Here is a 72,089-nt window from a genome sequence, read left to right on the forward strand (position 1 = left end):
GAAAAAGAGTGTCAGATAGAGTGATATTTATGAAGCTGGAAATTGATGGTGTAATGATGAATGTTGTTAGTGCATATGCTCCACAAGATGGGTGTGCGATGGATGAGAAAGAAAATTTTTGGAGTGAGTTGGATGAAGTGGTGATGACTGTACCCAAGGATGAAAGACTGGTGATTGGAGCAGACTTCAATGGGCATGTTGGTGAAGGGAACAGAGGGGACGAGGAAGTGATGGGTAGGTATGGTATTAAGCAAAGAAATGCAGAAGGTCAGATGGTAGTGGATGGACATGGCTGTGATGAATACGTATTTTAAGAAGAGGGAGGAGCATAGGGTGACATACAAGAGTGGAGGAAGATGCACACAGGTGGATTATATCTTATGTAGAAGGGCCAATCTGAAGGAGATTGGAGACTGTAAAGTGGTGGCAGGGGAAACTGTACTTAGGCAGCATAGGATGGTGGTTTGTAGGATGACATTGGTGATCAAGAAGTCAGTTAGAGTGCTTTAGCATTGGATGAGTGTGAGGGCAGCACCAAGGATCAAATGGTGGAAATTGAAAAAGGGTAACTGTGAGGTGATGTTCAGGGAAGAGTTAAGATAGGCACTGTGTGGCAGTGAAGAGTTACTGAATAGTTGGGTAACTACAGCAGAGTTAGTAAGAGAGATGGCTATAAGGGTGCTTGGTGTGACATCTGAAAAGAGGAAGGAGGACAAGGAGACCTGGTGGTGGAATGAAAAAGTACAGGAGAGTGTACAGAGAAAGAGGTTGGCAAAGAAGAAGTGATATTGTCAAAGAGATGAAGAAAGTAGGCAAGAGTATAAGGAGATGAGGTGCATGGCAAAGAGAGAGGTGGCAAAGGCTAAGGATAAGGCTTATGAAGAGTTGTATAAAAGTTTGGACACTAAGGAGGGAGAAAATTACCTGTACCGATTGGCTAGACAGAGGGACTGAGCTAGTAAAGATGTACAGCAGGTAAGGGTGATAAAGGATAATGGGGGAAATGTACTCACAAGTGAGGAGAGTGTGTTGAGCAGATGGAAAGAGCACTTTGAGGGGTTGATGAATGAAGAGAATGAGAGGGAGAGAAAGTTGGATGATGTGGGGATAGTGAATCAGGAAGTGCAAAGGATTAGGAAGGAGGAAGTAATGACAGCTATGAAGAGGATGAAGAACGGAAAGGCTGTTGGTCCAGATGACATACCTGCGGAAGCATGGAGGTGTTTAAGTGAAATGGCAGTGGAGTTTTTAACTAGATTGTTTAATGAAATCTTGGAAAGTGAGAGGATGCCTGAGGAATGGAGAAAAAGTGTTTTGGTACCGATTTTTAAGCGTAAGGGTGATGTGCAGAGCTGTAGTAACTACAGAGGGATTAAACTGATCAGTCACAGCATGAAGTTATGGGAAAGAGTAGTGGAAGCTAGGTTAAGAAGGGAGGTGATGATTAGTGATCAGCAGTATGGTTTCATGCCAGGAAAGAGCACTACAGATGCGATGTTTGCTCTGAGAGTGTTGATGGAAAAGTACAGAGAAGGCCAGAAGGAGTTGCATTGTGTCTTTGTGGATTTAGAGAAAGCATATGACAGGGTGCCTAGAGAGGAGTTGTGGTATTGTATGAGGAAGTCGGGAGTGTCAGAGAAATATGTAAGAGTGGTACAAGATATGTATGAGGGTAGTGTGATAGTGGTGAGGTCTGCGGTGGGAGTGATGGATGCATTTAAGGTGGTGGTGGGATTACATCAAGGATCAGCTCTGAGCCCTTTCTTATTTGCAATGGTGATGGACAGGTTGACAGACGAGATCAGACAGGAGTCCCCGTGGACTATGATGTTTGCAGATGACATTGTGATCTGTAGTGAGAGTAGGGAACAGGTGGAGGAGACCCTGGAGAGGTGGAGATATGCTCTAGAGAGAAGAGGAATGAAGGTCAGCAGGACTAAGACAGAATATATGTGTGTGAATGAGAGAAAGGATAGAGGAATGGTGAGGATGCAGGGAGTAGAGGTGGCGAAGGTGAATGAGTTTATGTTCTTTGGATCAACAGTTCAGAGTAATGGTGAGTATGGAAGAGAGGTGAAGAAGAGAGTACAGGCAGGATGGAGTGGGTGGAGGAGAGTGTCAGGAGTAATTTGTGACAGACGAGTACCAGTAAGAGTGAAAGGGAAGGTATACAAGAGGGTAGTGAGACCAGCTATGTTATACGGGTTGGAGACAGTGGCATTGACAAAAAGGCAGGAGTCAGAGCTTGATGTGGCAGAGTTGAAGATGTTAAGATTTGCATTGGGTGTGATGAGGATGGACAGGATTAGGAATAAGTATATTAGAGGGTCAGCCCAGGTTGGAAGGTTTGGAGACAAAGCCAAAGAGGCAAGATTACATTGGTTTGGACATGTGCTGAGGAGGGATGCAGAGTATATTGGGACAAAGATGCTAAGGATGAAGTTGCCAGGTAACAGGAAAAGAGGAAGGCCTAAGATAAGATTTATGGATGTGGTGAGAGAGGATATGCAGGTGGTTGGTGTGACAGAGCAAGATGCAGAGGACAGGAGGAAATGGAAACAGTTGATCTGCTGTGGTGACCCCTAATGAGAGCAGCCAAAAGAAGAAGAAGTTAGGACCCATCAATACAGTATGTTTAGCGTTTAAAAGCACTTTTAGGATTGGTTAAGTGTGATAGCCTGGAGGTGTAAGTTTCAGGTATTTCATGTAGGATAGATGGTGGGACAGATCAGCAGAGGCAACAGAAGCTGTTGAAGATCGGGGGTGACAGGTGCACTTAGTAATCTAAAAATGGCAATTTTTAAAAGCTATTTACTACCACAACATAGGTTCACTTGGAGGACATTTTAAGCTTAGCCAATTTACATTTTGGTGCTTGAATTAACATTTCTCGATTGCTCTTACCTAGCCCATGGCTGATAATTGTATATTAGCCCTATTGAGAATAAATGTGATCACACTGTAGATAATTTGAGGGGACTCATGTAAGGGATGCAGCATTTAGGAACTGCCTCTATCCATTAGTGGCACAAGGGGTAATCCTGGAGTACAGTTTCTATTACCCATCCTTAGATCCAAGTTGAATTTGAATATGGACAGGGATGAGCTTTGTTTTACTTGAATGGAAAGTCTGTCCTGGATATATATCCACCTCTCCACAACATTCAGTTTAGATACCTGGACTGAGTATTTCTGGTGCCATTTGACTTGCTGATGTTCATAGGTCCATCTCTATTAGGTCAGTGGATGCCTTGTATGCCAGACTCGTCACCTCTAAGTAATCTGTAGTATAGTGATAAATATTTGAGGTAGTCCATGCAAGACCTACTGTTTAGGACTTAAATCCTTTTAGTAAGGTATCTCTGTGGGTATTCCAATTGTTGCATGGGTCTGGACAGATACATGCGAAAGTGGGCATTATACAAAATGATTGACCTAATGAGGGCTTTGTAAAGGGGGACAATAACATCTTTAGATCTAGTCACAATCAACTTGTTTATAAACTGTGCAATATAGAAAGACTTTCTTGTGACTCTGGGCACATGTTGGTCAAAAGTTAGGTCACTGTTCACACAAGTTCCCAAATGCCAAACAACTCAGTCAGTTCTCGAGGGCATTGTCAATTTGGCAGTTCCCTGGAGTAGATGACTTCCAAAGGATACGATGATGTATTTCTTGGTCTTTACTTTCAATTCATGATTCTGGCACCAGTTATTGTTTGGGACAAACCTTCCTGCATGATGGTTAAGTCATTTGGGGATTCAATAACTGTTCCTAGCTTGCAGTCATCTCAGACTTAATCAGCCAAAGCCCTTTGTTATTTTGTTCTACTTTTGAGATGTTTATGACAAACTGAAAAAGTCTCAGCACTGATCCCTGGGGGACACCATTGTTGACTGGTCTCTTCCCGAATTTTGATCTGCATCCTGTGAGCAAGCATACATGTATATCTTCTTTGATTCACCTTCCTGATTGTATTAACCTGATTGTATTTCATTATATGCCTTGTATAATACAGCACCATTTATTAGAATGTGTTTTAAATTTGTAGTTTGTAATAGTCTTCTAGTGAGAAATAAAACAAAATGTATCAACCAATAATGACAAAACTACCCATTTTAGAATATTTTAACCATAACAGGCCACTCAAACATCTGCCATTACAATCCACCAATATCAGTAAATATTCAAAATCTCTGCAAAAGTAAGTCATCGAAATAGTTCCACATTAAAGGGATCTGTAACTAATGAAGAGGTTGCTGCTAGCAAACAACTTTATATTTCATTGTTTCATCTATAAATAAAGCGTCTGTTGGCCTTGAAGAATAAATTGCCTATGCTACATTAAAAAATGATAAGCTAGTAATTTTGCAATGGGGAATGGATGGCAAACCGATAACGGGTTCATAGTTACTAAGAAGCTACACCAAAGGAGGACATTCATAGGACTTCAGCATCTACTCCCATTAAAGTACAACACAATACAGTATCAGTGATCGATCTGCATACTGTGAGAGTAGAACCCACAGTCTTCTGCATCAAAAGCAAGCATACTACCTGTTGTGAAACTAACAATGCAACAACTTAACATAAGTAGCATTAAACTTATCTGGAAAAAGACAAAATTTATTTGGGGGGGGGGGCAAAGGTCCAAAACCAGGGACACATTTTAAACATTGCTTGTATAATCTTAGAAAGTTGCTAAAATAAAGTGTTTTGTGTTACCATTTGTTCCTGAAAGATAGGAAGACTGAAACTTAAAGAGCTATCATTATTTAGTGAATTCAGTTCTCACTGATTTGCCAGAAAAACACAAATTTTAAGAGGAACAGACCAAAAGTATGAGCCAGATATTCTTTGAAATCTGGACAGTGGAGAGCTATGGATTCAACTCCCTAAATCACAAGTGGTGAAATGGGTAGAGAATTCAAGCTCTTGTTTGAGCCTATGTAACACTAACCACCAGGTATACCTAAATGGGGCATTTCACACACACACATACACTCTCGCACGCACATGGGAGCAGTATAACTCTTGTAAATAAAAGACCAAAACTCATCTTACCGGCATGACTCTGGCAGAACCAACAAAACAATGGTGGCGTAACTCCTGTAACACAGAGCAATAAGAGAACAAGAGCAGCTAGTTTAGTTAGTTTAACTTCCCCACTCGAATCCATGTTAGCCTGAAAACTCTTCATGAATTTTTCCAGAGAGGTCTTGCAGCTGTAAAGGTAGGGGTCTCCCCCTCCCCCTTGCTCTATAGTTCCGGTACCCATGCAGAGGAGTAAAGTTTGTGCTGAATTTTTTTGCAGGTAGGTTGGATATCTCTTCAACTTCTGAGATGGTACCATCATTCATAATCAACATAGTGCATTGCTGCATTGTACTCCTGAGGTTTCAAGCATAACTGAAAAAAGCCCTGTGATTATCTTTAGCATGGGTGGCTACCTAAGTCTCAAACTTAGCTTTGGTGGATTTAACTGGGCACCTAAATTGTTCTGCTTAAATCAGTGATGACAGCTGTATTATTTTAGAAATATCTTCTTACATTTGGCCAGTAATAAATTCTTTTAGTGTACACTTTGTTGATGTTAGAGTTCCACTATGGAGGTTTGCTTCTGGAGTTTGTCCTTTGCTTGTGTCTGAGGGAAACATAAGCATATTTGCTGTTGTTTACATGCCAGTACAGGTTGTCGGTGGTGTACAACTCTGTATAAGCTGCAGAATTTTCAAGGGTTAGTGGGGATTTGAATCTTTCCATAGTATCACTCAGGAGTAGAAATTTCTAAAGGTACCATAGGTGGAGTTGGCCTCAGTTTTTTTGATTTTATATTGAATGACACAGCTTTATGGTCAGAACTAGCAAGGGATGATGAAATGCAGGGGATGGTGCAAGATGCCCCCATATTAGTAATTATAAGGTCTAAGACATTGTTTCCTCTGGGGGGTAGTCTAACTAATTGTTCCAGGACTTTGCATTGAGGAAGTCCAGAAATCTCTGCACTTGTGCATTACTGGTGGTGCAAATTACCTAGTCACTAGACAGGTAGTTAAAATCACATATGAAGACAGCAATGGAATTAATACTGAGAGAATCCATCTTTTGTAGATGTGTGTTATGGATTTCTTGAGTCATACAAGGGGTTATATAGTTAGCCAGCTGGTATATGGTAAGGGACCTTACTGATGATAGTGATTTGGGCATGAAGAAGCTTAGTACATCAGGCTGCTTAACCAGTCTTGATGTGAGTCTCTCACTGACAAAGACTGAGACACCTCCACCTTTTATCCCCTCCTGTGAAGTGGCTGGTCTAAATGTGTGGAAGGCATTATAAAACTACATAGCTGGAGTACTCTCTGTCACTTTAAACCATGTCAATGATCTGTACTGTGGCATTGGAGTTTACCCTACTGATTGATATCAGTCAGATAAATGTCCTGAATTATGGCATTGGAGTTAAAACTAGTGACTGATATTAGTCAGATAACCTGACTTCCCTGTGCCAGCAGAGCTAGCTCTAGTGACTGCTAGCAAATATATAAAATGTTTTGCCTGTACCAGTAGTGGTAGCCCTAGGGACTGATATCAGTCAAATAAACTGCCTCCCTTGTGCCATTGGAGTTTGTACTAGTGATTTATATCATTCAGCGAGACTGTATACTCTGTGTCAATGGAGGTAGTGTTAGTGATTAGTGGAACATGGGTAAATTGTCCAAATTCCCAAATTCTGCCAATAGATTGGTGTGGTACTGTATGATATGTAGGTGCAAATGCTGACACCCTTTAACAAAATAGAGCTATGAAGCAGTTTTTTTTTTCTGTACGTTTCAGGTAGGATGCTGAGAGTTTGTTCTCTTCAGATGGAGAACTATTTGATTTTATACTGTAGAAATGTTGTTATTCCAGCTGGATTCAGTTCTATGTCTCTGTCTACAGCAGTAAAGATCCATATCTCACAAGTGTACATCATTATGAGGAACATTCCTACTTTTTATTTGAAAAAAGTCCAAGTCGCTCACAGTTCCACAGTAAAAGGATCTATCTCACATTCAGTGTTAATATTTTGTAACTGATATCCATGGTAAACAACACTGAATCATATTAATTCATTAAAATAACTTTTTTTTTTTTACTACAAGAAAGTAACAGATTTTATCCAGTCTGTGAGTGCACTAGTTGAAGCTGTTAGTAAGCTGTTAAAATCTGTTCCACATTATGTGAGCTACTGTTCCACATTTTGGAGACAGAAGGTTGAGAGCCATTTAAAGACCTGCTGTGAAATATTCCATAAAAAATTCCACAGAGAGCCCCTGAAACATAGCTGGCTCAGCCAGCACCCTGTGCCAGTAGGAAATGTAACACCCCCAAAAAAGGATGCAAAACAACTGCTGCATGATGCCAGTTGGCGGCTTCCTGCAGACAGTACACAATCTGGGTCTATATTACATTATTGAATACTAACATAATCAAAAACATAATAGTCAATCCGTAAATGTTAAAACTTCAAACATTTAATAAAAAGAAAAAACCTACCCAAACAAACCATTTAAACACTGCAAGCAGGGGGGCAAGCCCCCTGCACCCCCCATACCCCGCGCTACTTAACTACACCAACTCTGAGATCACATTACAGTGCAGACAATGGAAAACTTCCATTTCTGCACTGTACAGGGATCTCCGTTGAAATGTTCAAGGTTATAGCACTTCGACATTTACGGGTCGATAATTACGTTTTTTGATTACATTAGTATTTCATAACATAAAATAGACCCCCCAGCCCACCTCCAGGTCTTCAAGTGAAGATGAAAACAACAGTCTGCTTTTTATACAAGACATGCACCCCTCCCTCCTATGCCAGCCAAACAAGTTGTATTTTTGCACCCTGCTCCTAACCCTCTTTCCTGTCATTTTAGTAAACATTTTTTTTTTCTTTTAAACTATAGCAAACTAATTAGTACAAATGGATAATGTAGTTGCTACAGCTTATAACATGCACTACAGCACTGAGATTTTAGTTTTAATAATAAACATTTTTTTTCTCCTTTAGTTTTCAAAGAAACAAATATGTTAGTCTTTTTAAACTGTTGCAAACTGCTTGCTACAGTTAAAACTATACATGGAGTGCTACAACATTTAAGTTTGAACTGCAGTACCAGATGTGACACTATTAGCCCAGCTATCTGAAATTTTGTGGATAGTAGTGTGTCATTTGTGAATATTAATATGATTCATATGCTTGTCTTACAAATGTAAGAGAAATATATGATATGTGTATATTAAACTACTGGTGCTGAAGTGTGTGTTGAACTGTAAGTAATGTACTGAGCTTCAAGAATGTAACTACAGTGTACCCTACTGAAAAAGGACAGAAATGTATATAAACTATATACCTGTGCAAATGTATGTTTTAATAGTAGAAGCTCTAACATTCAGAGTTAACTAGCAAAATTTCAAGAAAATAAGTTGAAAAGTAAAGTCTTTTATGATTGTGTTATCTCTCAGTAAGCAGACACAATGTCTACAGCTCGAAGTTTTTCTATTGTCTTGAAAGTAATTTTAATTACTAGGTTTAATGTAAAGTGTTTTATTGCCTCTTAGTGACTGCACATTTGAGATTTATGTACTTCTCACACAGAGATGATAAAATTCTTAGTTTCTGTTAGCCTGGGAACTGAAGGCAGGTGACAAAGAGTGATGTCATCTAGGCTAACCCAGCAGTAATATGTGATATTAATTTAAGAACTCTCTCAGAGAAAGACTGTGTATTTTGTATCTTGTCTTGGACCTAGAAACATCCATTTAGCACTTCTACCTGTGTATTGTCTGCAAGTAGGTCTAGGGAACAGTAATTTCTCTGTGATGTAGATAGGAATATAGTAAAGATTAGCTTAGATATTTTCTGTATTTATCTGAGACTGTCCTGCAATGTTGTTTTAAAATATTTCATATGATTCTAAACTCTGCAGCTACTGTATTGTTTGAGTATTGTCTTGTTCTTTTATTATTAAATATATTTAAACCTATCCTTGTGGCTGATGCTTGTGAGAAATATTTAAGCGCATAGAGTATTTGTATATGTGCCTGGTGACACTGTACAGGCTACTCCTAGATAGCCTTAGCCTTGGTCACACTTACCATTTGGATAATAGTAACATCACACAGTAGGATTGGTCACCCTTTGTAAGGGCCTTAATAATAGCTGATAGGTAGGGGTTATTGGCAGTGATAACTAGCTTATAGTCTGGGGAGAAGGGGGCATAGCTAGTAAAACTGTGTCAGCCTTCCCCAGGTGTGTGTGTGTGTGTGTGTGTGTGTGTGTGTGTGTGTGTGTGTGTGTGTGTGTGTGTGTGTGTGTTTGTATGTAAATCAAATCTCAAAGCATGTATGTGTCGACTACTTGGGCAAGGACACGAAGCACTAGTTGGACAAAGAGGGTACTGGAGGTCTTGGCTTGACCCCTCAGCTGAGATCTTAACCCTAGAGCTGTGCCAATGAGGAGTCTTATTGGGAATCTGGAGAAAGAGGAAGAATCCAGCCCTCAGACTGACTGTTGATCTTTGTGTGCTCTTAAGGGAAATTATACTTTACTGTGTGTGTGCTTGTCATCATCCCATTGTGTACATCCCTCACTGTTGCCAGTGGTGAGGATTGAGGCTCCTCAATTACTGGGCCAGTGCAAGGGCATCACATATTAATTGTTTGGCAGTTGTGGGATATCCACATCACATATTAATTGGTTGAAAGTGGTGAGTTAGCCGCATGACGTATTAATTGGCTTGTAGTGGTATGGATAGTGAATTCCTGTAGCCTGTGTACAGTGGTCACTGAAGGTGTTTGTACTCTCAATAAGCCACACAGTGAACATTCAGAGTTCATAACACAATTATTTTTTTTTGTTAGCTTAGTTAGTCAGGGAGAGCAGGCAAGCATGTCAACAGAGGAGTATGGCAAGCAGACAAGGAGCCAGTTGGCTGAGATGTGCCAGGCTAAAGGACTGGTGCATGCCATCCTGACTAAAGCAGACATGACTGCAGCTTTAGTCACAGCTGCATTGCAAAATAGCTACCAGGAGGACAATCAGACTGGCTGTGGAGATGTAGAACTCTCAGAAAATGGACAGCTTATCCTTTTCACAGAGTACTTAAAAATCTGTCTGGAGTTAAAGACACTTGAGCTGGAGGCCAAGCATATGGAAATAGAGGCAGCAGAGAGATGTCTAGAGAGTAAGGAAAATGAGAAACTGCAATGTCTGAAGGCTGAGAAAAATGAGAAACTGTGATGTCTGGAAGCTGAGGAGAAGGAGAGGCAGAGGCAACATGAAAAGGAGATATTGGCTCATCACCAGTGTCATGGAGGTAATGGACAAGGGAGTACCTGAACCCCAGATGCAAGAAAGGTCAGTAAATTTCTTCCACAATTTACAGAGGGGATAACTTTGATAGATTCATTCATATGTTTGAGAGGGTATGTAAACAGTATAATGTTGACCAAGGGCTCTGGGTATGGTTCCTGACCATCTTACTCCATGGTAAAGCTGTAACTGTAATTTCTAAACTGCCTAATACTGATTGTTTAAATTATAATATTGTAAAAATCTGTTTACTAGAATGTTTTAAGTTAACACCTGAAGCTTATAGGAAAGGTTTTCGTGAGCATAGACGCAAGGCAGATGAAAGTGTGTATGAATATGTTGCTGAGCTAAGCACTTATTTTCATAGGTGGGTGAGTGGATGTCAGGTCATCACTTTTGAAGGGCTGGTAGACCTTTTGGTGAGGGAACAAGCCCTTAGCACTTTGCCTGAGGACATGAGAATCTGGTTAGCTGATAGACAATGCACTACTACAGATGATTTGGGGAAGAAGGGTGACCTATACCTAGCAAGCAAGGCATCACTGCACAGGAAAGGGACATCCAGTGCTGCTCATGGGTCTATGGGAACCCTTGGTGGGAAGCCCAGACTGCCCTAGCAGAGACCACCAGTAGCAGGGAGAGCCACTAGCCCAGGTACACATTCAGGACCAAGGGTTAAATGTTTTAAATGCAACCAATGGGGCCATGTAGCATATAGATGTCGATGGAGGCACTGTGAGGAACAGAAGGTGGTAGAGCCAGTAAGTGGGAATGACAAAATGCCAACAGTAGGTTGTCTTGAGACAACAAGGATACCAAACTACCACAAGAGGTTATATCCTATCTTAGTGAATGGGAAAGAGGCCATGGCTAAGACAGACACAGCCTCTGACCTAAACATTGTGAAGCCTGCAGTGGTTCTAGAGAAGCACTACTAGCTTGGGCAGTCTATTCCAGTCAGATCTTTAGGAGGGACCCCATTCCAAATACCTTTGGCTAGGGTTCACCTTAACTGGGGGGGTGGAAAAGGAAGCAAGCAAATAGGTGTGTTTGAGGATATCCCTGCAGATGTCCTGATAGAGAATGATTTTGATAATGCAGTACCGTGTGTTCATACAGTTACACACAGACAGGCTTGGAGACAAGCATGCAGGTCTGGTAGCCTGTGGGAGACCATGACAGATTGCACATTTGCAGCCAAGACTGGAGAGTTGGTTACTTCAGGGAGGGAGCTGCCCTATAGCAGTGAGACTGAAGGTGAGCCACAGCTGCTTGTGGGTACTGATGTTCCTTGGACAGAGTGACACTCAAGATGATGCATTTGCAGACCATTTAAGAGGGAGTGGGACAAATATTTTCCATATATGTTGTTTGCTTACAGAGAGGTGCCCCAGGAATCCACAAGTTTTTCACCCTTTGAGTTGCTGTATGGGCATAGGGTGAGGAGACCTCTAGATTTGATTCAAGATGAGTGGGTGGCTGAATGTGAATCCCACAAGGAGTCTGTTGTGGCATATGTCCTAATCCTCAGGAAAAAGCTCAGTGAACTCAAGGGCTTGGCCCAGGAGAACCTGGCAGAAGTCCAGTGGTAGGAAATAGGTCTGGTATGACAGAAATGCTTGAGCTAGAGAGTATGCTGTAGGGCAGCAGGTAATGGTTCTCATTCCTGTAAGAGACAACAAGCTGCAGGTGTATCCTACAAGATGGTAAAGAAGGTCAATAATGTTAACTACATGGTAGAACTAATAGAAGGAGACCAGGGTACAAATTGTACCATGTTAATATGATGAAACCTTACCATGATAGGGAGGCATTGTGCTGAGTATTTGCAGTGTATGGCAAGAGGAGTCTGAGGGAGATCTGGTGAGTGATCTCCTCATGACACTCAAACTGACACCTCAGTGAAGGGGTAGCAATGTCCCATCAGCTATCCCTTACCCAGGTTCGAGAAATCCAAGCAGTGTTACAGGATTTTGGAGACATGTTCACTGGGAAACCAGGGTGCACCCACCTGATGCAGCACCATGTGGATACAGGACCCCAAATTCTTATTAAGCAGACCCCTTATAGGGTGTCTGAGAGAGTCAAACAGACTCTGAGGGAGGAGATACAGGAATTATTGGAACTAGGTATAATTCAGGAGTCCAACAGTCCCTGAACCTCCCCAGTGGTGCTGGTACCAAAGAAGGATAGCAGCACCAGGTTTTGTGTGGACTACAGGAAATTAAATAGTCACACAGAGTCAGATGCTTACCGCATGCTTAGGACAGATGAAGCCCTAGAGCAGCTGGGTCAGGCTAAGTATCTCGCTACTATTGATCTTACCATGGATTACTGGTATGTGCCCTTGACTCCCAGTGCTAGAGAGAGAGGTCAGCCTTTGTCACTCCTTTTGGCTTGTATGAGTTCACAAAGATGTCCTTTTGGATGAAAAATATCCCAGTGACTTTTCAGAGGCTGGTAGATCATATCTTAGTAGAAGCAGGAGATTTTGCCCTTGCTTACCCAGATGATATTACTATCTATAGCCATTCCTGGAAAGAGTACCTTCAGCATGTCAGGGAGTGCTGGGCAGACTACAGAGGGCAGGGTTGACCATTAAGCCCAACAAATGTCAAGTGGTTATGACAGAGGTCTCCTACTTGGGACATAGAGTGGGGAGTGGTAAGATCAGGCCAGAACCTGCCAAAGTGGAAGCATCAGGCATGGCCAGCCCCTGTTACCAAAAAGCCGGTGGGGACATTCTTAGGGACAACAGGGTACTACAGAAAATTTGTCCCCAGTTATAGTACCATAGCTGCTCCCCTCACAGACCTGACAAGGAAAAACAGGCCAGATAAGATAGTGTTGACTCCAGTATGTGAGCAGACATTCCAGAAGCTTAAATGATCTTTGGAAGGACCCCATGTGTTAGCCCATCCAGATTACAGCAAATAATTTGTTGTGTGGGTGGATGGTTCAAACCATGAGGGTGGGGCTGTACTTAGCCAAGTTTCCTCAGAGGGAGAAGAGCACCCAGTGATATATCTCAGTTGTAGGCTCCAACCCAGGGAGGAAAGCTATGCAGCTCTAGAAAAGGAATGCCTAGCCACAGTGTGGACATTCCAGAAACTTTAGCTTTATCTGTATAGAAGGAAATTCACTGTAGTTACAGACCACAATTTCTTAACATGGCTACATTGAGCCAGCCAACAAAATGCAAAGTTACTAAGGTGGAGCCTAGGGTTGCAAGCATATAATATGACAGTGCAGCACCGCAGTGGGGTTAGCAGTGAGAAAGCAGATGGGGTCTCAAGACAGGGAATGGGGTAAGGTATTCCCAGATAGGTTCACCCTCTCAGGCAACGTTTCTCAAGGGTCACTTGAAAAACTAGCTTGAGTTTTCAGGAGGGGGGGGGGGGACATGACACTGCCAGCCCAGCTATCTGGAATTTTGTGGATAGTCATGTGTCATTTATGAATATCAATATGATTCATATGGCTGTCTTACAAATGTAAGAGAACTATATGTTATGTGCATATTTTATGTACTGAGCTTCAAGAATGTAACCACAGTGTACCCTGCTGGAAAAGAACAGAAATGTATATAAACTATATACCCGTGCAAATGTATGTTTTAATAGTAGAAGCTGGAACATACAGAGTTAACTTGCAAAAATGCAAGAATTAAGTTGAAAAGTAAAATGTTTTACGATAGTGTTATCTCTCAGTAAGCAGACACAATGTCTAGAGCTAGAAGTTTTTATGTTGTCTTGAAAGTAATTTTATTTACTAGGCTTAAAATGTAAAGTGTTTTATTGCTTCCTAGCAGCTGCACATCTGAGAGTTATATCCTTCTCACACAGAGATGCTAAAATTCTTAGTTTTTGTTAGCCTGGGAACTGAAGGCAGTTGACAAGCAGTGATGTCATCCAGACTAACCTGTCAGTAATATATGATATTAATTTAAGAACTCTCTCAGAGAAAGACTGTGCACTTTGTATTTTGTCTTGGACCTAGAAACATCCATTCAGCACTTCTGTCTGTGTGTTGTCTGTAAGTAAGTCTAGGATATAGTAGTTTCTCTGAGATATAGATAGGAAAATAGTAACGATTAGTTTAGATGTTTTCTGTATTTATTTGAGACTGTCCTGTAATGTTGTTTTAAAATATTTCCTGGTATTCTGAACTCTCCAGCTACTGTGTTGTTTGAGTATTGTCTTGTTCTTTTATTATTTATTATTAAATATATTTAAACCTATCTTTGTGGCTGATATTTTTGAGACATATTTAAGCTCTTAGGGTACTTGCATATGTATTTGGTGACACTGTACAGGCCACTCCTAGATAGCCTTAGTCTTGGTCACACTCACCATTTGGATAATAGTAACATTACACAGTAGGATTGGTCACCCTTTGTAAAGGCCTTTATATTAGCTGATAAGTATGGGTTGTTGGCAGTGATAACTAGCTTATAGTCTGGGCAGAAGGGGGCACAGCCAGTAAACCTGTGCCAGCCTTCCCCAGGTGTGTGTGTGTGAGAGTTTATATATAAATCAAATCTCAAAGCATGTTAGTGTCAGCTATTTAGGCAGGGACACAAAGCACTGGTTATACAGAGAGGGTGCTGGAGGTCTTGGTTTGACCCCTCAACTGAGATCTTAGCCCTATAGCTGTGCCAGTGGGGAGTCTTATTGGGGAGCTGGAGAAAGAGGAAGAAACCAGCCCTCAGACTGACTGTTGATCACTGTGTGCTCTTAAGGGAAATTATACTTTACTGTGTGTGTGTACTTATCATCCTCCCATTGTGTACGTTCCTCACTGTTGCCAGTGGTGAGGATTGAGGCTCCTCAATTACTGGGCCAGTGCAGGGGCTTCAGACCAGCGTTTGTCTATCTATCTATCTATCTTGCTTTCTTGCTTGAGGGAAAGCTATAAAATATTACAAAAACATTTTTAGAATAATAATTTTCCGATCTTCAGCAGTAATACAAAATTAAATATATATGCCAAATTGGACATAATGCAACAACATTAAGAATAGATGTGACTTATATGGTAATGATTTAATATTTAAAAAATGTTATCCACTTTATAGAAAAATTAAATGTAAGTTAGTATAATTCAAATAGGGGTTGCATTATAAAAAATGGGTTAAGGCATATTTAGAAAGGGAGTCAGGAGAAAAATAGATTGTAGTAAGAAACTGAATGAAGAAAGTGAATAAAGAGAAAGTACTAGGTAGGTACATGATCCTATTTAGAGATATAATTTATCTAAGGGTTGAGGAAGAACAGGGCCATATTTTGGCTAAAAAGCCTTACAGAATGTATGTAAAGGACTTGATGAAGTGTATTGATCTCATGGATGCAGGTAAGTAGTTCCATGTCTTAGCAACATAATATGAGTACAGACCATACCCAGCCGATGTGATAGATTTTTTGGTGCTTGGATCATAACGACTGATTGGGAACACAGCTGTGCAGAATGGTATTTAGTTCTAGACAAGGAGATGGATACCATATCACTTTATAGGTTGTAAGAAGTTTGCATATGTTAGTTGATGGGGTAGTACAATCCAATTTAGGCTTTTTATTGCTGTACAGTGGTGGGTTCTAAAAATCTTCTTTTAAAAACTGGTATGCATAAAAAAGTGACCAGGTTAGGCTGATCTCACTCAATACTTTGCCCCCAGGGAAGCAGCCCCCTTACCCCCACGCAAGTTACTCTACATGAGAACATATTCAATGGATGGTGAAGGTAAGGTTAGCAGATGAACAAGAGAATTTTCATGAATAAAGATATCACCAGGTTACTACTGATCCCCACCAATGTTACATTATATACAGGATTACATCACAGTGAGTGTGTGTGTGTGTGTGTGTGTGTGTGTGTGTGTGTGTGTGTGTGTGTGTGTGTGTGTGTGTGTGTGCATGCGTATGCATGTGTGGCTGTGTGTGTGTGTGTGTGTGTGTGTGTGTGTGTGTGTGTGTGTGTGTGTGTGTGTGTGTTATGTATGTATGCTTGGATCTAGTTTATATCATCGCATTCCAAATCAGCAAATCATAGAATGTTGATACCAAAATCCCAACGTATCCAATCAATGAAATTTTACAATGCCGAACATTCACAACGGTGAAACACCACTATGTAAGTGCCACCCTAAAGATTTACAAATGTTATAAAACAATTAAAAATAACCACTAAACGTACAACTATAAACTTCACAATGTTTTTTGCAGAGGGGCTGTGCCCCTGCACCCCCACACCCCCCTAAAACATATATTTACCAACTCTGAGATCACACTACAGTGGGGAAAAGGTTAAATGTCCTGATCTACACTGTACCATGATCTCCACCAACAATGCTTGCAACAGGTAAATTATCATAAAACGTAAAACCTATAATTTACCTGTTCTCGTAGTTCTAAGTGAATTTACACTATCAGGGCAATAAAGCCAGCGCTGGTGCATTACTTGTACTATTTCAGTGTTCTGAACTTTCGGCATTGTGACATTTTACTGATTAGAAAGTTTGGCATTTTGGTCTTGACATTCTGTAGTTCGCTGATTTGGTATACGATGATTTCAAGGGGATCCATATATTTATATCATTACTTCTCCCTTTCTCTCTCTGTCCGTATATATATATATATATATATATATATATATATATATATATATATATATATATATATATATATGTATATATATATATATATATATATATATATATATATGTATGGGAGCACTTTACATGCTTGAATTACTGAAAGCTAGAATTGCATTTGGTCGAGACTATATGCTCAAGCTTTCAGTAACTCGAATGTGTAAAGTGTTAAAAAATAACACTTTACTTACCCTAAACATTACTTACACACAGAGGCAAGGACTCCTGTATGCTCTGTGTGTAAGTAATGTTTTAATTTTTTTTTTTGCGATGTTGACAGGAAATAGGAAATCTCCCATTTTGCGTTTCCGCATGCAGTGCAAAATGGGAGCTTTCCCTTTTCCCAACTGTAGCACGATCTCAGAGTTGGTATATTTAAGTAGGGGGGTGTGGGGGGCACAGATCCTCACATGGGGGTGCAGGGGCGTGAAGCCCCTCTGCAAAAGCAATGTTTGACTTTTTCTTTTATGTTTCATTTTAGGAGTTCGAGTTTCCGAAAATCGAACTTATGGTCTCGACCATATGAAGTTCGGCTTTTTGGGAATTTGAGCTTCTAAAGTGGATATATATATATATATATATATATATATATATATATATATATATATATATATGTATATATCCCTAGGCAGTTAGATGTTAATAGCTAGATACATAGACAGACAGAATAATATTTATATATACCAATAATGTAACATAACATTTTATTCAAGGATCACTTTTATTTGAAATCTGCGAACTGACTGTGGCAGGTGAAATAAGTGCAGTCTTTATATGAGATAAAACTATAGATCCTAAATAAATAATAATGCTGTAAACGTATTGCAGTTTGTGGAAGTCTTCTTTCTTCTTTCTTTTAGCTATTTGTATTCAACATTTTTAGACTTATTATTGTTAATATATCTGTGCCATGGAAATTTCTAGAACAGTTTAGAACATCTGACAGTATTCCTCGCACTGTGGAGTTTGTATCGCTACCATCCCATATTAAAGGATAATGAAAGAGAGACTATAGGACAGAATACATTTAGGGAAACAGATATATCTGGGAGTTAGTGCAGAGAATTACTGGTAAGAGCACTTAACAAGTTACGTCTTGTGGTATGTGATTTGATGCAGTCAGCCTTTATTTTTCACTTGTGTGCCCTTGAGCAAGTCACTTATCCAGAGAGTGCTTTGAGAAAACTGGGAATTACGGATAGTCTACTCAGCAGTCTCTAGGATTGCATGCATAGTAACAACCTATGTTGTTTAAAAATGAATCATATTTCTTGTATATTTAATAGCAACATCAGTCATTATATTATATGATACTTTAACTGTGCTTCCAAATAAAAAAAGAAAGAAAGTATGGTTTGAGTAACAGAGAATTCATTATGTTGAAAGCTATTTCCAGAAGCTAGGTGTAAAAGCAAATGCATGTCAAGAAAGGTCCCAAGAGTGTGCTTCTACCCTCTTTAGATGTGCACAGTGTCTGATACTTAAAAATTGTGCCACCACCTGTGCTTTGTGGCTCAAAGCAAAACTTTACTTTTCTTAACAAAAAAAAGAAAAAAAAACTTTAAAGCGGGCTCTGAAATTTGAAGAATAAAACAATGGCACAGAGCCAAGTCGTTTCAGTCATTCATTTGGTGTATCCCATGCAAGTCTAATTTTTTTTTCTGTGAGTTGAAAAGTAGATTCCAACAAAATTTCAACTAACATTTAACAGCAGAAATTGCAGCCTGCTGGGCCAGATACAATGCACAGTATCTAAGGCTAATCATTACAATACACAGTTGTATTCAAAGCCTTTCTACTGAATTATTCATCTGCATCCATAAATGACTGTACTAAATAGCAACTAACTCCAGGGACTCAAAACGTTTGATAAATAGTCTCATCTTCAACTCCAATGTGAGATGTAGCAGTATAAAGGCTGATGGTACATATTTTACACGTCTTTACAGTATGGAATGAACATATGTTGCTGTTTAATTAATAAAAACACATTAGCCTAAAACAAAATTTTACATTTTCATTTGGAAGTCCAGTGAGGTAAAGAAAATCATTGCGCTTTATCTCTTCATTTCTTACCAGGACAGTACAGGACTTTTGGCATGGTATAATCTCTACAGTATTTAATGAACTGATGGAAAACACATTGGCTGTAAATGAATGGTTTACTAATTTTTCTCACATTGTAACTGAAGTTGTTACTAATGATACAAGCAGCACTCCAGATATATTAGGCTGGACAGTATGATATAAGCACAATGCACTCCATTACAAAACAAATCAGTAGACCAGCTGACACACTTAAAGTTATGTTTGCATTTCTGAAACATTTTGTTTTTGACGTTGTAAAGTCGCTGTTTATTTTCTGCTACTTCACATTTCTACGCTACCTCTATTCCCTAGTGGTCATCAGAGCACCATGCCTAACCATGGCCATCCCTGGCATCACACTAGAGATTGGATGCACAGTCCCAAAGTGCTAAAGTATTCCTTGTGCAGAAGGCACCCATCCGTGACCCTGCAGCTCTGAAAGGTACACCTGGCTAGCATTTATGACATGGAAGCTCGACCTGAACCCTGGAAGTTGCAATCTCTGACTCTTCCTACCTGTTTCTTGCCTGGGTGGCTACCTGTTATTGCTGTTATGCCTACAAAAGCATTTTGGCATCTGTCACTGTGCCCTATATCATCTGCACAAATTACGCTGCCTATGCTCTGACCATGTTTCTGCAATGTGTAGATAAGGAAATCTGCAATGTGTAGATAAGAAAATCTCTGATGCATAGTCTGGCCAATCAGTGCATCATAAAGCATTACCTGGCTGTGTTAAAAGAATGCATCATCTTCATTCTGCACTGTCTTTGTCGAGGTCATAACATACAAAACCTAGCTGTGCCTTGCAAGGAACACCAGAGCTGTCAGCTCCTTTGCTGATTCTATCCCCATCTCCTGCCACAGGTAGGCTGTCAGGCAGTGCTGCAGTTTTCCCAAACTACAGTGGCTTCTATGCTACAAGCTGAGTAATATGGTGCATATCACAAATAACTAACTGTGTGTCTCATGCTGTGTCTCGTGTGCATTCTACAGTGTACCACCAGATGCATCCACGTGTGCAGTAGCAAGTCTCAACAACCATTTGACATAATTTTGTGCCCTCTACAGAACAGCACCTTGTTCTATCACAGCCATGGTCTGATAGTTTTGAATGGGATTATTCAGCCACTTTTCCAAGCCATATCCAGCTTCATCTGTACAATAGTGGACAGCATTGTATGTGGCCTGCTACTTACTTCAGTGAGAACTGTATATCCTGGCCTATGTACCTGGCAATGTATGCACTTACTAATTATGTGGTCTTAGGTGAATGGGCACCCAATCTGAAGGACTCCATAATACCCCTCCTGTTTCCCATTGCCTCCTCAGTGAACATTACCCTATAACCCCCCTCCTCACCTCCATCCAGCTTGTGTGCACAATCCGCATTACGTTTTTTTGTCCTAACTAGGAAAGCCTACACTCTGATAACAGTGAGGAAATAACTACCTTAAGCCAGGAGTTTGGGGGCTGCTAAGACCCAGGAGCTTTGAGCGCTTTAGCTGCATCAGTGGTGAATGTTATAAAGTTTTTTTAAACAGCATTTTTATCCGATGATGATCTGGAGAAAAATAATAGTTAAGGAAAGAAATTCAGTGTTATTCTTTTAACTTTATTTCTTTTTTTTCTGCATCCTTTCAAGAAATCATAACTGGCCAAGAGTACAATGTAATAATTGTGGAGGAAATAACTGCATTAAGCATTGGATCTGGGTTTACTAGCCTCCCAGATGCCATAAGAATCTTAGATGAGATAAGGTGCATTTTAAAGCTTTTGTTACAACATGTTAGTCTAATGATGATGTGAGCAAAAAAAAGTCATAAGCGAGGAAATAAATTCAGTCTTACTTTTTCTGCTTTATAGATTAAATAAGTTGTAATCAAAGTTTTATGCTTAAAGATGCTAAATAACAGTTAACAATAAACTAAGAATGAAAATGTTTGCAAAGATGCAGAAATGTTATATTGGGATAGTGTGCCTACCTCCTTACCCCCCACTAAATAAAAATGAAGATAATGACCCTCAGTTGTATCACCCTTTGTGTATTCCCCACTAGTGTTAATCTGCTATGAATATTAAGGCACAGATGGCCACAGTCATATATGTCAAGTTGCTGCTGTCAAACATATATATTGTACAGTGTGCCTCTTCAAGCCTACAGCCACTGCCTGTGTATCCCTCAGATACCAGAATGGGAGGAAACTGAAAAAAGCATAAAACAACATATTTCAACTTGTTGTCATACATATATAAACATAATAACACTATCAGCTACTGGAAGCAGTTTAAACCAAGAATCAAACAAACAGCTGTCCCTGCTTACCAAGAAATAGACAACTTCACATGGAAATTCATCACAAAAATATGTTTTTATTAAGGTTTAGCACTTTCTTCCTTGACATATACACTCGGACTTGTTCAGAACCTAAGATAAACATCATGCTTTCTTACTTTTCCCTAAAAGATAGCCAGACAGATGTGCATTTGATGACTGATTGTGAGGAAAGTGAAAATAAATGGTCACAATAATGTTTCTAACTTGTTACTTCTAAAAAATGCACTGCTCTTATACAAGCTACAGTGACCCTGAAGTTTGTAAGGAAAATTAAAGAATAAAAATGACCGCACTGTCTCCAGCCCGGCAAATGATATATCGAACTATGCACACATTTGAAGTTTGGAAAGAAAAGAAAATAATTAATGACATCATCTCCATTCCCAGTTTCTCACACAAACTACAGTGACCTTCTATGCACAACTCTGAGCAGGGCTAGATTTATACTAAGTGGAGTTGTGGGCAGATGCTACTAGTAAGCCTTTATAAAAATCCATGTATGAAGTGTTGGAGTGTGGAAGCAACAATGCATCCAGAAGCTCTGCAAGTCTCTGATTGTACTGTGATGTATTTTATGCCTTACTATTCCAGAGATAGCTGTTTGAACTGAACAAATAACAAGAGGATCAGATGATTACATTCAAAGAACATTCACCAAAACGTTACAGCTATTTCTGTACACAATTCAGACACGTGATCATGATAAAAGTGCATTTCACATATGCTCCATAGAAATAGTCAAAACACATTGAAATAATTTTCAAGGTTGCTACATACAATGCACATTAGTCTTTCAATGCCAAAATAATGAGCAAACAATGGCAGTTAGTAATTTTTGCTCCACAGATACCCCATGTAATTATAATTAGTCTGTGGGTTTTCTATTGTTATATATAAAAAATGCACTTTATTAATCTGCTTTTACAGTAGTTATATTTCTTCCTACTTTATTGCATTTATTCTGCCGCATTTATTACTGGTCGTTAGTAACCTGATTAAATTGTAACTGTTATTGTAAGCCTTTGGCTGAAGCACTTGGGGTTCAGACCAGTTGTTTTACATTGAGAAGGTTTGTGGCCTGCACTGTTGTGGCAGGACAGGTAGCTTACATCCTTCTAAGTTGGGAGTTGCTTATTGAAGGCTTCATGTCTGTCATTCTAAAAGTGTATTAGTTCTGGTTTAAGCACTTGAGCTTCGGGCCAGTTATTTTACATTAAGAAGGTGTGGTCTGCACTCTTGTGGGAGGAGAGGGTAGATTCTGCCCTTCTGAGCTGGGAGTTTCTGGTTAAAAGCTTATTGTGCCTGCTTATTTGAACTGTTTCTTTCTGAAATTGGTACACCTTTTTTGCTGTAGCAAAGACTAAATTCAGACCTCCTGAATCTAGCTTTGTTTGTATAACTTGAGCACTAATCCAGACCATCTTTTTTGGAGAAGGTTCCCCTGCTCTCTAGTGACAGGAGTGTGCAGTTAGAACTTGTCTGATCGGAGACTGCTGGAACGGGGCTCAGTTTTTAGCTTTTTATTGGTTAATTGGTTAATTTGTTTAAATCAGTTTTCTCATTTGCTACTGTTATATTAAACAAAAAAATACACCTTATGCATAGCCGCTTAGCTAGGGTTTAACTATTCCCGATGCCATAAAGTCTACTCTTCAAATTTTCCCTTAGAACTAGACATTTTTTTTTAGTTTTGGCATTCATATCTTTTTCTTTGAGCTCAGCACTTGCTCAGAACTTGTCAGCACTAAATAAGCTACAAATTACTACAGCACCCAACTTTCCTCACTTGTCTAGAGGAAAACAGTTTTTAATACTTAATAAATAAGTGTCTATCCAGGCATGTCTAAGGGTCAGCTCCCGATGTTTTCTCCTGTCTACCTGATAAATCTGGGCATCATGGGGCAATGCAGCAATTGCCTCATGTACACAGACAACTGTCTCCTCCTACCACCCAACACTAGAACCTGTGAGAGATGCACTTATACAGCCAAACTGGAATCAAAGCTATCTTTACCCAAGAATGGAGTAGACAGTCAAGAGGAGATGGTAAACACTTGCACCACACCACACTCATCACATAGTCCCTCAAAACCTACACCACTGAAACACACACATAGCAACACAAAACACACACCTACATTCCTGGAGGTTCTCAATAAAAATCTGCTCAAGCAACAGAGACCTCCAAAGCAGAAATGCAAGCAACCTCCACTCCCCAACACAACCCAAATGACACATAGCCCACAAACTCACTGTGCCACTCAACCATAGCCCATAAGGCATAACAATGTACCCAACACACTAGTCATAGGTGACTCTATAGTCAGGCACACTGATGTTCCACTCACCAGGCTAATCAAGGAGAAAGTTACTGTCAGTTGCCTGTTGGGTGCCAGGATCTGCCACATAACACATGCACTCAGGTCACTCTACAACAAGTACAAATATGATTCTGTCATTGTCCATGTTGGTGTGAAGGACCTGAGATGTACCTCCCTGGACTACATGGAAAAAGACATGGAGGAGCTCTCTGATCTTGTAGCCCAGGCAGGTATGACCCTAGCCCTGAGTAGCATCCTGCCATCACCTAGAATGATACCACAGTACAAGGACAAAATGATTGACTTTAACAATTGGCTAAGCTTCTGGTGTCATTCCAAGGGGATCCAGTATCTGCCTGGGATGACATGATCGATAGACCACGATGCTTTGCCAGAGATGGCCTGCACCTGTCGCCCATGGGATTCATGATACTGGCTAAGGCTCTTGCCATCCCTATAGTGCCTTTTTAGGCAAGGTTCAAATGACAAATTCACCACAATAAGAGGTACAAACAAGCAAAATCTGAGGGTAATGCTACTAAATGCTAGAAGTCTAAACCTCAAAATGCATTCACTTGAGGCACTCCTTAAAATGGAGAACATCGACATCTGTGCAGTGACAGAGACCTGGTTCAAGACTTCAGAGGGTACCCATGCATTACCAGGCTATAATTCATACCACACTTTTCAGCCACCTAACCTGGACCGAAACACTAAAGGCAGAGGTGTGTCCATATTCATTAAGGATATACACACCTCCTCTCAGCATAATGCATCCGAGATTATTCAAGTGCAACTAACTCTGGGCAAGACCGCAATCCAAATAGTAACATGCTACAGATCCCCCCACCATACCCCAGGATTCCCATTCCTCATTTCTTGATACACTGGAAAATATTAGGGTACAACCCAACACCCTAATAATGGGCAATTTTAACTACCCCACCATTAACTGTGAAAACTACTCATGTACCAACTCTTTTGCTTAACGTTTTTTAGAATTCATAAATTCCAACGGCTTGGATCAAATTATCCACACCCCCACCAGGGGCAGCAATATCCTAGACCTGGTCATTACTAACATGGGTGACCGGTGTTCCACACCAGATGTCAATTCCTGGTTGGCCAGATCCGACCACAAGCTAATCACCCTAGACATCCACATCCCGCCCCCATCCCCCATTCAGGAAACCACCGTAAAATATTTCTCCAAAGCCAACTTCACGCTTCTTAAGACAGAAGTGGCAAACTTCATGACACCCATGCAGACGGACAATAGAGGTATGACTGCTGAATCCTACACAAATGCACTTTATAAGCACTTACACCAGTGCATGGAGCGAGCTATCCCTAACAGAATCAAGATGCTATCCTCCAGAAAAAGGAAGCCAATCTGGTGGTCCCCTGCCATAAACAAACTCTACAACAGAAGAAGGAAACTGTTGCAATAAAGATTAAAATTCCATGATTGGAAGAACTCCTTGGTCAGCCTCAGTAAGAAGCTGAGATCCCTCATAAAATCCTCCAAAGCTAGTTACGAAAACAAAATTGCCACTAATTCTAAAGACAATCACAAAGCATTCTATAGCTATGTCAAGAATCTCAATGGCAATACTCAGATCTGCTCTGAGTTACAGCACAAGGGCAGTAAATATGGAGAAACAACTGAGATTGCCAACATCCTGGCAGATAGGTTCAGTGCTAACTTTACTCCCCTCTCACCCCGTAAAGGGCCCATCTCTATACCGGAAGAATGCAAAGTTCCTGTAATCATGGCCGCACAGGAAAAAACACACTCTCCAAAGCCAAGAACACAGCATCCATGGGACCTGACAACATCCCAGGCTGCGTTCTATGTGAACTACAGAATGAACTGGCACCCCATCTAAGTACCATGTTCAATCATAGCCTCACCTCAGGCTTTATGCCCACTGAATGGTGCACAGTGATTGTTATCCCATTCCACAAAGGGGGAGCCACCATGGGCCCCAGGATCTACTGCCCCATTAGCCTAACAAGTCTGGTCTGCAAGGCCATGGAACGTATCATCATGGAACTTATAAACAAAGACATTGGTGATCTCCAAACTCTGGACCCCACCCAGTTCAGGATTGTAAAAGGCAGATCATGTCTCCTAAACCTGATAGACTTCTTTGAAGCAGTTACCAAAGCCATAGATGAGGGTAAGGTGGTTCACACAGCCTATCAAGATCTCACCAAGGCTTTTGACACCATCCACCACTCTGGAATTATAGATGAACTGAATAAACTAGATATAAATCCCTATGTCACAAGATGGGTTGCCAACTGGCTCACTGACAGAACCCACACCATGAAAGTAGCAGACTCCAAATCTGACTTCATACCAATGACAAGTAGAGTACCACAGGGTTCAGTCCTGGGTCCTCTCCTGTTTGGTATCTACTTTTCTGAAGTACAGGCTAAGACAGAAGGTCTTTGGCTAATGAAGTCTGCAGATGACTGCAAACTAGGAGCCATAACTGAAACTCCTAACAATGTGGACATCCTACAAAAGGGCCTGACTGAGACAGATGCCTGGTGTCAAAGCCATGGTCTCAAGCTCACTGCTAAAAAGTGCATTGTCATCCCCTTTGGTAAAAACTCTGCACCCATGAGATAAAACATAGGTGGTAGTCTACTTAACACCAAAAGTGTGATAAGAGATCTTGGGACACAGGGGGACAGTAGTCTCTCCATTGATAATCACATCACCACAGTAGTCAGGAAATCCTTCTACGTGACACACCTCATCACAAAAGGTTTATCTTCCAGGAAAAAATAGGTCATTGTTCATCTCTACTCATCTCTCATTAGACCCATTATAGAGTGCAATGCCCTTTTGGTATGTGCCTCACAAGACATCTACAACAACTGGAAAGGCCGCAGAAATACCTCACAAAAAGGATTACCAGCCTCAAACAGATGCCCTATGCAGACTGTCTCAAAAAACTCCAGCTTCATTCCGTTGCATATCGCCTACTCAGAGGCGATCTCTGCCTAACATACAAAGCTATGTCAAACCCACAGCTGTTGGACATACTCCACTTAAAGAAATCCCAATCCCTCCGAGCTACACGCTCTAAGGACCTAAACCTTGTCACCACAATAAACAGAACATGTTGGAGGGATAGATTCCTGTCCCAGAGACTTCCCATACTCTGGAACAAACTACCTATCTATATTAAACAAAGCTCCTCGTTAGCACTCTTCAAGAAAAATCTTGATGATTGGATGGGAAATAGGAAATTCACCCTGAGGATCACCTCTGTGGCTCTGCTCGACAGGGGCACAGGAAAATAATTTTCTTGGGTGGCGAAAGCCGGGTAGCTTTTTGGCTAGGCTTGTATAGGCCCTAGGACTGATAGCCTAGTACCTTCCTATGAACCTATAAACCTATATCAGATGTCCATTTAAGTGCACTGTCTAATTTTCACATAGTTTTGAATTACTGACAGCAAGGGACAAATGTCCACATGTCAGTATTTCTTGATATTTGGGTTTGGACTTTCCACAATATGGTGTTACCTAGAAGTCACTATATGTAATATGCAGGGTGGAGTGGGATGTACAGGGGGCTTGCACCCCTACATAAACAATCTGTTTTACTGGCATTTAGGGAAATGACCATTTTGATGTTTTAAGTTTCAAACTAATGATGTTTGAGGTTCTGGTGTATCGATCTTCTGAGATAGATAGATAGATAGATAGATAGATAGATAGATAGATAGATAGATAGATAGATAGATAGATAGATAGATAGAGACAGATATATAGATAGATAGATAGATAGATAGATAGATAGATAGATAGATAGATAGATAGATAGAGATATAGAGATATAGACACTGATCATTTTCTGTTAGAAAGTTGCTCACCATTCCTCTCAGCTCTTTCTGATTTTGCCTCATACAATTGCCTTGTCCCTCATAATTTGTTTTGATTTTCTGACAATCATTAAGGATTACAGTCAGACTGCAATGCGCAAAATTAGAGTTTCATACTTTTTATTGTTCAGACAATGCATGCTGATGTTCAACTAAATTATGTCAATATTTACAAATTTTCCGATTATGAACCTTTTTTCCAATTGTACTATGCCACAATGATTTAGGCTTTGTCATGATCAAACGTGTTGTGTGCTATGCACCTAAAATATCTAGTTAATCACTGCCAGCACCTTCAACAAAATTCACAATATTGCTGATGGAAACCTTGACATCTCTCTTCACACTGTACTCTTTTCAAACACCATTCAGTTTGCATTCAAAAGTTGTAGGCTTTCTGCTCTGTCCCACCCATGAACCAGAAACCACACAATGAGCAAGTATGACGTGACTTCGGTGAACATGTCAACTGCAGCATCTTTCCCCTAGGATGCCCACCATGCCATATGCACATTATTTTTTAAACATGGGCATCTTAAGACTTTTCCATACTTATTTATTCATTTATCCATTCATTTTTAGAACAAAGATACACCTTGTTTTATTACTGCAAAAATCAATAAGTAAATATTGAAATGTTGAAACACAATCCTGGAAGAACGACTCTCTAGATGGTTGCCTAGTTGGCATATGTACATGGCCAGCTCTACCTCTGGGATGTCTGGTGGAGGTGGATCCTGTGCCGGAAGTGGTAAGCATGGGCACTGTGTGCATGGCACACACACACATTGTATATAATAACCTATGCATTGTACATCAGCTGGTAGCTGATGGAGATGGAGTGGAAACCCTTCCAGTTGATGTGCTGAAAATCATGTGCAGCAGGTGGGGCCTTAATGTCAGTGTAATTACAAGCAATGGCTCCAGAACCTCAGAGAGATATACTACATTGTGAAATGCCTGGTCAATATGTTCTCCCCTCTGCTGTCAATGGGAACCATATAGGCCCCTTCACATGCTGCAGCATCACATTAAGGAGACGGTATAGGATCTGCAAAGCAGATGTCTTCAAAACTCCTAATGTTTTCCCTGATGGATGCTGAAATGTCCACATGTTATGTTCACTAACATAGGTGTACAAAGAGCTCCCTTTATTCTATGTGTGGCCAGCACATTTACTGACTCCTTTACGGTGTCTGTTTCCACAAGGTACCAGCTGACAATTTCCTGGTTATGGATGTGATGTATTTCAGCCACTGGCAGATCCATCTGCGATGTAAAAGATAATGCACAAGAGTGCAGGTACTCACTCAAATAGCAACCATTGACATTACTCAGCTAAGGCTACTGCTGCTGTACCTAGCTTAATAGCACAAGTGAAGCTTCTGTACACTGAGAAATCCTGGAGATTCAGAAGAAATGAGCACTGTGGCTCTTAGCACTGGTTTTATCTATCTCTGAATCACTCCTTCATGTGTGGTTTTATCATTTGCATATGTGATGAGTCTCATTAACATGATGGCTCTTATATAGGTGTATAGGTAGTTACTAGACATGCAGTAGAGAAAACAATTAATGAGTCTAGTTCAAATTCCAGTTGTCCTGGTCACACAGTAGCCTGATAAAATCAAACTCCATCAAGTAGCTCATAACTGCTCATAGCCTTAATTATCTGTGTCATCTGCCAACTAAAAGATTTGACCTCCCCTCCATTTTTGGTATTCATACATAACTTATTAGTCCAACATTGTGCTGTTTTTGTGTTTGCATACCATGAATATCATGCAATTTCAACTGCAGTGACAGTTATTTAACAATTGTTTACCAGGAAAGTCTGACTTGGAGCAAAGGCAATTTTCAGCAGTGGCCCAAGTAGAAATGCTTTAGACACATGTCATTGTAACTTGGGTGGAAACTGGAGCACCCACAGGAAACCCACATGAACACAGCAAGGACATGCAGACTCCACAGAGAAGACACCAGGTGACAATACAACTGCTGAACCACTGTGCTGTCCATCAAGCTACTTGTGTCTAAATCCCCACCTGAATGTATGCCTCCACTCATGGGGGGTGTGGGGGGCATAAACTTCAAAACAATACATTTTAAACAGTAGACATGCATAGTTGCAACAGCAATGACTAACTCTTTCCAGAAGACAATATGTACTCAAACTAAGTCGGGGGCTATGCCCCCTACATCACCCAATACGGGGGGCTGTGCCCCCCAACTATATATACTTACTACAGGATCATACTACAGTGGGGAAAAGGGCACATACCTTTTATTTGCCTAACAGTACTCTACACTGTGTCATATATACTAACTGCAGTTCAGTTAAATGAGATTCATTGAAATGAGTTTTCAGTGAAGTGGTCAGGGTGAAATGAAATTCAGTGAAATGACAGTCAACGAAACAAAGTAGACCCACAAAAAATATATACCTAGTGTAGTAGTAATGACCTTATCTCCTGAGTCAATAAATGTAGGATCATGAGGCTTAGCACAAAGGATATTAATTATGATTAAAAAGTAAATTGTTACTTCATAAGAAAAGATCATAAAAATTACACCATAATTCATAACTGACAGCGAACGAAAGACAACAATTGAAAATTTGACCAAAGTGTTTTCCAACAAAGTTAGAAAAGTATATGCTGCAGTCCATCTAATTATAAGGGTAATGTCTAATCACTGTAGACAGATTACTTACTGTACCACTATACACCTCTCTGATCAACAAAAAATAGAATGTAAGCAATACAGCTGAAAAATAATTGAAAAGGTACAATGATTCCTTAATTGACATTGGGCAAGTGTTATCACAAATGGTTGAGGGAGAAGAATATCCTATTTGCTACATTAGCGTTAAATTCAGCAGTGCTGAAAAGAGGGTCTAGTACAAGTGTTTGTGTTAGCTTTAATTCTGTTCTTTCCCTTTTAATATAAATTATTTAAATCAGCAACATTGTGACTGGTGACATGTTATTCATATGAACCATTTAAACTGTCCTGGGAGGGTTTAATTCATTTATACATCTGAGGACGTCTGAATTAGATGAAAACATACTGTTATATTGGGTGTTTATGTTTCTTATGGTTTGGTGTGCTGTTCTTGAATAAACCAAAGTGTGGATCTGTGTTGGGCATTTTATACTGTTATTTCATTGTTCATCCCTAAGGTTGTCATCAACATGTCCAGCCATTTGGTTGCTGGTCACTCTCTTTGTGTAGTTCCTTCAATCTTTCCAAACATAACATCTTTCTCCAGTGATCTTTCTCTTCTTATGGTATGACCAAAATAAGGCAGTCATAACTTCATTTGGGCTTCAAGTGACATAGCCAGTTTGATCTCATCCAAAACAGATTTTTTAGTTCTTCTACTAGTCCACAGCATGCATAGAATCCTTCTTTTGCACCAAAGTTCAAACGAGTCAATCTTGTTCCTGCCTGTTACTGTAGTGTCCAGCTTTTGCATTCATAATTGACCACTGAGAAAACGAGAGTGTGGACAAGTCTGATCTTTGTTTTGAGTGTTATTTCCTTGCTTTTGAAGACTTTGTCAAGACCCTTCATTGTAGATTGACAAAATGCTATTCTGTGAAGTATTTCTTCACTATTAGTTCCAAAAGTGCCCAGGGGATTAAAATTCTTTACTTCTGTTCTGTCATCTTCAAACTTAAAATCTTCATAATTTTCTGTGTTCATAATCTTTGTCTTCTTTATGTACAGTTCTACTCCCATGTTATGACTTTTGGCTTTGACTTTTCTCAACAGATACAGCATATCTTCTTTGCTGCCGGTGATGAGTGTTGTGTCATCTGCATAGCGCAGGTTGTTTATATTTCATCCACAGACATGAAAACCAACACTGTCTTCATCCAAATTTCTTTTTCTGAAGATGGCTTTACGGTAAAGGTTGAACAGGTAAGGTGACAAGATGCGTCTTTGCCTGACACCACATTTTATTGGAAACCAATCAGTATTGCCATATTTAGTTCTCACTGCAACTTCTTAATATTTGTAAAGGCTCTTTATCAGCTTAGTTATATATTTGGGTATTCCCATTTGTGCTAGATTTCTCCATAGTTTGTCATGATCCACCCAGTCATAAGCTTTGCTGCAGTCAAGGAAGAAAATGTTTATTGGCTTTTGGTATTCTTTTCTCTTCTCCATTATCCATCTAACATTGCAAACAATGTCTTTTGTTCCTCGATCTTTTCTGAAACCAGCCTGAACTTTGGGTAGTTCTTGCTCAATGTATGATTGTAACCTTCATTGTGTTATTTTCAGCAGTATTTTGCTGACATGTGGAATTAATGCAATTGGTCTGCAGCTGTCACATTCCTTATCATCACCTTTCTTCAACATAGGTATAAACAATGATCTTCTCCAGTCAGTTGACCATCTTTTTCCCTTTCAAATCTGTTGACACAGTCAAGTGAGGGCCCTGATAGCACAGTCTGAGCCTTTCATTAATTCAATTGGAATACTGTCGATGCCAGGTGACTTATTGTTTGATAAAGCTTTAATTGCTGCTATGACTTTTCTTTTAAAATATCTTTTTTTTCCTCAATGTCAGTTTCCACTTCAATTTTCCCAGGACATGGTACATGGGCTTGCCATGCCACAGGGGCTTGCACACATCTGTGAAGCTGATAGCTATGCTGTTGGTAGTTTTATAACCATCAGGGTCACCCAAGGTGGTCAGCTGTCAAGGAGATGCCAGACTAATGATGTAGCACCTATCTGAGCAGCAGCAGATGGGCAGTGTTGGAGGTGAAAGATTGCATTTGATGTGATAACAGTGGCAACATCAAATTTATACTACGCTGAAGAAAGGCCAAGCAATCTACTTCTGTATTCTGCCAATAAACTTGATGATGATGAGACAACAAAAAGAAGTGACCTATCTATAGATAAATATAGATATATAGATATTGATAGATATATGGCAACCTACATTTCCATCAAAAGCACAAATCAGTGATCCTAAAATCATCAAATGCAACTCCTAATACAAAAAACATCAATCATTAAAAAATTCAAAAAACAAACCACGCAAATGTTTTGCAAGGGGCATGCCCTCCTACTTTCCCTATACCCCATGCCAATTCCCACTATACTGCAATGTCTAATGTAAACAGCAGATTTTATATCATCTGTACCGTTTTCCTCCCCCCCAGATGCAAACACACTTTGACTAAACTCCATGCACCCACAGCACACACACTCTCTCTCTGTCTCTCTCTCTCTCTCCCGATATATATATATATATATATATATATATATATATAAAATATATGTGTGTGTGTATGTTTGCATGCATCTGCTGTGTCTGTATATGTGTGTGTTCACAGAGCACTGTTGTTTCCAGGGAATGAACATTTCAAATTATTTACAATCATCCTCAAACATCAAGGGTGTTTCACTGTGTTGCTCTTTTTGTCCTATTACTCGGACCAAGGAGCACATCAGAGGTCCTTTTCATGTTTAACAAAAGCATATGTTTTGAGAGAGGTGAGAACATAGCCTCTACTGCTGACCTCTCTCACTCTTCCTCATATAGCCTACTTACTTCTTCAAGAAAGGTGAAAGCTGGGGAGGAATCCTCATAGAGGGGTGAGGATTTTTTATTTATACAAGGGAGCATGAGCTTGGACACTCAAGTCCAATCTTATTCACAAAGCATTCTCCTGTGTATCAGTCATGTCATTGAAACAATGCCCTGTTTTCCTATTATTTCACAGAATCACAGAATCAAATTTATTGGCCAGATATGCGCACATACAAGTAATTTGACTCCGGTTTCAATGCCTCTCGAAATATGAATTACATAAACAACATACATACAACTATTAAAATAAGACAAAAATGTGAATATACATATATATATGTGTGTGCGTGTGTGTATGTGTGTGTGTGTGTGTGCGTGTGTGAGTGTGTGTGTGTGCGCGTGTGTGCGTGTGTGTGTGTGTGTGTGTGTGTGTGTGTGTGTGTGTGTGTGTGTGTGTGTGTGTGTGTGTGTGTGTGTGGTGCGTATTAATCTGTAACACCTGGCTGATGGTAATAGTTCAAAAAGATGGTGGCCTGGATATAAAGGGTCTGTGATGATTTCCCTGCCCGTTTAATGATTCTGGAATAGTTCAGGTCCTGTTAGGGGGGAAAACTAGGACCAATGATATTTTTGGCAGATGTGACTATTCGATGTAACCCATTTTTGTCATGTTTAGACACAGATCAAACCACTCAGTTATGGATGAACAGTAACCAGACTCAATATTTTCTGTGTAGAACTGAATCAACAGTGTATACTGCCGCACTTTAACTGTAGCCATACCAAAGAACAGGGCAATAATTTATATTTCACAATGAGGAAAGCTTAAATAGTTATCAGTAAAATATAGTAATCAATAGTCGTGGACATAAATTTCTCAAATCATGAGAAAAACAGAGAAACAGAAAAAGACTGAAAGAGAAAGTATGTCTCAAATCTTAAAGTAGACACTATTTCTGAAAATGTGGCATACAGACATTGTGGTTCACCATGAACACAGTCCTTGGAATATACCTATTAAAAGGGAAGCTTTATACTGCAGAAGTACATACATTGACTTAATGAAGCAGTGCTAGACAAAAATGTTCCAGTCTATGGTATGTTATTTTGTTGACACAAAGGGCCGGATTCACGAAGGCTTGCACGGAGTGTAAGAGTAGTGTAAGACTCCATGCAGCCTTCGCGATCCAGGAACAGCCCAAAGTTTGTGTAAGAGTCAAGCTAAAACGGCTCTTACACGGAGTGGGCGTGGATAAGCTAATCAACTCACTTGCAGCCGAATAGCATGCAAATGAGGCTGATTAGCGATCCAGGAAGCCCAGAACAGCCCGTGTAAGAGCCGTTTCAGCTGCAGAAATGTACTCAGTTGACAACTGAGTACGTTTCTGCAAACACGGCAATGGAGCCATGTCAGCTCCAAATAAAGGGTGCATATGTGATAGGCAGCATGCCAATGGCCAAATATGTGGCCATTGGCAAGGTGACCCCATGCAAATATATTAAAAATAGAAATTTTTTTTTTTTTTCCGGTGATTGCCGATGTTTAAACCCAGCGCAGCCCCGCACAAATGGGCTGCGCTGCATAGAACATAAAAACGAAGGTTTTAAACCTACAAATGTAGGTTTTATGCAATACATGGAATGTCAATGGAGGGACCAGCAGAGCAAAACCAACATGGCCACCGTGTAGTGGTTGCTAAGGGGGGAAGCAGAGTCTAAGAGATGTAACTAAGCATTAGTAGGCAATCTGATGCAAATGAGTGTAAGGATACTGAATTCCACTGTCACATAGCAAATGAGCACATTCTGAGTAGTGTAAGAGTTACATACGGGGGAGGAGTAGGAGATAGGTGACATCACAGGGGGGAATGGTAGAAAGAGATGCAGTTCATTGGAGGTTAGAGTTACATGACAGATGTCAGACAGATATCAAGGAAAGAGGTGTGCCACTAAGTAAACATGAGAAAGTCAAGAAATGGAAGGTGTACACTGTTGCCTACACCAAAGTTTCTTGCTGGACGCATGTATGCAGGCGCGCGAGTAAGGCAGTGTGCGTGCGTGTAAGGCAGTGTGCGCGCGTGTAAGGCAGACTCAGCATGTGGGAGCGTGTTGGGAGATGTTTAACACTGTGAGCGCGGGCGTGCACGCGTTTAAAACTGAATAAGCAGATTCTGAACTGTGTAAGTATGTGTGCACACATGTAAGCCACTGTGAGCGTGTTTCTGCTGGTTTGCACACGGCTCCACCCTGAGGAAACAGAAAGGAAAAAGGAAGCAACAGATGTAGTAGGAATTAGCAGGGAATACTGCTGGAGCTAGCAGGTGAAAACAATTAGATGCAGGCAATTACACAGGCAGAATACTAGGCTAGCCCAGCACTTAAAACTCTGCAAACAGCAGTGCAGAATGTTTCTCTCAAGAGACACTGCAAGACAGGAGTTAAGTTATCAGAAGTGAAAACTGAAAAAGCTGAACTCAGAGCAGAAATGTTAGGGGCTGCCATAGCTGTCATAATGAGACATAGGTGACTTGCTGAGGGTGGTGACAATGCAGATGGTGCCAGACAACCCACAGTGTGGAGACAGAGAAGAGTGTACAGGCCCAGGGTCACCTACCATGGGTTACATGAGCTGGAGATAGTAGAGCGCTATAGAGTGGATAGAGACCTCCTGCAGCAAATAGTGGAGCTGTGCAGGCCACACCTCACACACAGAACCAACAGAGGGGAACCCATCCCAGTGGAAACCAAGGTATGTGTTGGCCTAAGAATACTAGCAACATGTACCTTCCAGAGACCAACTGGCGATATGATGGGGATATCACAGGCATCAGCTTCCAGGGTACTGCACCAGTTCCTGGATGCCATGTCAGCACATGTCGGTGATCATGTATACTTCCCCAATGCCTGTGAGGTATTGGCCAGCAACATGCGTCTCTTCCAGCAAATAGCGGAATACCCTGAGGTAGTGGGTGCAATAGACTGCACGCACATACGCATCAAAGCACCAGCCGGTGAGCGGGGTAGGGCATACATCAACCACAAGGGCTTCCCCTCCATCAACTGCCAGGTCGTGTGTGATGCCCAGGGCATAATAATGAATGTGTGTGCTGGCTGTCCTGGGAGCTACCACGATTCCCACATCTGGCATTTGACGCAGCTTTACTAGACATTTGCCAATGGGGACATCCCGCACGGACACCTAGTGGGGGATGCAGGGTATGCAATGGAGCCGTGGCTGATGACACCCATCAGAAACGCACACACACCTGAACAGGAACGCCATAATGAGGCACACACACAAACACGTAATGTAATAGAGTGTGTGTTTGGGCTGCTCAAGTCATGGTTCCGGTGTCTGGACACATCTGGTGGAGCCTTGCAGTACACACCAACTACATGTACCCAAATTGTCATGGTATGTGCTATGCTACATAATATGATCTTGCGAAAACAGCTGCAGCAGGACCAGCATAGGGCTGGGCCAAACAGCCCCCCACCATTGCCAAGGCCACCACAGGCACAGCGTGACTCGGAGGAGGAACAACCTGAGCCTGCCCCAGTAGGCAGAAGGAGGCGTGCCCAGTATGCCCTGGCCTTGGCAAAGAGGCAACGCATAGCACATACATTGGCTCAGTAGGAACCTTGGGAATGATACCCCTCTCTGACTCACTCATATAGTAACAGGGATGCCTAACGTGACACAACCTGCTCTCAAACATATACAGGGAAGTGTAATATGCGCATCCGACAGAGGCAGCCCTGCAGCACCACCTGAGGCATGAATGCTATGTGTTAAGTAATGTAACACCAAGTACCATATGCACAACTGAGGACCCTGACTAACATCCTACCCTCAACAAGCAGCATGCCACAACATGACAACGAGATGATCAAGTGCAACAATTGACTGATGTATTGCAGTTACTCAAAGGGGACCCAATGTGTGCCAGTCTGGGATGACATGCTGAGCATGACATGATGCACCACCTGCTAGGACTGGCGTGCACCTATCAGTGCAGGCCGTATGGATACTGGCAAAGGCTGTTGTCACGCACAGTGTGCCCTGAATAGGTAAGGCTCAAAACACAAACCTATCTCCATAGGTACCAGAAGGGATAAGAATAAGATAAGGGATAAGTTGAAACAGCAGGATGCATGCAGTCTAAGCTCACCCAGTATGGAGAATGTTGATAACTGTACTGTAGCAGAAAACTGAGGCAAGGATCACAACAGCACCCTAACACTACCAGGTTACACCTCATACTGTGCTGTACAGCCTCAAAACTTGGAACAAGCTACAAAAGGAGGGTGACTAGCAAGAATTGTCAAGGATAACCACACCCCCATGTTAGTACCACCACAAAAAGCAGCATGGACTAGCCATGCTCAAGTAACAGTGGCTAAAACTGCCCCCCAGTTTACAGCCTGCTACAGACTACTGGCCCAACACCAGGAACTGCATCCGGCCTATGCTGGAATACATGAATATATCAAGTCCTCCAAACCACATTATATTGGGCGACTGCAAATACCTAGACATATAGACTGGGAGCATTATACCAGCTGCAACAGTGTAGGACAAAAGTTCATCGAATCCACAAACCAAAAGGCCCAGGAACAACGTACCACCCCCACAAGAGGGGTAAGCATACTGGATGTGATAATCAGCAACATGGGTACGGGATGTCAAGATCAGAAGTGTATTGCCCACTGGTAAAACCAGACCATATAGTAATCACACTGGATATACAAATCCTGACCACAGTCCCTGGCCGGGAAACCACAGTGGAAAACATGTGCTAAGCAATATTTGCACACCTCCAAACTGATGTGGAATCCACTAAAGGTCCCATGCAGGTGCAAAATATGGGCCACACCTCAGAACCTGTAATACAGCCATTCCATGAACACTGCCAGGAATGCTTGGATTATGCAGTCCTAAATTAAAACAAGACACAGTGCCTAAATCTGGCATGGTGGACACCAGCCATAACCAAAACATGCAAGAGAATGAGGAAGCTACTACATGATACAGCAAACATGAACAATGAAGTGATTACTGATCAGTAGTATGGCAATAAAATCTGTCCACACATGCAATCCACTAAGGCCAGCCACAACAAGTGGAATCTGTGAATCCTGAGGCAATGTTACACCTGCCCCAAGTACACAGACAACCCCCAACTCCACCCAAGAAATACAAATATATGTGAGAGATGCAACCATCCATCCAAACTGGAGGCTGAGCTCCCTCAACTCAGTACTCCCAAAACAAGTCAGTAGGAGAAGGTAACCACACACACCACAAACACATACCCACATAGACCTATCACAACTGCAAACCAAACACATAAACACAGAAATACATTCCCGGAGGCAGAAATCACAAACACAGCACACCAACAGAGGCCTCTAAAGCAGACACCCAATGAAACAGCCTCCAAACATAGCACATGCAACACATAGCACACAAAGCTGGTGTGCCAAACAGTCACAGGCCAGAAGGAGAAACAACATGCCTGATACAGTTGTAATAGGTGACTCCATAGTCAGACACACTGCTGTCCCACACACCAGACTGAACAAGGGAAAGGGTACAGTAAGCTGCCTGTAGGCTGCCACAATATGCCACATAACAGAAATATGTAGGTCACTCCAAAGCAAGTAGACATATGATGCAGTCATAGTCCATGCTGGTGTGAATGACCTAAGATGTACTGCCCTAGACTACATGTAAAGAGACACAGATGAGCTATCCGATTATGTAGTCCAGGCCGGTATGACACTCACCGTTTGCAGCATTCTACCCTTACCAAGAATAATGCCACAGTACAAACACGGAATGATCAGTAATAGCAAGTAGCACACTTACTGGTGTCATTCCAAGGGGATCCAATGTCTGTCTGCTTGGGATGTCATGCTTGACAAGCCATGCAGCTGTTCTTGGGATGGCCTGTACCTGTTACCCCTGGGCGTCTGAATATTGGATAAGGCCTTTGCCACCTCCATAGAGCCTTTTGTAGGCAAGGCTGAAAAGACTGACCCACCACCCTAGAAAACATAAGTGGGAAGAAACATAAGGGAAATGCTGACCAATGCCAGATGTGTACACCCCAATATGCATGCTCCCGAGGCCATCCCCAGAATAGAGAACATCGATGTCTGTGCAGTGACAGAAACCTGCTGCAAGGCTCCTGACAGCACACCAGCACTACCAGGTTATACCACGTACCATGTGTCATGGCCCCAAAACCTGGAACAAAACATAAAAGGAGGGTGAGTATCCATAGGCAGCACAGACACCCATATGTCCAGGTAACTGACAATGCACAAGGCAGTGGAGTTCACCCATGTGCAACTAACTGTAGGCAAGACTGCTGTGCAGTCTGTAGCATGCTACAGACCGCACTCTCACACACAATAACCCCCCCCAACCGTCCTGAAGACACTGGACAGTATGAATGTTCCACCAAATACCAAACAAGGTACCACGAATTACCACATAGGTGTTAACCCATTATGTAGTTAACATGTAATGAGAGACCTGGGGACACAGGGTGATAGATATCCTGCATTGGACAAACATGTGCTGTAGTGTTTACAGAAACATACCATATACCCACCTAATCATGAAGGCTGTCAGATCTACATAAGGGGAGGTCATTGTGGCTCTGCAGTCATCCTGCATCAGTGGTACAATCGACTACAATAGCCCCTGTGGGATGTACCTCAGCAGACACCTCCATCAACTGTAAAGTCCCCAACAGTACCTCATCAGGAGTATCAAACAGCCTACACAGATGCCATGTGTTGCCTGTGTTGCTGGCATCAATAAACATGCTGCACCTTGTACAATCTGAATGGCAGTGAGCTATGCACATGAGAGACCTGAACCCCAGCACTGACTTACATAGGACAAGCTGTACTGTGTGATCCATAACACAGAAGCCACTCCCACCCATGAGTGAACCCTCAGCACAGGCTACCCATAGAGTCACTTATAAATCTTCCTCAATAGGAATCCTGATGGGAGGACAGGAGATGGTAGGTTTATCCTGGGTATCACTGTCATGTCACAGGTAGACAGAGGCACAGTATACTAACCATGACATATGTCATGGCAAACTCCTCTTACAATGTATGTTGAAGGACAAACAAACTCTCCAACTTGCATTAGACATGGACTAGGGCACATCGCTAGTGTTTGCAATTGTACACCTATGTTGTGGAATACACTAACAATGTTGGACAAGCCTGGTGTAAGTAGTTCATATCTGAATAGAATGCAACATGGTCAGATGTACACAACTGGCCCCAACCAGGCTGTTGTGCCCACTATCGAAATGTAAAGCAGTGATAGCAGTAAAGCCCAGGATACTGTCCACCACAGTCAAAGTACTACCAGTACACTATACAGTACTACAGTGTTAGGTCAGTGTGAAAGGATGTTGACAACTGTATGCAAAGTATCCCATGCAAACACTGCAGGCACAGTATAATCCTGTTGTGTTCACACACAAAGCAGTTGTACAGTAACTACACAACATGACACACAACCCACAACCATAAACGGGTGATAGTTGTTGAAGTTCACACACATCCACAAATGTGGTGGTCTGCAGAGTCCAACATATGGAATGCTCACACTGGGCATGCTCACACACTTTGACAACATGCCATGGGAAGGCTGAACTGGGCATGCTCACACACTTAGTCCAAATCTCGGTTTAGCAGTTGGACACACATATCTGGTATTGTTATGTGTTATGCCAGGAACCAACCACATTACAGCAGTCTGCCCAGTGCACACAGTTAAATGACTACAGAGACATACGTGATATAGTGGATCCCTCCCATATGCAAACATTTTCCACAGATGAAGAAGTTGTTCATACAAACAGGGAATGCTATGGCAATAAAGATATGCAAACAGTCTATCAGCAACAAATAATGTGCATTTGACAATTAAACATAATGGTGTAGAGGTCAACACTAGGCTGTTTGCCCTAGGGAATGACAGCTTAGCCATAGTGTGTTTGGTGTCTGCCTCCCCACAGGATGCACATTCCCCTTTCTAAACACAGATGATGTCAGCACCCTATAAGTACAGCAGGACAAAAGAAACTTCCCACTAATCCGAATAGCGCGCTCTGCTAATGCGTCCATCTCAAGTGTCATAACATAGTTAGGTAGGGGTTTCAAATCCTGCAAATGCTCAGTGTGTGTGTGGGTGAGTGGGGTTGGTGTCTGTGTGAGGGAAATGTCCCTTTTGGCAAATAGGATAAGACACTACAGGATGCACATTCCCTTTCTAAACACCGATGATGTCAGCACCCTATAAGTACAGCAGGAGAAACGAAACTTCCCAGTAATCCGAATAGCGCGCTCTGCTAATGCATCCGTCTCAAGTGTCATAACATAGTTAGGGTAGGGGTTTGAATCCTGCGAATGGCAAGTGTGTGTGTTTGCCTGAGGGGGGTTTGTGTGTGTGAGGGAAATGTCCCTTTTGGCAAATAGGATAAGACACTACAGGATGCACATTCCCTTTCTAAACACCGATGATGTCAGCACCCTATAAGTACAGCAGGAGAAAAGAAACCTCCCAGTAATGCGAATAGCACGTTCTGCTAATGCGTCTGTCTCAAGTGGCATAACATAGTTAGGTAGGGGTTTGAATCCTGCGAATGGCAAGTGTTTGTGTTTGTGTGAGGGAAATGTCCCTTTTGGCAAATAGGATAAGACACTACAGGATGCACATTCTCTTTCTAAACACCGATGATGTCAGCACCCTATAAGTACAGCAGGAGAAAAGAAACCTTCCAGTAATGCGAATAGCGCGCTCTGCTATTGTATCCGTCTCAAGTGTCAAAACATAATTAGGTAGGGGTTTGAATTCTGCGAATGGCAAGTGCGTGTGTTTGTCAGAGGGGGGTGTGTGTGTGTGAGGGAAATGTCCCTTTTGGCAAATAGGATAAGACACTACAGGATGCACATTCGCTTTCTAAACACCGATGATGTCAGCACCCTATAAGTACAGCAGGAGAAAAGAAACCTACCAATAATGCGAATAGCGCACTCGGCTAATGCGTCCGTCTCAAGTGACATAGCATAGTTAGGTAGGGGTTTGAATCCTGCAAGTGTGTGTGTTTGTCTGAGGGGGGGGTTGTATGTGTGAGGGAAATGTCCCTTTTCGCAAATAGGATAAGACACTACAGGATGCACATTCCCTTTTTAAACACCGATGATGTCAGCACCCTATAAGTACAGCAGGAGAAAAGAAACCTCCCAGTAATGCGAATAGCGCACTCTGCTAATGCATCCGTCTCAAGTGTCATAACATAGTTAGGTAGGGGTTTGAATCCTATGAATGGCAAGTGTGTGTGTTTGTCTGAGGGGGTTAGTGTGTGAGGGAAATGTCCCTTTTGGCAACTAGGTGAACAGACTACAGGATGCCCATTCCCTTTTCTAAACACTGATGATGTCAGCACTGTATAAGTATAGCAGGGGAAGAGAAAACCCCCAGTGATGCAAATAGCGTGCTCTGCTAATGCGTCCATCTCAAATGTCATAACAGTCAGATAGGGGTTTGAATCCTGCAATTGGCAAGTGTGTGTTTTTGGCTGAGGGGGGTTAGTGTGTGTGAGGACAATGTCCCTTTTGGCAACTAGGTGAACAGACTACAGGATGCACATTCCCCTTCTAAACACTGTTCAGCAGACGGCCATGGCTCTGGCACAAGTTCTCTGTTGCTATGATGCCCCTTTGGAAGATGCTTGTGTCAGCTGGGGAGTCGATTATGGTGGCCAGTTTGCAGTCATCTGCATATTTGGACAGCCACAGTTCATCCGTGTTGGCCTGTACCTCCAATAAATATATACCAAACAAGAGGGTCCCAGGACTGAGCCTTGTGGGACACAACCTGTAACTGTTATGGGGTCTGGCATGGCTCCAGCAATGCTAACCATGTGGGTTCTGTTCTTGAGCCACTGTGCAATCCATCTAGTGACATAGGGGCTTATATTTAAGCTGGTGAGCTTCCCTAGAATGCCCAAGTGGGGTATTGTTGCGAAAGCGTTTGCAAGGTCCAGGTAGGCTGTGTGAACCACCTTCCCCTCGGCAATGGCCTTGGTGACTGTATCAAAGACCGGGTTACACCCGGTAGTGCTGGTGTGCTCTCAGTAGCCCTGAACCAGGCATCTGTTACTGCACAGATATCGATGTTATCCATGCCAAGGAGTGTTTTGGGTGCATGCATCTGGAGGTTTAGACATCTGGCGTTGGGTAGCATTGCTCTTAGTGTCTTATCCCTTGTGATACCTATGAAGGTGGGTTTTTCATTTGAGCCCTGCCTAACATAGGCACTATGGGGGTAGCAAGAGCCTTTGCCAATATCTGAAAGGCCAGGGGTGACAGGTGCAGGCTGTCCCTAGCAAAGCAGGTAGTTCAACAGAAGATGAATGTGTGAAGGTGTAGTGCCTGTGATTAGTTAGCAGTAGCATATATGACTGCTCACGTGGACACATGCCAGGCAGGTCATATGCACTGTGTCACAGGCAATGTACATGTGAACAGGACAAACAGTGACAACCTGTCAAGTGGGACATGGACATACATATAGTAGGCTATGCAGATGGCACTAGGAGTCCACAGAAGCTCTATAACTATGCATTGCAGGTGTGATCAGTATTCCAGGGTAATTGCAAGCAAACATGCATGCAAACAAAGATACAGTAAACAGGGCTCCATGTAGTCCATTGTACAACAAACAAGCTGTACCGGTTCCAGTAGGTAACACTACAAATATGCAGGCACTATGCACATGTACATGGAAATACACGGGTCAGATGGCTAGGGTCCAGTCTCAGTGCACACAAGTGTACGGAACATGCATGTACTGTCAGGATGTACAATAACTGGATAGAAACCCATGTGCTCATACCTGCAGTAATACACATGTCAAATAACAGACACTGAGCCTTCACTCAGTGGTTCCATACTTAGTAGGATGTATGCTCCCTGGCCTGCCACCACAGTATCCCTGACATATATGGGGACTCTCCCTCCTGAGACAGTTAGTTATGTGTGTTGGGGCTGTCTAGCATGGTATGAGATGTGTGCATGCAGTGCTAGGGTGCTCCTGTGTGTCCTGTACCAGTTGTGTAGTACTGCACACATATCAACATCCTCAAACATCTGCATTGCAGAGTCTAGTGTGGGCAACATGCCACTTGCAATTTACATGTCCATCATTGTGTATTACTACATTCATTACCCTATCCCCTGTGCTACCTATGTATGTAGCCTTCTGTTGACATCATTACCACCAGTATGCCAACATGTGCAGATGATACACTATGGTACTTACCATGGGTGTAGAAAACAGGACATGACAATCACACACTTACTGCATCAGGCATGCTGTGATATACCCACAATTAATTCAGCACACAGTACTGTTAACAAAATGATACTATTACTACACATCTATGTGGTCACCCTGTGCATCAGCAACATGTTAACCTGTACCTGCACAGTTGTTACAGATTGCAGGAGGTGGCACAGTTTCATCATATGCACAGGGTGTGAACTTGGTATGCCTGAGTCAGCCACCCATACCACCAATTGACATGTATGTGTATGTGTGTTGGTGATGGACAGCAGTAGAAGGTGGGGCAATGTTGATGCAGTGTGTGCGTGTGCGTAGCCCTAGGTGTTGTCAATTTGCATGTGTGTATGGATGCACACAGTTCCACCTCATGGCTGCCATATACTGGTGTTTGTGGACAGCCACAGACTGTACCTGCCAGATTATACAGATCAGTGTCTCTGGCCACGGACACGGTACCTGTGCCTTGCAGGGGTGCTACGGACCGTATCCGGTACCAACCCAGACTGGGTACTGTCATCAGAAGCAGGTGTTCGTTGACTGGACACAGATCCCTGTCGGGCCTGGCCAGAGCCACGTGCACGTGGTCTCCTGGGGCGGTCTGATGACAGCACAGACCCAGCATTACTGGGGCTGCTGCTGGCACTACGGGGGCGGCCACGGCCCTGTTGTCATCCGCGCCGACTGCCAGCTGCTGCTGTTGCTGGCATACGGCCACGTCAATGCCTCAACCGCCCACCATCACCCTGGCTCATGGACATGCAGTTGTGGAACCGGTCTAATATGTCCCCACAACGTCTGTCTACGACATCGGTGAAATCACGGATGGCAGCCGCAATGTCACGCATACTGTCAGTCATGGCTGTGCGACATGCTGCCAGCTCCCTCAGACCCTGTCTGGTGTACCGTTCCATACGTGACTGTGCCTGCATGACAGTCCGAAACATAGCTGAGGTTGTAAGACCTCTGTGGGCACGTCTGACATGGGCAGTACGCCCATGGATGCTCCCACGAGAACCCCTGGACATCTGTCTGTGTGGTACCATCTCTGGGCCATGCCCATGGCTGCTGTGTGGGGAGGCATGTGCCACAGATACCACATTACCCTGGTCAATGCCCACTGTATGCTGTCCATCACCTAGGGACAGTGGTGACAAGGGGTGTATTGGCAGGATAACTGTGCGCATTGATGGGGTCGACAGCTGTGTACTGTCAATTGGCTGACCAATGGTGGACCCTGGCATACCTTCCTGTGCCATTACACCGATGTCATCATTATCAGTACCCACGGCACCTGACTCAGGTTCCCTGCTACATGACACCAGAGCAGCAACAGAACCTGTGGGATGGAAACAGGAAACACAGTTTACAATGTCTACACATTACCAGCGATGCACACATGCACAGGTGCACACATGCACACATGCACACATGCACATGTGCACACATGCACACGTGCACACATGCACACATGCACACGTGCACACATGCACAGGTGCACACATGCACATGCACACATGCACACGTGCACAGGTGCACACATGCACAGGTGCACACATGCACACATGCACACATGCACACATGCACACATGCACAGGTGCACACATGCACACATGCACAGGTGCACACATGCACACATGCACACATGCACACATGCACAGGTGCACAGGTGCACACATGCACACATGCACACATGCGCACACATGCACACATGCACACGTGCACAGGTGCACAGGTGCACACATGCACACATGCACACATGCACACATGCACACGTGCACACAGTTTCACACAATTGTACAGTACTCAGTATGCGTGATATCAACACACAGACACAGGCACACCTGCATGCATACAAAGAGCACTACTAAGTGAGCCAAATAGTACTATTACTATCAACACTATTACAGGAATTGTTAATACACACTCACCAGCATGGATAGGCTGCATTGCAGTTATACCAGAGGGTCCTGCAGACATGAAGAAACTAATGTCAGTGGGCACAACTGTGCCATTGTTACTGAGTATGATACAGGTCAGGAGTACAACAGTCGCCTTTCACAGGTCAGCAGCTAATATTGAGGATATCACACTTGCACATTAAATACTATGGTGACAGCTACAAACCAAGGACACACCTCACACATGCATTAACTACCAGTGTACACAACAGTCAACTATACATATGACATATTACCTGCATGTTCACTGTCTTGCTGCTGTGTGGCGCCAGCCTCCATCATGATGCATGTCTGCTGCTGTTGTTGTTGCTGGTGGACTGGAGCTACTACACTCAGGAGTAGTCCCTCCAGTCTGGTGAGTGGGGGATGTTTAGCCACCCCACCACCTGTGGCGACCTGTTGCCTGTGGATATCTGACGCACGCTGATGGACATGCCTGATTAAATCACTGCAGTGATGTCGTACCTGCTCATATGTCCTATTATGCGTGCCTATATCATTTACCCGACGGACAAGGTCTTGCCACAGTGCAGCCCTCTCCTGCTGATTCTGGCTGGTGCGGGAAAAGAGTATTGCATAGTCCCGCACCAGGCTCTGGTGTATCTCCTCATCCTCAGCTGTGGAGTAGGTGGGGTCCGCGGGTGGGCCATGTACCTGAGAAAGAAAATAACCTGGTATCAGCAATATATGTCAGCAGACTTTGGCACACATACTACACATGCTACTCGACTGTTATGATACAACATATCTCACATATGTAGCATCTGTCTGTCTATTGGTGGATACACATGTAGATGGCTAGGTATCAGTGCTCGGCCAGCAACTGTGCAACAGTATCTGGCAGACTCCATACGACATATTACCAAACACCAGCAGTCAGAACACCGATTCAGGTCAGAAGCACCTCCTCACTCTGGGGGTTTGTATCTAGGTACTGTATGGCCTACATCAGCAACTACTGTGGGCTGACCACACACTGATTGCCCTGGATATACATATCCCACCTCCACCACCAGCACAGATGACTATAGTGCATAACATTACAGATACAAACTTTACACTTTGTAACAGTGATATGGTATCCTTACAGCCCACTGGGCCAGTGGCAGATACAACCCACAATGGTGACCCCTACACAATTGCTTTCTACAGACATCTCCAAGAATGCATGGATCATGCAATCCCATATATGACCAAGACACTCTCCACAAAGGGACAGCATCCTGTCTGGTGGACCCCAGCCATAGACAGATTGTATTACAGAAGATGGAAGCTACTGCAAGACAGAGCATCATTCACTGAAGGGAGGGCATGTCTGAGCAGCACTGGTAAGGATCTATTTCCCATCATACTGACTACATGGGCAACGTTGAGAGGGAAATCAAGAGTGACACTACAGATGACCAGGAGGCCTTCTTCAGTTATGTTAGCAACCTGGTCAGGAGCCATCCTCTATGCCCATAGGTAGTACACAACACATATTTCACTGACACCACAGATATCGACAACATTGTGGCGGACAGGTTCAGTGCAGGTGTCACCCCACCCTCTCCCCTGTAATAAGGCATAGTTATCCCAGCTGACTGTAACCACCCCGTCGACACACAGCAGACATTTAGGTTGTGGATGGTGGGAGGTGTTACTATGGTTGTTGGACATCTGTCATGGATGTGACCTCCATATGTAAATCTGGGAGTGGTAACCTCTATGTGGGTAGCATATGTGTACTCTGTGGTGTTGTCAGTCACTGTGCATTGGTAATGTGTTTGAGTGCGTTGTCACAGTGTTGTACATGTCACTGTGTCCTTCTCCATATCTGTTGCTGTCATGTGAGGTCCATACCATGGCATCCATTATGTGGTGTGGGGGGTACACCGACCTACATGTCCATACCTGACTCACCATGTCTGCGGACACATACCATGTGCAGGTATTCCAGGGATAGTGTGCCACTGTGACTATCATTGGGGCCACTATTCTACACATTTCTGACCCTGCTCACCCCTGACACATGCAGTGGTGGGCGGCCAATCACATATCTGGTGGTTACTGGTGTAGGTGATCTGGAATGTAGTATGATACTCCAGATTTGACACTGGTGTTCACTCCATGCCTTTGTCACCAGGCACCTGTTGCAATACATCTGTACACATGTGCCTCACTCAGACTTTATATACATCTCCCTCTCTCTCTCGCTATATATATATATATATATATATATATATATATATATATATATATATATATATATATATATATATATATATGTATATCGATATATCTATATATATATATATATATATATATATATATATATATATATATACATGTTCGTATACATATACACATATATATATATTGATGTACATATATTGCCATAGATGTGGAGGGGGGGGCACAGAGGGGGTGTGAGTGACAGAGGGGGTGGGACAGGCTGTGTTGCAGGTCATCATATACAATCATACCTGTAGGTAGTCAGATCAGTCTGTCTATGTATATGTATCTACATATATCTATATCTGCATGTGTGCATTACATAGATATGTTGGTACAATATTCTATCGACATCTGTCTATGTATTCCTACATCTCTCTCTCTATGTATGTATACATATATATATATATATATATATATATATATATATATATATATATATATATATATATACATATATATATATATATATATATATATATATATATATATATATACACATACATATGATGACATACATACATATCCATATGTTAGACAGGTATATCAGCATATTTGTCTACCATACTGTATACACACACTAACATACTGCTAAACATACATAGCTGTGTAACCTAATTTGTACATGGCACTACAACCTACAATCAAACAACATTGATATGTGCACATAGATGCTCTCACATACAAATGTATGTACAGCCTTCACTGATAGTTGCTGTATGTCTCCTGCCCTTTACACATCTTCATATACATATGGATACAGACCAATGACACATATGGAGGGTTCACAGTATGTACACCTTTATAGTATTACTTTACATTACCTGTGTTTGTCACAGCTGCTTCTGCTGCTGTCTGGTTCTCTGTCCTGCTGCTCCACTTCCCAGTTGTCAGCTTTCAGGTAGCTGTTGCTGAACAATTCATTTCTGTCTGCTTAATTGCAGTTTTCTCTGTCTCTCTCTCTCTCTCTGTCTCTGTCTGTCTCTCACGTCCTTCTGAGGGTGCAATGAAAGTATTGCATGCGTGGACATGGAGTACAGCATACTTTGTAGGTATCTGCATATGCCCATGTGATGGCCTCTGCACCAATTGTTAGCCAGCATTTGCTAATTGCATGCAGCCAGTTGTGTACTGATTGCAGTTCTCACTGTGATTTCAGAACAGTGCTATAAAAAGGTGTGTGAGATAGGCGTAGCCCTTTCAGATGTTAAGGGCAGGGACCATGCTGTTATGCTGTGGACAATGTTCTGTGAGTGTAAAGGTTGGTATCTCTCTCATATTTCCAGGTGTGTTGTAGATTAACATTCCTCCATTCATTTCTCCAGTTTCCTGTACTAACTGTGTATGTACACTGGCAACTACAACTACTACTATTGTTAATGTGTGTGTGTGTGTGTGTGTGTGTGTGTGTGTGTGTGCTTTCCTTTCACTTTTGCTTGCACTCTGTTGCTAAGGCTTCAATAGTTGCCCTTTACAGTCACTACTTGTATGCCTGCTAGGTGTCTTGACTGTAGTGTTCTGCTGTAGCTTTCCTATTTTCCATGTACATTCACACCTTGGAATGCTTGCTATATCTGCTAGGGTGTTACAGCATGCAGTGTGGTCTGGCCAGGGTGTGGGCCTTGACATCTATTAGGGTATTTGAGTATGCTGCTGAGCAGGCCCCAGAGACTTTCAGGTTCATCAGTTATGTGCCTCATGGAATGGTACATATCAGTGGGGTACACCCATTAAAATGTCTGGTATGCTGCAGTTGTGACTGTGGGTTAGCATGAGCATATGTATTACTACACTTTTTCTGCCATGCAGTGGTGAATACTTTCCGGACTCCATAGTTACCATTGCATGTGTTACACCTTTCTGCCTACTGTTTGTACATTTCACATGGGGTCTGTGGGGCATCCCTGTAAGACATTCACTGTTGCTATGTCTAGGTTCTTAACTATTCAAATATGGTGGTGTTGGACCCGTCATGTGTACAGATATTTGCAGGCTGTCCACATTTCTGCCTCATAATTTGGTCAATATCTCATGTACACCTTTATCTGGCAGGTCAGTCTGGGCTCAAGTCAGAATATGGTGACAAACATTCAAGTTCCAGACTGCATACCCTTCCAAACATCCCACAAGGTGTAGACCCTGTTACTTTCTGAACTGTCTGCGTTTGTTGTAACTTTATTTGTAATGTGTCCCTGGTTTTGGGCCTTTGCTCCACATATTTTATTACTTGGTCCAGATGTGTTCCTGTAAGAGGTTGTGGGGTATGGGCAGTGCTTATCCTGCTGTGAGTATGTGTGTGTCTTGCAAGGTGCTATGGTGACATTATTACCTACTAGCTTCCAACTAGCATGGCTGTTTCTGTTCACACACTACTATTATGGAAATCCACCAGTTTTGTTTGTGATTCTAAATGCCATGCTTTGTGTACTACACATCTATATTCCCTTTACATTCATTCCTACTGTTACATGATATATTTACTTTAGCACAATGTTTCTATATAAGAGTCATGGCTTAGTGGTAAGTCATGCAGAGTATAGTTGTCAAGGTCCTGGGTTCGGGACTCCCAGTGGGATTTTATTTTTCTTTTGAACTGAGTACAGGACCTGTCAATCAAAGTGCCTAAGGCACTTTTAAGCAGTTGTAACCGGGTTAGCGCTGGTTTGCGCGGAGCTCAAGCATGCGCACTGGCGGTTAGCTCCGCACACACAAGCGCACACCTGATTACAACCACTTAAACGTGCTTACTCTTGCGCACACCCGCGCTATTTTCCTTGAAAGAAAAGAAAATGGGGAGACAGGAAAGTGGTGAAAAAGGGGTCACAAAGAGGGTAAGACAGTAGGGAAACAAGCTTGGGATGTGCAGGAGGGATGTAGGTAAGGCCCATAGCTGCCCATTTCTTCAGCAGCAACAGCTGTGCATATGTATGTAATTTGGTGTGACATTTGAAACCTTCCACCCCTGAGAGAGGTGTCAGGACAACAATAATACTTGTTGTACAGCCAATTGGAATTGATAGGTTCCATGTCCAGTAGACATGTGTGCGGAATGGGCAGTTATGTATGGGGCATAATTTCTTTGTGGGTACAGAGTGCCCTTTTTTTTTTTTTTTTTTTTCAGGTGAGAATGGTATGTCAGGTGAAGGTAGTCGGTACAGCTGGGGAGGTAGGTTGGTTAGGTTAACAGACAAGACAAACAAGACGCATACAGGGGCGGTGTATGACACGTGTGGGGGGGTTACACAATTGACGGGGACGGAGGTTTGGATATCCAGAGCCCATGAGCCCACAGATGGCAACAGTGGAACTGATATCCCCACCCATAGGCAGTTGCCACTGTTCCTTCACTGCCCAGGACGGGGCTGTGCTGGGGGCTGTGTAGGCGGGGCAACGGGCATGCCCGTTAGTTGCGCCACCCGTGCCTCGAGCTGGCGTAGGGGCTCGAGGACAGAGTCCCGAATCTCCCTACACACCACAGTCCGGACGCTACGGAGGGTGAGTGGTGGATCTCCTCCAGCCACACTTGCAGAGGGGGGGGTGCCCCATCCCCTGCAGCGCTTCCACCCGCAGGTGGCACAGGGCCACCGGAGGAGGGTCCGGACTCAGCACTAGTGCCAGTTGCAGTCGCCAGCTGAGGTGGGAGAGGTGGGTCCGCTGGAACCCGCCTTCCCTGTCGTTCTATGTTTTGCATTATGTCATAACAGTTTGGGTTAGTGACATTTAATACCATTCACAATTAGTTGTAACAGCATGCATTAGTATTCCCATTAACCAAACACCCAGATATTCACACCATTGAACAGCGTGCATAACACATGCATAATTTGAACAGTAATACACAGTCCAACAACATGCAGGGTTGATTGATGGCAACAGGCCATCAGGTGTGGATGTATGAACAGGGCGGATGCATCAACAGACATGCAAATATATATGACCCAACAGGACAGACGTCCAGGGTGGTAATTGTGATTGCACATACCATTTTCACGTGGAATGGGTTATAGGTGGTTAGAGGGTGGGGTAAATAAAGTAATATTAACACCTTCAAATACAAATACATATGCTGTACATTTCTAATAGCTACAGTTATATACACACTACTGTTCTAACTACAGTGTCCTATATGTTAACTACTTAACCTTGCAGATGGGACTGTTACTGCAACATCAATCTACATTTTATTGCTGTTCATACACATTCATATCGAGCTTTGTTCAGATACATCATCCTGTTACCTTTGCTTTATATACTTGTAGACAAGTGTGGATGTTTGGTATATCAGACAATCATCCTATCTGCGTATTTCAGACTGGGAGCAACATATCCAGATTTTGGTGTACACATTCCACATGCAGCAACACTTTGAACAGATTTTGCTGTTTGGTTCTGAGTCTCACATGCATTTAATTCTGTCCTAACTGCAGTATGGTTTATTCAGGGGTTATAACTACTGTATTGCTGTATTCCTGACACTTTCTCATACTCTCTCACTTGCTTTCATGTTACTATTCAGACTGGTACTTCTAGGCTTTATTGACATGTTTTAACAACAGTTATTACAGTTCTTTCCAGCAGTCTCACTTCTGTCATGTTTCAGTATTTCCACAGGGATATATTTCACACATGTGATTTCATCCTCTTCTGCAGCTATACTTTACATGCTGCTGCAGGTTGTGTACTATTTTCTTACAGGCAGGGCAGTTTTACTTAAAAATATATGTTGGACAGTGTCATGTTTAGTTTACACTTACAGGCTGGGAACTGTTGTAATCAGGCAATACTTGCATACACTTTCACACTGTTACTTGCAGATTTAATTCCTTCCTGGCTACACTGCACTCTTTTGCTGACTGTCATACATTTATATATCTTTACAGTTACTAGTAGTGGATTACTGACCTGCCTGGTGGTGCAACCGCACCAGCCTATCGGCATAGGCTCTGCGGTTCGCAGAACGGACACCTGCAGCTGTAATATAAATGAAGTAATATTGGAATACACATCTCCATAATTTCAGGTAGTTTAACTTTCTACATACATAATTAATTGTTACTTACTCAGTGGTGGGGCGTTGGGTGATTGCGGGCCTCCTGGATCCAAAGGTTCAGTTGGTCCTGCTTGCGTCTCTTCAGGTCCGCATGGTGGTGACGGACCTGCTCACCTGTCCTTGGAATTCCTGTGGCACTGGTGAGTTCATGAGCCAACTGGTCCCACGCCTCAGCCCTGTACGCTCCCCAGAGGACCTGGCCCTGCATGAGTTGGGCCTCATGGTTGTGGACTAGGAGCCAGGCCATGTACCTGGACTCCTCAACACCCCACCTCTGCGCTCGAAAGCGACTACCCTCACCTACACCTGACATTCTGCCTGCAGGTCTGTTCTACAATTGTTTATGCTGTGTATTCCCGCCTATGGGGCTTATATAGTCCATTTTTCCCGCACATATCTGTGATTGGCCAGTTTGGAATTGTATCAACTTCAGTAAACCTGCATTGTCATGCTGTAGTTTGTATTCATTCCTATATATGAGCTATTATTGCATTTCTAGGTACTGCTGTCATGGCTTAGTGGTTCTATACCTTGACTATGGTGTATAGTATCCTGGGTTCGAACCTGGCCACTGCTTTTTATTCTTCATGACTGTCTAGACATGTTGAGGGGTGTGTCTGTGTAAAGGCAGTTTGGATACGGCTTGCTCACCGTTGCCCGTCGCTTAGCTTGTTTGCGCGGTGCGCAGCTCCGCGCAAATGGGGTACGCTGGTTTAAGCCTCATTTGGCTATTGGCACGCATATTCCGCTCAGCTCAGTTAGGAGCACATATATTTAGCATGGTAAACCACTGCTCAGCTACGGGCACTCAGTTTGCACCAGTTGGACCAATGCTTATCTACGGGCACATACACTCACTCTGTTGTACTGTAGCTCAGCTATGGGCACATCTGGCAGTTTATATTCATTTCTTAGCTCACATTTATTCAATATAAATGGGATATTTCATTGCATTTTACATATATTCTGGTTTTATGTGTACATATATGTCAGGGACTTGTTTCCTGCTTATTTTGCAAAAAAAAAAAAATTTGCGTTGTGGGGGCTCGAACCATGAATGCCTGCTCTGCATCCGGCATCTCTACTGCTACGCTATTGCTTCCTGGCTTATTTTGCATATTTAGTTCTTATATGCTTTCCCATTGACTGCTAACTGTAGCTGCGCTATGGGCACGCCCGCGCAAACGAGCGCACTCACGGTTAAACATCTTTACAATTTAAAAAAAATATGACGTTCATTTAGATTGTTTTATGTTTAATAGTCTGTAGGGGCATGTGTTGTGTTGTGTTTATTCACATTTCCGTGGACTCTGTTGTGGGTGTCTACTTTGGGCACTTTTACACTTCTGGGGGCGTGTCCGCTTACAGGGCTCAGCCTACGGACACGCCTCCTACTGTCTTACATGGACCGTGTTCGACTTAGGTGTGATTCAGCATGCTCTCATGAATATGCAAAGCATGCTGACATCACTCCGTTTAACTGCAGCCTCCGTGTAAGAGTTATAACTCTTACACGGAGGCTTCGTGAATTCTGGGGAAAGTGTTTTTTTATCCTTAAGTAAAGATGTATGATGTTGGTGCTTCTTTGCAGCAGCTTTGGAATTGCTGGCAATTGTATCTAACACAACCTCGATGGCCATGATTCTCAGAATAAAACAACAGGTTGAGTTTCTTTGTATTAATACTTTTTATTTTTTTTTTTAATTTCTGCAACCACAGTTGAGTATATTTAGAGATCAAGCTTGTATTTTTGCAGAAGGGTGAGAGCATAGCCAACCCCTTGCAGATGTATTACGTATAAGATCATTGAGAGGTTTCTATTGGTCACTTTCTGTGCTTCTGATATTTTGTATTTTTCATGTTTTAGTTATGACATTTTGAGTCTTGATGTAGGAGGAAGGGGGCTCAGGGATCAATTGTGAATCTTTGACACAGGCGTATATAATCTGGTAAAAGTACGTAACTATGATACATAAGAGCAATTATAAAAAAGTGAAAACTGCTTTGATGGAACTATACAACCTTAGTCAGAAACACGTTCACAAGATGTTGACCTAAACCAACAAAACTGAAGAAAACAGGGAAGGTAGGATATTTATAGAGTTACTGATATCAAAGAAAAGCAAAAGGAAGGGACAGTGAGGTTTAACAAAAAAAAAAGGATTGGGATTGGAAAAAAAAGACAATGAGAAAGTATACTACTGAATGCACTGTTTACCCTGGGCTCAGATTACACAAAGGGGATTTACCAACTCCACTCAAAGACAGTAATGAGGATAGGAGGGCTTGTCTCAAATCTGGGGCACTGATCAGTTACTTTCATAAAAGTTCTGAGAAAATCCTAGAAACCAAGAGCATGTAAGACAGTGGGTAAGGGGTATCATATCAGGTTCTTCATAGAAATCTTGAACAACTGAAGAAAGAAATTGTAATATCATTTACTAAATTTTTGGCACACCATGGGTCAGTTGCAAAATTCTTAAAGACTAGAAACAGACATTCATAGTTCCTTTTTTCAAGAAGGTTTCAATGTCAGTCGCACCCAATGCCCTAAGTGAACACCAAAAATGTAGTGTTAGATACATGTAATAAACATTCTAAGTCGGTAACTATGAATCCAAATTAAAATGGAGTTATAACAGTGGATGTACAGTGGATGATATACATGTACTTGAGAAGATATATATCTTATTTTTGGCTGGTGTTCTTACGCTTAGACTTTCTGACAATTAGCCAATATGCTAAAGCTACCTTCATCCCCATCTCATCCAAACCTGTCACTTTCCCTTGGAACAGGGGGCATCTAGATCATAGATGTAACTATGGACAGATGTATATGTTCTCTGCAGCAGAACAGTGTCATTCTAGTGCAGCAGCATGCTTAGTGATTCTCAAAGTTGTTTGATTTTATACTCCTAAATTCACTTTCTTGCAAACCTGGCATGTCACCAGAAAGGGGAAAACACATTAGTGGCCCTCAATACATGTTCACGTTTTCTGAAACTTCCAAGCCTGGCTACAGTGCTGCATATTGCTTGGTGTAGTAAAGTACATGCAGTGACCCCATGTCCATGTTTACCCCACATTTTACCTCTCCTAGAAGTCCATGCAGCAGCAGGTAATACCCCACAAAATGATTCAGTCAGTTAGTACAATCTCCCGACTTCTTCCTGCAGTACCCAAGTCAGTGGCCAGTCCTGAGTTCTTGGTACTGTATTCAGGGATTTATTTCCCCATGCCATGGAGCCTGTACATTAGAAATTAATTTGATATGATACACCAGAAATGTTTAGTGATCAAATTAGGAAGAACTGCTGTGATACTTGAATGGCATCATACATAATATATAAGCAGTAGGTGCAGAATGTCATACTAAGTGAAGCTAACTCCATTCAGTGCATGGAGAAAAATTGGGAGGAACAGGAGTTACTAATGTGACTGATCCTTTTACGTCTATTTGGAGCTTGGCAGAAAGACTGCAAACAAAAAATGTGCCTTCTGCTGCAGGTACAACAGCAACACTGTATAATGTAAAATGAAAGAGAACAAATGGTAAAATTAAAGGAAGTGTCTGAAGCATGGCAGTTTCATTCTAAAGCAAATGAATGCATCTGGGAAGTAAAATCCATGAATGAAGCAGACTGGAAGCAAATCAGTGACAACAACAAGTGAGCAAAAGAACCTGTGCGTAATCTCATCACATGATCAGGTCAATCCCCCCCCACCCCCACCCCATACTTCAAAACCATTCTGAAAGACTTCCTAGCCAAAAGTTGCCTCTGTTCTTGCTCAGCACCAGGATAAACTATATCCCTAAATGTGAACAAATAGCTATTCATACCTTACATCTCCTTACTCCTTCTTCACTCACTTCCTTACTTCTATCAGTTTCTCTACCCCCTAGATTTTCTCTAAATATACCATAAGCCTGTTTTTCTCTCACTTGGTATTGCAATTCCTGTTTGTATTATACTAACTTACCTTTAATTTGTCTATAAAGTGGACAAAATTTCTCTAACTATTAAAACATTTTCATATAAGTTGTATCTATTCTAAGCCAATGTTTTCATATTGCATCTAATTTGGTATACTTATATAAACTAGTTGTTTTTTGTATTACTTCTAAATATTGTAAATTACTGTTCTTAAAATGTTTTGTAATACTTTGGAGTTTTTCTCCCTGAAAATGGACTCCTATCTGGTCAGACTTTCCTGGTAATCAAATGACAATAAATTAATTAACGATGTAACATTAAAACAATTTGAGAGAGTAGAGTGGATTGTTGCCACAGGAGTAGAGTGCATGAAAACAGTAAGAGTTGATTATCTGAACGTCAATTATCTGAACGCAGCCTTTCAAAGTTTTGGGGTAGGAAAAATCATAAAGTCTGAACATGTAAACTTTGTATGTATTCACGTCTGCATGTTTTTTCAAGCTTGTAGCATGCTCGTGTGTGCAGAATATTCTTTATTGTCCACTGGAATCACTGAGTGGTATAAAGCATGCAGAAAAAACAAGATTTTTGCATTTTTTTTTAACCAGTTCAGTGTATATTGTTTATGTTTAGCGAGGCATATTCAGGACAATACTGGCCACAATTTCACATTTATGGCAATAGACCATGTAGACATCAGTGACAAAAAGCCTTGGGGACTTCAGTTAGAGTTAAAGGAGTTAAGGTGGCAAATCTTACTACAGGCAGATAGATGGCCAGGGATAAATGACAGGACATCCATCTCTCCTGTATTGAAATTAAAAGCCCTAGAAAGGAACAAAATATCTCAAAACATTTGTTAAGCACAAGCCTTTTGTATGTATTTGGCTTTGGTAAACATTTTAGCATTATGTGAATATTTAACATTAGATTTTAAAAATGACTTTGGTTTTAGTTGTATCCTATTTAGAATCATTCATGACACAAGTATGAGACTAATAATTTATCTTTTAATTACAAGTTTTAGTTGTATTTAAGATGCAACAGTTTCAACTGTAACACAGTCATCAAGGGGTTAATTAATGTTCTGTCTCAGTGTTGCTTAGCTAGCTGCCTCTCTTTGCTTACCCAATCAGAGTGTTTTTTATATGTATATAAATGGCTGTCTTACATTGTAATGGTGTCTGATGAAGTTCATAGGTTCATAGGTTCATACTAGGCTATCTGCCCTAGGGCATTTATAAGCCTAGCCAGAGTGTGTTTGGCTTTTGCCACCCATTTTAAATTAATTTTACTATGCCCTTTTTTGAGGTTAGTATACTGTGCCTCTGTCTAACAGTGACACAGAAGTTGTAAAACCTACGATCTCCCATCCACTCATCAAGATTCCTCTTGAAGAGAGTCAATGAGGGACTCTGCCTAACCTGGACTGGGATTTTATTCCAGAGTGAAGGGAGCCTCTGGGTTATGAATCTGCCACTCCAGCATGTCCTATTTATTTCAGTGCTGAGGTTCAAGTCTCTCGAGCGCGTAGCTCAATGGGATTTAGATTTTCTGAGGTGCAGCATGTCCATTAATTCCGGGTTGGACATGGCTTTATACGTCAAGCACAGATCGCCTCTGAGCAGGCGGTATGCCACTGAGTAGAGCTGGAGTTTCTTTAACCGGGCAGCATATGGCATCTGTTTGAGTCCTTTGATCCTCTTGGTGAGGTACTTTTGGGGTCTTTCCAGTTGCTGCAGGTGTCTGGTAAGGTACATCCCAAAAGGGGCATTGTACTCAATTATGGGCCTGATGAGGGATGAGTAAAGAGGCACGATGACCTCCCCTGATTTAGATGTGAATCCCTTCATGATTAGGTGGGCTATATAAAATGTTTTTCTAACCACTTTGGCCACGTGGTTGTCAAATGAGAGATTGCTATCAACTTGTGTTCCCAGGTCGCTAATTACTTCTTCTGTACTTAATGGATTACCACCTATGTGGTAATTTGTGGGCACTTTGTTTTTGCCAAAGGGGATGACTATACACTTTTTGGCATTTAGCTTGAGGCCATGGCTCTGGCACTAGTTGTCTGTTTCTATGAGGCCCTTTTGGAGGATGCTTGCATCGGCTGGAGAGTTGATTATGGCGCCCAGTTTGCAGTCATCTGTGAACTTGGTCAGCCACAATCCTTCCATGTTGGCCTGTACCTCCGAGAAATATATACCGAAGAAGAGAGGTCCCAGGACTGAGCCTTGTGGGATGCCACTTGTAACTGGTTTGGAGTCTGACATGGCCCCAGCAATTCTAACCATGTGGGTTCTGTCCTTGAGCCAGTTTGCAACCCATCTAGTGATATAGGGTTTATATTTAAGCTGGTGAGCTTATCTATAATGCCCGAGTGGGGTATTGTATCGAAGGCTTTTGCGAGGTCCAGGTAGGCTGTGTGGACCACCTTCCCCTTGTCAATGGCCTTGGTGACTGTTTCAAAGACATCAACCAGGTTTAAGAGGCAGGATCTGCCCTTAACAAAGCCAAACTGGGTAGGATCCAGTGTCTGTAGGTCCCCAATATCTTTATTTATGAGGTCCATGATGATCCTTTCCATAGCTTTGCAGACCAAACTAGTCAGGCTTATGGGGCGATAGTTTCCAGGATCCGTTGAGGCACCACCTTTGTGGAGAGGGACCACTGTTGCTGTACGCCACTCTTTGGGTACATATCCTGTAGTAAGGCTGAGATTGAACAGTAGTTTTATGTTTGGGTTTAGCTCTTCTTGGAGTTCATGTAGAATGCAGCCCGGGACACCGTCTGATCCCATTGATGCTGTGTTTTTTGCTTTGGAGAGGGCAGCTCTTACCTGAGCATCTGAGATGTCAGGGGGGCAGCACTCTGCTGTGATAGATATTTGCCCTTTTGATGGGGAGGGGGGGGGTTTGCACTGAACCTGTCAGCTAGGATGTTGGCAATGTCTGTGGGTTTGGTGTATTTTTTGTCATTTTGGACTAATTCTGAGCATATCTGGGAATTCCCACCCAGGTTCCTAACATAACTAAATAAAGCCTTGTGATTATCCTTAGTGTCCTGTGCAATTTTTTTCTCAAAGCTGGCCTTAGACGATTTTATGAGTGCCCGTAGTTTTTTGCTAATACTGATCAGAGATGCCTTCCCTTTTTGGGATTTTGCTCTATCATGTAGTAGCTTCCTCCTTCTATTGTATAGTTTGTTTATGGCTGGGGTCCACCAGACAGGACGTCTGCCTTTGGAGGATTGGGTCTTGGTTTTATTTGGGATTGCATAATCCATGCATTCCTGAAGGTGTTCATAGAATGCGTTTATAAAGGATTCTGCGGTCTGGGCCGTATTTTCCACAGGCCCGGGGTCTTTGAAGGATTCCACCTCGGTTTTGAGGAGTGTGAAATTTGCTTTAGAGAAGTTTTTCACTGTGGTTTCCAGGGCAGGGGGTGGAGTCGGGATGTGAATATCCAGTGAGATTAGTTTATGGTCTGATCTTACCAGTGAGGGATACACTTCTGGTCTGGAGCATAGAGTTCCCATGTTGGTGATGATCAGGTCCAGTATGTTTCCCCCTCTTGTGGGAGTGGTAACAAGTTGTTCCATAGCATTTGAGTTTATAAATTCTAGGAACCTTTAGGCTAGGGTGTTGGAGCTAGAGTAATGCTCCCAGTCTATGTTTGGGTAGTTGAAGTCACCCAATATAATGGTGTTTGGAGTGACCTTCATATTTTCCAGTGTTCTCAGGAAGGCCGAGTGGGGTTCCTGGGTTTGGGAGGGTGGCCTGTAGCAGGCTATAAACTGGAAGGCAGTTTTACCCACTGGTAGTTGCACATGGATAGTCTCTGATGCTTTGTGCTGTGCCACCAACCTAGAGGTGTGGGTATCCTTGACGAATATTGATACTCCCCCTCCTTTTGTGGTTCGGTCCAAGTTTTGGGGCCGAAAAGCATGGTATGAGGTATAACCTGGTAGTGCTGGGGTGCTCTCGGGAGCCTTGAACCAGGTTTCTGTTACTGCACAGATATCGATGTTCTCCATGCTAAGCAGAGTTTCGAGTGCGTGCATCTTGAGGTTTAGACTTCTGGCGTTAAGTAGCATTACTCTTATTTTGTTATCCCTTGTGATACCTATGGAGGTGGGTTTGTCTTTTGAGCCTTGCCTAAAAAAGGCACTATGGGGGTAGCAAGAGCCTTTGCCAATATCCAAAAGCCCAGGGGTGACAGGTGCAAGCCGTCCCTAGTGAAGCATCGTGGCTTGTCGAGCATGTCATCCCAGGCTGACAGGCATTGGATCCCCTTTGAATGACACCAATACTTAAGCCAATTGTTGAAATTGATCACCTTGTCTTCATATTGTGGCATCATTCTTGATGAGGGTAAGATGCTACGCAAGGTCAGGGTCATACCGGCCTGGGCTACATGCTCAGAGAGCTCCTCTATGTCTCTTTTCATGTAGTCCAGGGAGGTTTATCTCAGGTCATTCACACCAGCATGGACAATGACTGAGTCATATTTGTACTTGCCTTGGAGTGACCTGAGTGCTTGTGTTATGTGGCAGATCCTAGCGCCTGACAGGCAGCTCACCGTGACCTTCTCCTTGTTCAGCCTGGTGAGTGGGACGTCAGTGTGCCTGACGATAGAGTCACCTATTACAAGTGTATCAGGTGTGTTGTTTAGCCTTAAGGGCTGTGACTGTTTGGCACACTGGCTTTGTGAGCTATGTGTTGCACGTGTTTTGTTTTGGGGTAGCGGTTGCTTGGGTGTCTGCTTTGGAGGTCTCTGCTGCTTAGGCAGATTTTTATTTAAAGCCTCTGAGTATGTTTTTGTGTGTTTATGTGTTTGGTTTGCTGTCGTGGTAGGTCTATGTGAGACTGGAATTGTAGTGAGTGTGGTTTCCTTCTCCTTCTGACTGGTTTCGCCAGTACTGAGTTGAGAGAGCTTAGCCTCCAGTATGGCTATATGATTGCATCTCTCACATGTGTTGGAATTTGTTGGGAGGAGGAGAGGGTTATCTGTGTACATGAGGCAGTTGTAACATTGACTCAAGATTCCCAGATTCACCAGCTGGACCGGAGAGGAGATTGACAACTGACCTTTGGACATGCTAGAATAGTATTGGGAATTCCTTTATAATTGACAAAAAAGGGCCAATGGGGAACAAGGTACTCAAGGGGAGTTTGTGAGGGTGTAGTGCTTTTAATATTTTAGTGCTGACTTATATAATTGCTTTAGTGAGCAGCTGCCAGGTAACTTAAATGCAATGTGTTACAGGTAAATTAAATACAAAAATGACAAACAGTAACTTTCTTTCAAGTAAAACAAGGAAATAAGTACAGTAAGCAATGCAGATATCACTAGGGATCCACAGAAGCGCTGAAAAGCCGCATTTTAGGTGGAATTAGCTTTTCAGGGAAATAACAAGCAAACAAAGAACAAGCATACAAATAATGCTAGATTCAGCAGGCCTGGATCTAGTCTATGCTACTGCAAACAAGGTGTACCAATTTCAATAAGAAAGAGCTCAAATATGCAGGCACTATAAGCCTTTAACCAGAAATTCCCAGCTCAGATGGGCAGAGTCCAGCCTCTCCTCCCACAAGAGTGCAGACCAGGCTCCTGAGAGCACCCCGGCACTATTAGGTTTTACCTCATATCATGCGTTCCAGCCCCAAAACCCAGACCACACCACAAAAGGAGGGGGTGTATCCATATTCATAAAGGATACCCACACCTCCAGGTTGGTGGCAACGCACGAAGATTCGGAAACCATCCAGGTGCAACTAACCATAGGCAAAACTGCTCTACAAATTGTAGCATGCTACAGGCCACCCTCTCAAACTCAGGAACCCCACACAGCCTTCCTGAAGACACTGGAGGGTATAAATGTATCTCCAAACACCATCATATTGGGTGACTTCAACTACCCGAATATAGACTGGGAACATTACTCAAGCCCTAACTTTCTAGCCCAACGGTTCCTGGAGTTCATAAATTCAAATGCCATGGAACAGCTAGTCACTGTTCCCACGAGAGGAGAAAATATACTAGATCTCATTGTCACAAACATGGGGACAAAATGCTCCACACGAAGTATATCCCTCATTGGTGAGATCTGATCATAAACTAATCTCACTGGAAATCCACATCCGCCCCACCCCAAACAAAAAGACCATAGTGAAGAACTTCTCTAAAGCAAACTTCACACTACTCAAGACTGGTGTAGTATCCTTCAAGGCCCCTGAGCCAGAGGAAACCACAACCCAAGCTGCGGAAGCCCTTACAAATGCCTTCTATGAACACCTCCAGGACTGCATGGATCAGGCAATCCCAAATAAAACCAAGACTCTTTCCACAAAGGGCAAACATCCAGTCTGGTGGACCCCAGCCATTAACAAACTTTACAATAAGAGGAGAAAGCTATTACATGATAGAACAAAATCCATAAAAGGAAGTCACCCCTGATCATTATTAGTAAAAAAATACGAGCACTCATAAAATCAACTAAGGCCAATTTTGAGAGAAAAATTGCCATGGATTCAAAGGACAATCATAAGGCCTTTTTCAGCTATGTTAGGAACCTGGGTGGAAACTCCCAGATATGCTCAGAATTAGTCCAAAATGATACAAAAATCACTGAACCCACAGACATTGCCAACATACTGGCAGACAGGTTCAGTGCAAACTTCACCCCCCTCCCCCCCCTAAAGGAGAGATAACTATCCCAGCCGAGTGTAGCCTCCCGGACATCTCAAATGCGCAGGTGAAAGCTGCTCTCTCTAAAGCTAAAAACACAGCATCAATGGGACCGGATGGTGTCCCCGGCTGTGTGCTACATGAGCTAAATGAGGAATTAACCCGCACATAAGGCAGCTGTTTAATCTCAGCCTTACCACAGGATACGTGCTCAAGGGTGGCGTCGGCAACTGTGGTCCCACTCCACAAAGTCGGCGCCTCACGGACCCTGGTAATTACCGCCCCATAAGCTTAACAAGTCTAGTCTGCAAAGCTATGGAGAGGATCATAATGGAGCTCATAAACAAAGATATAGGGACTTGCAGACATTGGACCCGACCCAGTTTGGCTTTGTCAAGGAAAGATCATGCCTTTTGAACTTGGTCGACTTCTTGAAACAGTCACCAAGGCCATTGATGAGGAAAGGCAGTCCATACAGCCTACCTTGACCTTGCAAAGGCTTTCGACACAATACCCCACTCGGTATTGTAGAAAAACTTACCAGCTTAAATGTAAACCCATATGTCACAAGATGGGTTGCAAACTGGCTTAAGGACAGAACCCACAGGGTTAGAGTTGCTGGCGCTGTGTCAGACTCCAAGCCGGTCACAAGTGGTGTCCCACAGGGCTCGGTCCTTGGCCCCCTATTGTTTGGCATCTACTTCTCAGAAGTACAGGCCAGCATGGGAGGACTTTGGCTGACAAAGTTTGCAGATGACTGCAAACTGGGCGCCATAGTGGAAAGTGCATCGGACACTGATATCCTTCAGAAGGGACTCACGGAAACAGATAGCTGGTGCCAGAGCCATGGCCTGAAGTTAAACGCCAAAAAATGTATAGTCATACCCTTCGGGAAAAACAAGGTAACCCCAAGCTACCATATAGGTGGCAATCCACTAAGCACAGAACAGGCTATCAGGGACCTGGGGACCCAGGTTGACAGTGGCCTTTCTTTTGACACTCACATTGCTAAAGTGGTTAGAAAGACCTTCTACATTGCCCACCTGATCATGAAGGGATTCACATCCAGATCTAGTGAGGTCATTGTTCCCCTGTACTCTTCACTTATCAGACCAATGATCGAGTACAATGCCCCATTCGGGATGTATCTCACCAGACATCTGCAGCAATTGGAGAGACCTCAAAAGTTCCTCACCAAAAGGATAAAGGGACTCCAAAATCTGTCATATGCTGCCAGATTGAAGAAACACCAGCTCTATTCAGTCGCATACCGTCTGCTCAGAGGTGACATGTGCCTGACATACAAGGCCATGTCCAACCCGGAATTAATGGACATGCTCCACCTCAAAAAATCCAAATCCACCAAAACCACTAGAGCAAGCAACTTAAACCTTAGCACGGATATAAATAGGACGTGCTGGAGGGATAGATTTATCACTCAGCGACTCCCTATGCTGTGGAATAAAATCCCGGTCCATGTGAGGCAGAGCACCTCGCTGACTCTGTTCAAGAGAAATCTAGACCTGTGGATGGGAGATCGTAGGTTTACCCTGGGAATCATCTCTGTGTCACTGCTGGACAGAGGCACAACAAACTAATGGGCACAGTATTTTTTCATATAAGGGGTGGCGTAAGCCACAAAAATTTGGGCTAGGCTTATAAATGCCTTAGGGCAGATAGCCTAGTATAAACCTATGAACCTATGAACCTATGAACCCTTTTAATGTAAAATAACTGGCCTGAAGCCCAAGTACTTAAACGAAATCGCTCACATTTTATTTGTTTTTCTTGTGGATTTTTATCATTAAATACACCTTTGGTTTATCATCACCTGAGTGATTTGTTCCTGCGAAACTCTGCCTGCCAGCATTTTTATTTATCCAGTTCAGTGTATGTTTCATTATCCAAACAACACTAGGCCCCAATTAGTTCAGATAATCGACTCTCTACTGTATGTTATTTCACCATTAAGTGGCTATATACTGCTACAGAAAGTTCAGAACAGTCAAAAATGTATATGCTCTTTACCAGAGCCATATATATATATATATATATATATATATATATATATATATATATATAGAGAGAGAGAGAGAGAGAGAGACTTCAGCTGTTTAATATGTGAAGAAAGACTGTATTTTCCAGCTCTGTAGCATAACACAGATGGCCCCAGTTCAGGTAGAGCTGATGGAATGAGGTAGGGGAAAGAGGGAGTGAGTAGCTGATGCTGACTCACCTATGTTTGTGGCGGGGAGCAGTGGTTCTGCATTCTACTCTTTCTGCATAGAGATGAAGGCTTGCAAATTTTGGTAAGCAGTAGTACAACTGCAGGTGTAAGCCTGTTGCTGCCAGTTTGGTGATGAGTCCATATTATCGTATATATGGAAGTAAATATGTGAAAGGAAAGGCCATAGCAAGCCCTCCTAGTGATGTAAATGCACATGTCAACCAACAGAGCTAGGGCATGTTGGAAACAAACTGCTTTTTGTTTAAATAATGGCTCCTTTCTACACCTTTGAATCAACTGGGGAAGTAGCAGAAAGTCACTCAGTGTACTTTAACAAACAAATAAATAAATACATTATAACTGATTTTCTGCTTTTCCACTTGAACCTTTATTTACACAGTTATGGATGACTTTATAAAATTTGACAACTCACTTTAATGCAACTTCATTTTGGAAAATATCAATATGTGCAGCAAAATGCCTATATTATGCTACTAAATTTGCATGTTAAAGGATTTCTATTTCACATCAATGCAATGTCAGCTTCCTGGATTGTGCTAATTTGGTACACATTCATTGGAAATGCAATACATTTGTTGTTCATTTAGTATACATTTAATATTTCCTTAATGAAGCTGGGCTACATGAGCGGTTTTCATGTTTTGTCACCTCTAATAGGTGTTAACTGTTGATAAATATCATCTGACACTATAGTACAAGCTGGCTCCTCTTCTTCCTTTTGACAAACAATGTATAGCTCTTACTGAATCAAAAATGATTCATTAAAATTCACAGACTTGGTGAATCTGATAACTTCTTGCATTACTGAGAATAGCACCCATTTTTTATATTAAAAACACAGGATATAATTCATGTTAGGAAAATGGACAGGTTGGAATCAGAGAAGGTCCAAATGTTAAGAAATTGACATGGACTGCCCAGCAGTGATTGCATGATATATTGTCTACTTTTTATTCACCCCCACCTCAGCAGCAGTTAATAAAATGCTGTGGCAAAAGCAAAACTGCTGCAAGTGCAGCTGAATCCCTGCCAGTGTCATTCTCTGCTGCTGATGTAACAAGCAAATCTCTGTCAGTATTGATTTAGTTATTAAATTAAGCATATAACAGAGAAACAAACTTTATCTTACAAGACTGTTATAGGTTGAATTATTTATTTATGTATTTATTTGGTTGTTTGTTTATGTGTTTGTTTGTTTGTTTGTTTGTTTGTTTGTTTGTTTGTTTGTTTGTTTGTTTGTTTGGGTATATCCTGTATCTTATCTGGCACTAAACACTGTTTTGAATTAATCTGGTTGTAGCATAGTAGACATATTAATTTATGTTATTTATTTATGTATTTATTAGGTTGTTTGTTTATTTGCTTGTTTGTTTGTTTGTTTGTTTGTTTGTTTGTTTGTTTGTTTGTTTGTTTGTTTGTTTGTTTGTTTGTTTGGGTATATCCTGTATCTTATCTGGCACTAAACACTGTTTTGAATTAATCGGGTTGTAGCATAGTAGACATATTAAATTTGTTTTACATTTTATGCTGGTTGCTCTCCCTGTTAGTTGCTCTAAACAGCAGCACCTGTTCATCTTTTATTGAATTTTATTTGCACTAAAGGTGCTCCATGAACCTATAGTGCACCATTTCAATTTTATGATTTTTAGGTTCTCCAGTTCGATCCTCGGCTGCGGTGCCTTCTGTGTGGAGTCTGCATGTCCTCCCTGTGGTTGCGTGGGTTTCCTCCGGGTGCTCCGGTTTCCTCCCACATCCCAAAGACATGCTGTAGGTGGATTGGACACACTAAATCAGCCCTAGATGTGGGTGTGTGCATGTGTGTGCCTTCTGTGGAAGGTTGGGCACTGGGCTGGCAACTCGACACTGTAAAACTCCACTGCCAATCATGAGCGGACAGGTGATCCGCTGTGGTGACCCCTAACCGGGAAAAAGCCGAAAGAAGAAGAAGAAGTAATCAGTTTTTAGTTAGCAGTTCATTCTAACAGGGTACAGAATATCAGAACACTTAGATATTCACTTTAATCAAATAACCTCCCCTATTAATGTTAAGTATGCAAACTCCATTATTACAGACTCAGTTGAACTAGGAGATTTACTTGCTTAGCAATCCTCACTTTTAAATGGGTGTAAGGATTATAGCTATAAGATAGGCAGTAGATCTAATGCTTGTCTGAATATCCTTTATGAGTTAGTTTCAAATGTCTTGGGGGACATTAAAAAAGTTCAGCCACAGGCCCTGATGGTTTATATGGATATTATTTTCTGGCATAGCAAGTGGCTTGGTATCGTGTGTTCAAGTCCTCTTTCAACAATCACTGGAAGAGGGATATGTGAAGCAATTGTTGTCTCAATGCCCAAAGGATATGTACAACAATCACTGGACAACTGTAGGCCTATTAGTTTGACCTCAATATCAGGTAAACGTTTTGAGTGCAAAATCTGTACTCTGCTCCAGGGGAATATTAAGTTCCATATATGATGATGTATCTACTGTTAGACTTACTGTACCTACTATAACTTATGTTGTATGTATTCTTTGTCATGCTGTATTTACTATTACTAATGTATGCACTGTCACTTTTTGTGTAGCTTTTCTCCCCAAACCTCTGCTGAAAATAGGCAATGCCCGATCAGACTTTCATGGTAAACAAATGTAAAATAAATAAATAAATAAATATAAGTAGTACACTTCTGGAATGCAGGCTAGGACTACAAGCTCTGCTGAACTCCAAGAAAATGATCAGGAGACAGTATGCAGTAAATAAGGTTTACAAAAGAACAATACTGGTTTCCTGGGTGGGCACTCAGTGTCATTCTATGGAAAACAATGGGTGGGAAGAGTACATAACTAGATTGTATAACAGTCAATAAGCAATGAAAGAAGGGAGGGAAGGACTTTGGAAATCAGTTAATTATAAGGGGTGGAAGGCAGAGACACACCCTTATAGAACAAAATCGAAAGGAAAATGTGGTTGGGAAACTTTCCAAGGAACAAGCAGGCTACCAATCAAATAAAGGCAATATTGGAGCTCTTTCAGAAACTTGAGCTTAATGTATTAGTGGGGGATGGGGCAGACACAGAATGCAAGCAGGTAAATGATGTGCTGAATATAAAGCTGTGAAGCACAAACTGGGATAGAGACAATTCTCTCACTATTGAACTTTTACTGCAGTTTAGGGCACCAAACTATACAGAAATGTACCAGTAACATTGTTTGTGAAAAAAATGTACTAATAAATGATTATGTCACAAATCCAGTAGTAGAAGTACACAGTTCTGCCACAACTATGAATGAGACATCAATATTTTGGCAGAGCATGGCTGAAAATACAAACATTTAGCTTTTACTAATAATTATACTTGTATAAATAGAAGTGCAGAATAACTAAGGTCCCTGAACAAACTTAAAAATGCAATCAGATGAAACAGCAGAAAAATGCAAAGTAATATCACCACACAAGTCATAATCAGTCCACTTAAATATTTAAGCAAAATTGAAATAATTAAAATAATTTAATTTGATTCTCTTTCCTTTCTTAAAAAGCTAGTTACTCTCATTTCATATCACTTCAAGTCTGGGAGCCTAGGCAAGAGGCACCTTTATAGGATTACTTAACTCTCCAATTGGAACATGTACTGGATGATGATAAAATACCATTTAAAGCTAAGCTATGCTAAGTGCAGAGAAAATCAAACAGTTCCCAGGATTCAGCAAGCTCTGCATGGCATGCAGGAATAGTGCAAGAGCTGCAGCAGGCAATATGGCTGCCGTGCGATCCAGGAATAAGCTCCCGGGACGTGCATGAGCGCTCCTGCACTATTCCAGCACAGACACAGTCCCTGTATGCTAATTACCTCATTTGCTTGTGAAAAGCATGCAAATGAGGTGAATTAGTGATCCAGGAAGCAAGCAGATGTCCATGCAGGAGTAGTGTAGACTGCAGAAATGTATTCAGCCAGTAGCTGAATACATTTCTGAAAACTACAAAACTGAGACATGACAGCTCATAAAAACACATGTATTAGAAGGGTTAGGCATGCCATAGGCCAAACATATGGTCATAGGCATGAAAATTAGTTTCAAAATTATGAAAATTAACTTTTTTTTTGTTGGCCAATTTCGGCCATTTAAGCACAGGGTAGCAGTGCGCAAACGGGATCAGCCTGAAAAAAAAAGCTGGAAATAAGCTTTTAAACCAAAATCATAATTCTGTCATAATAGTCAATGGCATGCATAACACAACAAGACCATGGAATAGTGATTGCTAAGGGGGGAAGGCTGAGTGTCAGATTTGTGACCATGCATTAGCAGTCAATCCTATGCAAATGAGGACAATGATACTGAATCACAGATTTCCCCTCAGTGCTAACTTGCACCCAACAGTGTTGGTGCATCAAGACCACTATGTAAGCCTAAAAGCTAGATGACTTCATAAGGGGGGCGTCAGGCATGCTGTACACTTATTGGAGCCCTGCAGCCCGTGTTTGCACTTAGCTAAGCAGAGCTAAGGCAGGGTGTGTGTCTAAGGCTGTATTGTCTTCCACTAAGAAATGCACAGTGTGATCATGTCCAGGGAGGGCCAGTTTCTGCTAAACAGTGTTTACATTGCCAAAACGGGTGCACATGGTGTTCACTGGGTTTAAAAAAAAAAAAAAAGAAGGAAATAGCAGCTCTGTTCACATCTGAGAACTGGGTTTGCATGGCACACCTCAGGGCATAAACAGGAAGGGAACGGGAAGGGAAAATAGCAGTAGGAAGGTAATCAAGGAGAACTAGCATAGCTGGCAGGTGAAATGTGTCAGCACCAGCCAATTACACAGGCAGCAGCCCAGCCCAGCACACTACTATAAACTATGTGAACACCTTTCCCTCTGGTTTTTCCCACAAACTCTACACCACTGGTGTACAGAAACAGGAAAATTTTACCTAACAAAAGCAACAGAATGAATGATATGGGCTGTTTTCACTCTCATAAATCAACATGTGGAAGAGGCTGAGGGTGGTGAGGTTGACAATGCTGATGACCAGCCCACAGTGAGGAGAAGGAGAAGAGTGCACAGACCCAGGGTAATCTACCAGGGGCTACATGAGCTGGAGATAGTGGAGAATTATAGGGTGGACAGGGACCTCCTACAGAAAATTGTTGAGCTGTGCCAGCCATGCCTCACACACAGAATCGACAGAGGGGAACCTATTCCAGTGGATACCAAGGTATGTGTAGGCTTAAGAATACTAGCCACAGGCACCTTCCAAAGGCCAACTGGGGATATCATGGGGATCTCACAGGCATCAGCATCCAGGGTACTCCACCAGTTCCTGGATGCCATGTCAGCACATGCAGGTGAGCACATATATTTCCACAACACCCATGAGGCATTGACCAGCAATA

Source organism: Protopterus annectens, chromosome 1.part1, assembly GCF_019279795.1.
Source record: "Protopterus annectens isolate FY-2018-M chromosome 1.part1, PAN1.0, whole genome shotgun sequence".
In the NCBI taxonomy this organism is placed as follows: domain Eukaryota; kingdom Metazoa; phylum Chordata; order Ceratodontiformes; family Protopteridae; genus Protopterus; species Protopterus annectens.